The 72,089-nt window shown below is 37.9% G+C and overlaps 1 pseudogene; it reads right to left on the bottom strand.

The window, feature by feature from the left end:
- Positions 1-34,554: 34,554 nt before the first annotated feature.
- Positions 34,555-36,132, bottom strand: LOC110143556 (elongation factor 1-alpha 1 pseudogene; annotated as a pseudogene).
- Between the last annotated feature and the right edge of the window lie 35,957 nt (positions 36,133-72,089).

Here is a 72,089-nt window from a genome sequence, read left to right as displayed (position 1 = left end):
GGTGGTCTGGTATTCCCATCTCTTTAAGAATTTTCCACAGTTTGTTGTGATCCACACAGTCAAAAACTTTGGCACAGTCAAAAAGAGGAAGAAATAGATCTCAAGTGCAGTCTGTGGCTGACTATTCAGAATTTGCTTTTGAGCAATATTGCAAACATTATAAGTATTCTAAATGGAATGGTGTTGATTTCTGGGAATAGTAATACCTATCTATCTATTACATCATATAAGATCTAGAAGCAACAGTTAGAACTTTGCATATCAGCTTACATATCAATTAAGTTAGAACCTTAAATATGAATAACCACAGAGACACAGATGATACCATGATACCACACTAGTGGCAGAAAGCAAAGAGGAACAAAAGAGCCTCTTGATGAGGGTGAAAGAGAAGAGTGAGAGAATTGGCTTAAAACTCAACATTCAAAAAACTAAGATCATGGCATCTGGTCCCATCACTTCATGGCAAATAGAAGGGGAAAAAGTGGAAGTAATGACAGATTTTCATTTTGGGGGCTCTAAAATCACTGCAGACAGTGACTGCAGCCATGAAATTAAGACACTTACTCCTTGGAAGGAAAGCAGTGACAAACCTAGACAACATACTAAAAGGCAGAGACATCACTTTGCTGACAAATATGGTTTGTCAAAGCTATGGTTTTTCCATTAGTCATGTATGGATGTGAGAGCTGAACCATAAAGAAGGCCGAGTGCCAAAGAATTGATGCTTTCCAATTGGGTGGTGGAGGAGACTCCTGAGGGTTCCTTGGACTGCAAGGAGGTCAAATCAGTCAATCCTAAAGGAAATCAGTCCTGAATATTCATTGGAAGGACTGATGCTGAAGCTCCAATACTTTTGCCACCTGATGAAAAGAGCCAACTCATTGGAAAAGACCCTGATGCTGGGCAAGATTGAAGGGAAAAGGAGAACTGGGTATCAGAGGATAAGATGGTTAGATAACATCATCAACTCAACGGACATGGATTTGAGCAAACTCTGGGAGATAGTCAAGGACAGGGAAACCTGGCATGCTGCAGTCCATGGGGTCTCAGTCAGATACAACTTAGTGACTGAACATCAACAACAACAAAAATCTATTACATGCAAATATATTTCAAAGATAAATGCATTTCGAAAGTAAGCAAAAGTTTCAATCTAGAAGACTTTAAAATAAAAATGGTCACTTTTTTTGTTACGTATATCTCAATCCAGATTTAGCCTTCTCTCTCCCTTAGGTCTCTCATGAAAGGGGAAGAGGGAGAGGGGAAGAGGAACCAAGGTTCCCATCAGTAAAGCTCATGGAAAGAGAATTTCAACTAATGAATCCCAAAGGAAAATAGGCTATAGGAAAGACTACCCTATAAATGTAGTCTTCTGAGATGAGGAGATATTTCAATTTGACTTCATTTGAAGACTAGAATTCCCTAAGAGGGTTTAGTTTTTAAACAAGCAGGCTCTGTGTTTTTAATCCTGGCTCCTCTACAAATTAACTATATTATCAAGGGACCTAACTGCTCTACCTTTCATCAATAAACTGGGTTGGATGGAGTAGTATCTACATTCTAATATTAGTACTAGGACTCAATAATCTCATAAATGTAAAATGTTTAGAACAGCTGTCTGTCTCATAGTGTCTAGGTAATAAAGGCTAGCTCTTATTTTTGTGCCCTTCATCTTTAACTAAAATTTTGTTAAAACTGTTTTAAAATAGGTTAGGTTTTGGTATTGGAAATTTTGTCTTAAGATTGAGATTTTTTTTACAATATGTCCTAGGTTTACAGGTGTTACCCAGATGCTACACTGCATTTCAAAGTTTCTTCTAAGAATTAAAAATATTCTATCATCTTTCCAAATATAAAGCCATTTCTATTGGAATATTAATAAGAGCAGACATTTACTGTGCATATTTTATGTAATAGAGTTCTAAGTTTTTAATTAATTAAATTAATTTTTAATCCATTATATGGATTAATGCATTTGTTCTTCATAACAACCCTATATAGCATTATCCCTGTTTGACAGGTAAACTTGAGGTACATGAAGGCTGGAGTATCTTGCTAGAGATTGTCTGACTAGGAAATGGCAGAGCCAGCAGCCAAATTCAGCAGTCTGCTCCAAAGACACACCTTCACATTCTTGGCTGTACTCACAACTAGCCACCATATAGTTGAGTGCCTTTGGTTTTCCTTTGGCCCATATAAAATGTACAGCCTTACTGGAAGATTGATAACCAGAATTTTTGAGTTATTGGCTTATCAATGAGTCTAAGATTTATTAGTAAAATTGATCAAAAGCATGACTTTCCAGTAATCAAATTAACTAGAGACACAAATATTTCTCTAATATTTGTTCTTGCTGATTTGTCTCCATGTGATTTATCTGTGAGTTGCTCTTTTACAGTATTAATGGCTTCACAAATAAGAAGGGAATATATCTCACATTTCAAAATGATTTTTGGTGCCTGCTAGAGCCTTGGATAAAAACTTGTAACATTGGAACCTTCTTTGTTTCTTTCATTCCTTTGTTTCCGCCATTCAATTAGCTGCTGAATATTCTGACTTCATCTCCTTATTTTGTGTAGGAGAGACTTTGCTAACTTGTAGAACCTAAGTAGAAAAACTGGCTGGAATTGTGCCATTGGAACTGTTTGTCAAATATGTAAAGGAGCCCAGGTGTTGGAAACGAAAGCCCTCTTCCTAAAGGACAGATCTCTCAGGGTTTCCTCACCTGAGTACCTTAGCCTAAAACAACATATTCACTAGTGACCCTCTAGAGTGAAGCCCAGCATCAGAAGGAAGACTCAGGGTGACTGCTAGAAATTAATACAACGTGATTTGCCCCAAGGGTTAACTCTAAGTTCTGTAAGACTTCATTTTTCTATCCTTTTGAAAAGGGTGTGCTTTTAGTTGAATTTTTCTACTTAGTCTTTCTTTCTAGTGTACCATTTTAGTCAATATTTACCTATTTACTTTAAACTTCTTTAATCTTTTTGTTTTGTTGTCTTATCTTTTTACTGTGTCTTATCTAGTTTGAATTTTTAGCTTGCTATTTCATCTTGTTTATTTTATACTACGCTATCTCTTTTTATCTAAATTGCATGTATTTGCTTTATATGTGTTGTTTTAGTTTTATTTACACTTCATTTTATCTTTATTGGTATGAGGGGACCAGCTGGAGGAAAGGCCCTAGACTAACCAAGATCAATTGTATTCTTTGTCCTTCTGAATATCTCACTAAATAGCTCTTTATGTTTCCCACTGTATGTTCTTTCTTCCAATAATGAAATTTCAACATAAAATATATCAAACTTATTATGTAGATTTACCTGCTAACTTCATTTTCTCATCCTATCTTTCCAAGACAGTAATATTTACTTTTAGTGCCAGTGATTTTGAGTTAGAATTGTGCCATCTCTTCACTGTATTGGCCCAAACTTTTTAAATGCTTCCTGATCTAAATTTATAGTTTCTATTTTTTCCAATGGCTGTATATTGACTAGGCCTTACATACAAATCATGAGCTATGGAAGAAAACGCAGGTGAGAAAACCTTTAGAATAACTTCCAGATCCATGTTTAACCTTCCTCCAGCATGACAGCTGCTCCTTCCCTTCTTTCCCAGGTTTCAACCCCATTAACAGCCTTCGTTACTACTCCAGGATGACTGATCTCCCTGTATCAAGTCTCCTTCCCTATGTTTCTTCCTTGTGATCACTTCCCATACCTTTCTTGAAATACATCTCTCTTCCTAAATGCCTCCTCTCATTGCCCATGACCCATGCATGAAGCTCAAACTCTTCAACCCAACATTCAAGGCTAGGTTGTCCCTAGCCTCCTTTTCCAAACATGTTCCTACTTCTCTCCCTCATATTAGAGAAAATAACAAAACTTACTGGTTTGGTAGTCTTCTTTTATGGGGCAAACATTTCCACAGTTGTTTATGTGCTCATACTCTGTTTTCTCATGTATCTTTCTCCATTTGTAAATGCCAATATTATATCCTCTTTAAAGCCCCATTCTTATTTTTTGACTTCTCTAGATGAAGATAATCAATCTTTCTATGAAGGTCCTTGGAGATATACTATTTTAGGGATTTAGCATGGGTTTTGGCCCCAGATAATGCTCCATTCAAATCCTGACTGTGCTAAATATTAATTATTTGACCTAAGATAAGTTAGTTAACTTTTTGAGCCTAATTTCCACATCTCTCAGATGAGGCTAATAGGATCCATCTCATAGTGTTGTTAAAAGGAATAAGTGAGATGAAGCATGAAGTTCTGGGGTCTTTTTGTATTAAAAAGCTTGAGATTCTGATTTAGTGTTTGAGAAGGGGAAGAGGGAGAGGGAACCTCTGTTAAGAGTTATAGAGTCATGAGTGATGGAGGATGGGGATGTGAGAGCTGCACACATATGAATGCATGCATGTAAACACAAAGAGCTTCAACTCTTGGAGCTGAAATTTTCATTTGATATAGACAGGTTTTCTAGATTTTCTGATTCTATCTGAATTTAAGAGACATTTTGTATGTGGAAATATACCTCTTTATTTTGTCAGAAAGATGCCAAAGCAATCCTAGATAGACTATCTTGAAAATAAACCAATTTGCATAAACACTTTATTATTGAGGTCTATTTGTATCTGCAGTAATTTCAAATTGCGCAAATAAACTGATACACAGTATATAGAATATCTAAAATGAGTTAAACATAATAAAATATTCAACTAAAAAAGACTTGGAAGTGATGTTAGTTGAGCAGGAAATTCCAGCATGTGTAGGAAAATTGAGGGGACAAGAGGAAGATGTAGAAGAGGGTAACAGTTAATAGTAAGCTTGTGCGACAAAGACCTTCTTCAGTGTAAGGAAAGCGAGGATAACTTTTACCTATTTTTCAAGTTTTATGATGGGGTTATGTTCTTAAAGGAGAAGGAAATGGCAACTCACTCCAGTATTCTTGCCTGGAGAATTCCATGGACAGAAGAGCCTGGTGGGCTACAGTCCATGGGGTCGCAAAGAGTTGGACATGACTGAAGTGACTTAGCACTATGTCCTTAAAGGAATTCAGCCAATGGGGCGTGAATTGATGTGTGCGCGGTTATCCCTGGGGTAGCACAATCTTCCTAAAGCTATAAAGACAGAGTGAAATTTGACACACCACTAGATAGAGACACTAGTATTCCAAGAGAGGATTAGTCAGGAGTGAAAGATGGTTTTAAGTCAAAAGATACTTTTCTCTGGCCTTTCTAAGTTAATATCATTTTAGGTTCAGTAAAAACAGACTGGAAGGGACAGTACACTTTCTGAAACATAATTATTCTTCACACACACACATGATTCACAGGACATATCAGAGTGTGGAGATTTCCCTATTTCCCTCTCTTCCAAATTCACAAGAATTGAGGAACCAGATAGGCTTTAACCAGATAGGCTCTAACCAGATAAGAACAGTCTCCTTAGCAAAGGGAACATAAAGGAATTTATTATGAGTTGAGAGAAGGAGGACATGAGGCAAAGTGTCAGAATATCAGAGATTGTGGCATTATTGGGGGAGTTCATTGTGATAATTAAAACCTTTCTTTGATGCCAATTATATATACTTATATATATACATACACACATGCTATTTATAAATATATTTATATATACATATGCTATATATGCATATATAATGCATGTATATACATAAATATGTGTATATAATCAGAGTAACTATAAGAATGTTACATAATTGAATACTTACATGCATGGTATTCTGCAGTAATTTTAGATTTATATTCATAAACATACTACTAAGTGCCTAATATATGCTAGTGTACTAATGTTATTTTAAATACTTAAAGCAACTCGGCAAGGTAGATTTATTTCAGTTTCAGTGATGTGGAAACTGAAGCTCAGGGTGTTTAAGTGAGCTTAGACTTAATCAAGAGAGCTCTAAGTGGCAGAGTCCTAGGGGCAGAGTCATTATTCTGCCATCTCTTTGATTAAAACAAACAAGCCAACCAAGCAAAACAATAAAACCGTGCAATTTGCGAAACACCAAGTCACCCAGAAAAGTTTAAACAGTGTAAACTTTATAAGTATTCTGTGTCTCTGGCATGTTTGTGATTCTTATTACTTAAAATTTTGGTTTACTTGTCATCATGTGCAGCAGAATACTATTGGTTCATAAACTGTAAAACTTTTTTTGTTGACTGAAACTATTCTCCCTTTAGCTTGTATTCTTGTGAATCTGGATCCTGAAAATGCTAAAGTCAGCAGGTTGCTCTATTTCTGCTGCTGAAGCCTCTGGCTCCTACTAGTACCTGGTAATGGCAATGCTGAAGTGGTCAGGAATTGTTTTCAGTTTGGCTTCTGAGACTTTAGACAGCAATAGCACAAAAATGGTCAATATAACAATGAATGGTGCAGTATTTGGCCCTTGCGGTGAGCAGTGGTGAATGTTAACGACTGAGATGAAAGGTCAGAGAGTTTTGCCCTAGTATGTGCATTGTGCTAACTCAGCAATCTCAAGTTGACTCTGGAAGAAAATATCCATAAATCTGGAGCCAGATAGGTGGTGAAAAGGGCCAAACGGGGGAGGACGGGCATCAGGGAAAGAAATCTGAGTGAAGTGAAGAAGCTAGAGGAAAGCAAAGACTCGGGAGAATAACAGTGCAGCAGGTCCCAAGAGGATAAAATTGTGATGTCTGCAAACTGTCATGGACATACCCCAGCTTCTTGCTACTTCAGATTGGCAGGACAGTGACATGCAACTCTGAATGAGCTGCATGCTTTCCTGGCTTGATCTTCCTCATCTTAGTCAAATTATTCTGTGAGTAGGGACATACTCTTTATGTACCTCCCTATGACATGAGTATATGCTATATAGTATAAAATCAAATAATTCATCCCTTTTAGGATTGGAGTCATTAATTTTGTGTTTGATAGAACAGACATCCTTCATCTTCATTAGTCTGAAATGTAGTTCTCCAAGTCTCTCTCAAAAAGACATATCCGTTTATGTTTTCAATTTACTTTGTGCTATTTTTCAAAAAGTCAGGTCAAGACCTAATTTCTAAACCGATCTTAACAGTGCTTTATTGTTCACCAGTGACTTATATGACTAAAGAATCCATCAGGACTTTGCTGTTGTAGTTCTTTCTATAGCATCTGCTTTGCCAATATCTCATTCTTTGTGGTTTGCAGTTCAACATCTTTAATAAAAATTCATAGAAGAAATGGGTGTTATACTTTAGAAAATGGCAGCTCCATTTCAACAGCCACATAATTTCTTAGAATTTGTGCTTGTTTATTGTGAACTTTCACAATATAAATTCTAAAAGGGCATTCAAATACCTAAATACAAAATCTACCTGAGATTAGTGAGGTACCATGGTTTTCTTTCAGCCATGACAATGGTGTCCAATTATTGTTCCTAAAAATATAATTCAAAGAATTCATAAAAAACAAATGGACTGAAAGGTTTATGCTCAAATTATTCGATTAATGAATAAGCCACTTTGTTGGAAACATTACGGACATGACTAAGATATGAGGAAATAAGCCTAAGAGTATGACACAGCCATAGATCCATCTATACCTGGGATCCTGATAAAGAACAATTCAATTCCAGAAATATGAAGTGAAAATCTTTTTAAATCCTCAAAACTTGTTGCCCACATGCCTTGCAGCAGGCTTAGGAAGAAAAATAGGCCCTTAAAGGGGCAGTAAATGGACAGAGGAAATGAACTTCTTATTAAGTTAAATAGCATTCATTTAGCATGAATGCTAATGACCCTAGGACGTGGGGGATTAGGAATAACTCTGCTGTATGTCTTATTAGATCTTAAGTGCTAAAATAACACCGATCTGGAAAATGAGGATTTTCTCACATTGGAACAGACAACCATCTGGATATGTGAATTAAAACAAACTGACTTTAAGACCAAAGTGAAAGTGAAAGTCACTCAGTCATGTCCGACTCTTTGCGACCCCATAGACTTGCAGCCTATCAGGCTCCTCTGTCCATGGAATCCTCCAGGTCAGAATACTGGAGTGGGTAGCCGTTCCCTTCTCCAGGGGATCTTCTTGACACAGGAATCAAACCAGGGTTTCTGCATTGCAGGTGGATACTTTATCAGCTGAGCTACAGTGAAGCCCAATATAACACAAAACTACCTATTAATAATTTTCTCAATTTCAGACATTGTTTTAAACAATATCAGGTAATATGACAGAGGTGAGTAATAGCTAGAAAAGTATATTAACTTTCCTGTAAATGAAGTAAAGGCTACAGAGTCATAAATTGTTAGTGCCTATAATTGACCTTCATGAAGATAATCTACTAGTTGAAATAATTCTATTATGATTCTATAGGAAGGAAACATAGACTGTGGATACAGGAAAAGGTTGAGTGTTATATATTTACTATCAAATATAATTCTATCATGCTTTTTAGAATACACTGTTCTAAGTGAAATAGAAAAGATGGTCTCAAGTGATGAAGATTCTCATGGACATGGGTTTGGGTGGGCTGAGGGAGTTGGTGATGGACAGTGAGGCTTGGCGTGCTGCAGTTCATGGGGTCGCAAAGATTCAGACACGACTGAGCAACTGAACTGAACTGAACTGAATTGAAGTCATTTGTATTGGAATACTCATTCAGTTCAGTTCAGTCACTCAGTCATGTCTGACTCTATGCAGCCCCATGAACTGCAGCACTCCAGGCTTTCCTGTCGATGGCCAACTCCCAGAGTCTACCCAAACTCATGTCCATCGAGTCGGTGATGCCATCCAACCATCTCATCCTTTGTCGTCTCCTTCTCCTCCTGCCCTCAATCTTTCCCAGCATCAGGGTCTTTTCAAATGAGTCAGCTCTTTGCATCAGGTGGCCAAAGTTTTGGAGCTTCAGCTTCAACATCAGTCCTTCCAATGAACGCCCAGGACTGATCTCCTTTAGGATGGACTGGTTGGATCTCCTTGCAGTCCATGGACTCTCAAGAGTCTCCTCCAACACCCCAGTTCAAAAGCATCAATTCTTTTGCACTCAGCTTTCTTTATAGTCCAACTCTAACATCCATACATGACCACTGGAAAAACCATAGCCTTGACTAGATGGACCTTTGTTGACAAAGTAATGTCTCTGCTTTTTAATATGTTGTCTAGGTTGATCATAACTTTCCTTCCAAGGAGTAAGCATCTTTTAATTTCATGGCTGCAGTCACCATCTGCACTGATTTTGGAGCCCAGAGAAATAAAGGCAGCCACTGTGTCCACTGTTTCCTCATTTATCTGCCATGAGGTGATGGGACCGGATGCCATGATCTTAGTTTTCTGAATGTTGAGCTTTCAGCCAACTTTTTCACTCTCTTCTTTCACTTTCATCAAGAGGATCTTAGTTCTTCCTCACTTTCTACCATAAGGGTGGTGCTATCTCCATATCTGAGGTTATTGATATTTCTCCTGGCAATCTTGATTCCAGCTGTGCTTCCTCCAGCCCAGCGTTTCTCATGACGTACTCTGCATATAAGTTAAATAAGCAGGGTGACAATATACAGCCTTGATGTACTCCTTTCCTGATTTGAAACCAGTCTATTGTTCCATGTCCAGTTCTGTCTGTTGCTTCCTGACCTGCATACAGGTTTCTCAAGAGGCAGGTCAGGTAGTCTGGTATTCCCATCTTTTTCAGTATTTTCCACAGTTTATTGTGATCCACACAAAGGCTTTGGCAGAGTCAATAAAGTAGAAATAGATGTTTTTCTGGAACTCTCTTGCTTTTTTGATGATCCAGCGGATGTTGGCAATTTGATCTCTGGTTCCTCTGCCTTTTCTAAACCCAGCTTGAACATCTGGAAGTTCACGGTTCATATATTGCTGAAGCTTGGCCAGAGAATTTTGAGCATTAATTTACTAGTGTGTGAGATGATTGCAGTTGTGTGGTAGTTTGAGCATTATTTGGCATTGCCTTTCTTTGGGATTGGAATGAAAACTGACCTTTTCCAGTCTATGGCCACTGGTGAGTTTTCCAAATTTGCTGACATATTGAGTGCAGCACTTTCACAGCATCATCTTTTAGGATTTGAAATAGCTCAACCGAAATTCCATCACCGCCACTAGCTTTGTTTGTAGTGATGCTTACTAAGGGCCACTTGACTTCACATTCCAGGATGTCTGGCTCTAGGTGAGTGATCACAGCATCATGATCACCTGGGTCATGAAGATCTTTTTTTGTACAGTTCTTCTGTGTATTCTTGCCACCCCTTCTTAATATCTTCTGCTTCTGTTAGGTCCATGCCATTTCTGTCCTTTATTGAGCCCATTTTTGCATGAAATGTTCCCTTGGTATCTCTAATTTTCTTGAAGAGATCTCTAGTCTTTCCCATTCTGTTGTTTTCCTCTTTTCTTTGCACTGATCACTGAGGAAGGCTTTCTTATCTCTCCTTGCTATTGTTTGCAACTCTGCATTCAAATCCTTTTCTCCTTTGCTTTTTGGTTCTCTTCTTTTCACAGGTATTTGTAAGGTCTCCTCAGACAGCTATTTTGCTTTTTTGTATTTCTTTTTCTTGGGGATTGTCTTGATCTCTGTCTCTGGTACAATGTCACAAACCTCAGTCTATAGTTCATCAGGCATCTGTCTATCAAATCTAGTCCTTTAAATCTATTTCTCACTTCCATTGTATAATCATAAGGGATTTAATTTAGGTCATACCTGAATGGTCTAGTGGTTTTTCCCATTTTCTTTAAGTCTGAATTTGGCAATAAGGAGTTCATGATCTGAGCTACAGTCAGCTCCCAGTCTTGTTTTTTGCTGACTGTATAGAGCTTCTCCATCTTTGGCTGCGAAGAATATAATCAATCTGATTTCGGTGTTGACCATCTGGTGATGTCCGTTTGTAGTGTCTGTTCTTGTGTTGTTGGAAGAGGGTGTTTGCTATGACCAGTGTGTTCTCTTAGCAGAGCCCTGTTAGCCTTTGCCCTGCTTCATTCTGTACTCCAAGGCCAAATTTGCCTGTTACTCCAGGTGTTTCTTGACTCCCTACTTTTGCATTCCAGTCCCCTATAATGAAAAGGACATGTTTTTTTGGGTGTTACTTCTGAAAGGTCTTGTAGGTCTTCATAGAACCGTTCAGCTTCTTCAGCATTATTGGTCAGGGCATTTGCTCGGATTACTGTGATATTGAATGGTTTGCCTTGGAAACAGAGATCATTCTGTCGTTTGTGAGACTGCATCCAAGTACTGCATTTCAGACTCTTTTAATGACTATGATGGCTACTCCATTTCTTCTAAGGGATTCCTGCCCATAGTAGTAGATATAATGGTCATCTGAGTTAAATTCACCCATTCCAGTCCATCTTAGTTCGCTGATTCCTAGAATGTCGACGTTCACTCTTACCATCTCCTGTTTGACCACTTCCAATTTGCCTTGATTCATGGGCTTAACATTTCAGGTTCCTTTGCAATATTGCTCTTTACAGCATTGGACCTTGCTTCTATCACCAGTACCATTCACAACTGGGTGTTCTGTTTTTTTGTTTTTTTTTTTTTGCTTTGGCTCCATCCTTTCATTCTTTATGGAGTTATTTCTCCACTGATTTCCAGTAGTATATTGGGCACCTACCGACCTGGGGAGTTCATCTTTCAGTGCCCTATCTTTTTGCCTGTTCATGGGGTTCTCAAGGCAAGAATACTGAAGTGGTTTCCATTCCCTTCTCCAGTGGACCACATTCTGTCAGACCTCTCCACCATGACCTGTCTGTCTTGGGTGGCCCCACACGGCATAGCTTAGTTTCATTGAGTTAGACAAGGCTGTGGTCCATGTGATCAGATGGCTAGTCCTCTGTGATTGTGGTTGTGGCTGCATGGTGCAGGAGTGGCAGCTGTGTGGCGCAGGAGGGGCTGAGAGGAGATACCCCACATCCAAGGTCAGGAGCAGCAGCTGTGCTTTGCTGGAGCAGCCATGAAGAGATACCCCACATCCAAGATAAGAGGAACCCAAGTAAGACGGTAGGTGCTGAGAGAGGGCATTAGAGGGCAGACAGACTGAAACCACAATCACAGACAACTAGCCAATCTGATCACATGGAATACACATTGGGTAATATCTATAAATTTACTTGCATGTTATTCATTAATTCATTCATTCATGTATTAATTTTTTTCTTTTTCATTTTTTAAAATAAATAGTTCTGTTAGTTTATATAATAGTTTGGAAAAATATAACACACTACTACAAGAAGACCAGGAAAATATAAAATAGGAAGGAAAATAGTTTCTAAAATTAATTTTAGAAAGTGACTTAGTACTTCAAAGTGGCCAGAGCAAAAGAAATAGAGGTATGTTTGATTACATAATTTTGTGTGTAAGGAAAAAATAATGTAAGTTTCTGAGAATAAACATTTTTGCCCTTGGACTTTGGTCTGAATTATATTTCTTGAGTGCTCTTCTCAAATAGACATGGAATCATGTATTGGTGAATACATTAAACAATATAAACATGCAAATGCAATACCAATTTTTAAAGCATGTAGTGATCTGATTTCAGGATCTTTTGTATTTCCATATATATTAACATGTTTTTGTTCTAGTTCTGTGAAAAGTGCCATTGGTAATTTAACAGAGATTACACTGAATCTGTAGCTTGCTTTGGGTAGTGTAGTCATTTTGATAATATTGATTCTTCCAATCCAAGAACTTGGTGTTTCTTTCCATCTGTTTGTGTCACCCTCAATTTCTTATAACAGCATCTTATAAACCAATGCATCTATGGTCAATTTTTTAATGAAAAGGAAGCAAGAATATCAGTTCAGATCAGTTCAGTCACTCAGTCGTATCTGACTCTTTGCAACCCCATGGACTGCAGCAAACCAGGCTTCCCTGTCCATCACTAACTCCCAGAGCTTACTCAAACTCATGTCCATTGAGTCGGTGATGCCATCCAACCATCTCATTCTCTGTTGTACCCTTCTCCTCCCGCATTCAGTCTTCCCAGCATCAGGGTCTTTTCATATGAGTCAGTTCTTCACATCAGGTGGCCAAAGTATTGAAATTTCAGCTTCAGCATCAGTCTTTCCAATGAATTTTCAGGACTGATTTCCTTTAGGATGGACTGGTTGGATCTCCTTGCAGTCCAAGGGACTCTCAAGAGTCTTCTCCAACACCACAGTTCAAAAGCATCAATTCTTTTGCACTCAGCTTTCTTTATAGTCCAACTCTTACAAACATACCATAACTTTGACTAGACGGACCATTGTTGGCGAAGTAATGTCTCTGCTTTTCAATATGCTGTCTAGGTTGGTTATAGCTTTTCTTCCAAGGAGCAAGTGTCTTTTAATTTCATGGCCGCAATCACCATCTGCAGTGATTTTAGAGCCCAAGAAAATAAAAGTCTGTCACGGTTTCCATTGTTTCCCATCTATTTCCCATGAGGTGATGGGACCAGATGCCATGGTCTTTGTTTTCTGAATGTTGAGCTTTAAGCCAACTTTTTCACTCTCCTCTTTCACTTTCATCAAGAGGCTCTTTAGTTCTTCTTTGCCTTCTGCCATAAGGGTGGTGTCATCTGCACATCTGAGGTTATTGATATTTCTCCTGGCAATCTTGATTCCAGCTTGTGCTTCATCCAGTCCACTGTTTCTCATGATGTACTCTGCTTATAAGTTAAATAAGCAGGATGACAATACACAGCCTTGACGTACTCCTTTCCTGATTTAGAACCAGTCTGTTGTACCATGTTCAGTTCTTACTGTTGCTTCTTGACCTGCATAGAGATTTCTTAGGAGACAGATCAGGCGTTTATGGTTTCCTTTGCTGTGCAAAAGCTTTTAAATTTAATTAGATATCGTTTGTTTATTTTTGTTTTTATTTCCCTTACTCTAGGGGACAGTTTTAAGAAGATATTGCTATGATTTATGTCAAAAAGTATTGTCCCTATCTTTTCCTCTAGGGATGTTTATAGTATCTGGCTTTACATTTAGGTCTTCAATCCATTTGAATACCTAAAACTACTACTAGCAAGAATGTATGATAGAGAAAAGACAGTCTCTTCAGTAAGTGGTACTGGGAAAACTGGACAGCTATATTTAAAAGAATGAAATTAGAACATTCTCTAATATCATATTCAGAAACTCAAAAGTGGATTTTTAGGTTGAAGTAGTTTCAGGTCTTCAAATGGATTGAAGACCTAATGTAAAGCCAGATATTATAAACACCCCTAGAGGAAAACATAGGCACAATAGTTTTTGACATAAATAATAGCAATATATTCTTGAAACTGTCTCCTAGAGTAATGGAAATAAAAAATAAACAAATGGTACCTAATTAAACTTAAAAGCTTTTGCACAGCAAAGGAAACCATAAACAAAACAAAAAGACAACCTACAGAATGGGAGAAAGTATTTGCAAATGATGTGACCAGAAGGGATTAATCTCCAAAATATACAAACAGATCATACAGCTGCTTATGTATTCCAATAGCAAAAAACAAACAAATCAATAAGAAAGCAAGATCTACATAGATATTTCTCCAAAGAAGACATATAGTTGACCAAAAGACACATGAAAAGGTGCTCGACATTGCTAATTATTAGCGAAATGCAAATCTGTAATTTGCATTTCTCATATAACATAATGTCATACTGTCTCATACTACAATGAGGTATCATCTCACACTGGTCACAATGACAATCATCAAAATATATACAAGCAATAAATGCTGGAAAGAGTGTGAAGAAAAGGGAACCCTCCTACACTGTTGGTGGGAAAGTAAATTGGTAGAGCGACTATTAAGAACAGTATGGAGGTTCCTTAAAAAACTAAAAATAGAGCTACCATGTGATCCTGCAATCTCACTTCTAGGCATATATCTGGAGAAAAACATAATTTGAAAACATACATGCACCTAATGTTCACAGCAGCACTCTTTACAATAGCCAAGACATGGAAGCATGAAAGCAACCATGGCAGATGAATGGATAAGGAAGATGTGTGTGTGTGTGTGATGTGTATAAATATATATATATATATGATATATGTGTATATATATGTGTGTGTATATGTATATATGATGAAATATTACTTAGCCACAAAAATAATGAAATAACTCCATCTGCAGCAATATGGATGACCTAGAGATTATCAAACTAAGGAAGTAGGCAGACAGAGAAAGAGAAGTATCATATGAAAATGCTTATATATTAAATCTAAAAAAAAATACAAATGAACTTATATACACAACAGAAATAGACCCACAGACATCCAAAACAAACTAATGGTTACCAAAGGGGAAAGGGATATTGGATAAAGGATATTGGGACTAATATATACACACTACTACCTATAAGATAATCAGCAAAGACCTTCTATATAACACAGAGAACTATACTCAATATTTTATAATAATCTATAAGGGAGAAGATTCTGAAATATATATGTATGATATATATATATATATATATACATATGCATGTGAGCTAAGTCACTTCAGTTTTGTCCAACTCTCTGCAATCCTACTGACTGTAGCCCACCAGGCCCCTCTGCCATGTGATTCTCCAAGTAAGAATACTGGGGTGGGTTGCCATGCCCTCCTCCAAGAGATCTTCTCAACCGAGGGATCAAACCCATGTGTCTTATGTCTCCTGCATTGGCAAGTGGATTCTTTACCACTAGTGCCACCTGGGAAGCACATGTGTGTGCATGTATCTATATACAGATTTGTATATAGATACATGCACACACTTATGTAACTAATTCCCTATACACAATATTGTAAATCAACTACACTTAAATAAAAAAAAAATCCTACATAAACAAACAAAGAAAGAACTTGGACGGGGGAAATATATACCTTGGATTATACTTTAAATTTCTTGTATTAGATTTCAGAAGGATCCCAGAAAGCCTCCCTTGAACCATTTAATGAGAAAATGGAGCATTATAAGCTAGGAGACATAAGAGCTCTGGAAAGTTCAGGGATAGCTGTAACTTCACCTCAGTAGCTACACCTCTCACTCCCAGTCTGATTCAACAGGAGTTAGTGGGAAGTATTTCCCGTAAGAGAGTCCAGCAGGTTCCTTTAACAGATCAAGATGGCAGAGGAACTGAGAAAATAGTCTCCTACTGTGGAGCTAGTTTTGGAGGGAAATAGCCCAAACAACAGAACAAGCAATAACTTTAAAAAGCAGAAGAAAAATAGCATCAGAAAAAGAAGCAAGAGGTCCAGAGTAAGCCAGGATGGGACTGAGGAGACGCTCTTGGTTTGAGGAGAAAACTCAGCCAGGGACAATTTATGATTACCTAGAGTTTGAAGAAACTCCAGGCTGAAAAAATTGTAATAGTTCTGAATATTCCTCAGGCTAAATTCTAATTCTAAAAGATAGTTTAAAAAAGTGGTCAAATTGAAAATATTATCATATTTTAAATGGAAATAAATATTATTTATTTTTCATTTTATTATGCAAATGCTGCCTGACAGCCTACTGAAACTGTCTTGGCAAAATGCTAAAGGTAAATAAATGATTCAAACACAGCCTCTGCCCTCAAGGAATGTACTGCTTAAGAACAGAAGTACAGAATAAGACATTTATAAAGTAAGTACTATATCAGGTTATAGTAAGTTATGTAGTGGTGAGACAACAGCCCTCAAGTCTATGTGGCTATGCACATCTTTATTTCTTTCTTATGCATTACCTGTTGTGGGACCAGGTGACTAGTCAGTATCACAGGGTAAAGTGGCCACTGTTTGACTTTCTTCTGGTTGTGGGATGGAAAAGTAAGTTTGCAAGATCTGAAGGATTTAGTATAGGAAAAAGATAGGAAATCATTAAAATGAGAGTCTTCCTATACATTCTAATCTCTAATCTAACAATAACAATATGAATTCCGCACCCATTTGTGTAAAGTCTTGTGCAAAATGCAAAATAAATACAAGATATGATTTTGGCTTTTAAAAATCTTATAATGTGAGGTAAGGCAAAACTAAAGAAACACAGTAAAATCTAATCAATCTGATAACCTGCGAACTGGAAATCTTTATCACTTCCCTACACATATAGAATAATGATGATAACCTTGAGATTCTACAAAACCCTAAAGTGCTTTCAGAATCATTAAAGGAAGATCAAAAAGTTTTCAGTATAGTTTAGGTTTGAGGCTATTATTGAGTTTTAATACTAGATAATGGGCCTTTCATGCACAGTATATAGTACATAGCTCTATTAACTTTAACCTGTAATGAAGTAGAGTACCCCATTCTCTAATCATTTATAAAGAAAATTAGAGAAACAAATAAACATTTGCTTCAAGCAACATCTGCACAGAATTTGCTTAAGCATACTGAGCAATCATGGTGATTTATAATGGGAGTGAGATAGAAATGGGTTAAGTAGGAGTTTATATAAAAAGGCTATCTGAAGAAGATGAGTACATTTCATAAGAAAGGTGGGAGGTATTTTGAAGCATAGGGAGTGAAAGGTGGGTGGAAGCATTTTAGGAACAGAAATGAAGTTTGGAAACACATCACATTAATTGTGTTTGTGTGACTAGAAGAGAGTATAACAGAAAGTAGCAAAGGGAAGATAGATCTAGTAATGGGTAGAATTTTCACGCTTATGACCAGGAGTTTTTATATGGTTCAAAGTGTAAATTAAAATTCATTCACGTTCTCAGAAGGCAGGCTTGAAGATTCAGCTCCTAGATTTGTTTTAACATAGGATAAGGAGAAGCCGTTAAAATGGTTGGTGCTGGAATATAGACATGGGTGCCCAGGAACTTTCAGAATAGAAGGTTAATCCTAAAGATTCCCAGGATGAATCAGTATATTTGATATTCCTTAGATTTCTGTCTGAGGTACTTGTCTTTCACTATTTAAGTGATCATATCCATTGCAATGATGTCAGTTACCACCAATAGGTTTATAACTCTTATCCAGAAATAGGAAAAACATCATATTGTAGTGGTAGCTCAGATGGGAAAGAATCTGCCTGCAATGTGGGAGACCTGGATTTGATCCCTGGGTCGGGAAGATTCCCTGGAGAAGGAAATGGCAACCTACTCCAGTATTTTTGCCTGAAGAATCCCATGGACAGAGGAGCCTGGAGGGCTACAGTCCATGGGGTCACAAAGAGTCAGATACAAGTGAGCAACTAACATATAGAAGTAAAGTGTGTATTCAACAAGTGTTAGCTATTATTATATGTCTATCAGGATCTATTTATCTGAACCATATCCACCTAAATTTTGCTTATCTCCATTTGAATACCCAAAAGAAAACTCAAGCTCAACCAGCCTAGAAGTATCCCCTCTCCACATTGACCCTCTCTTGTACTATGGGTACTTTTCATTCAGACTACTGAATGTATCTCCAACATGTATATCATTGTATCTCCACATTGTTTGCCACATAGTACATGCCCAAATATATGAGTTTGTGACTACTTCATATGAACAAAGATTACACAAGAGCAATGAAGAAGCTTAAGTTGTGAATGTGGCTCCAAATTCATAAATTTAGGAAGAAATGTTATTGGGAATTATAGGAAAAATAATATGAGCATGAGAATCAGGTTTCAATTGTTAACATTACTGGGAAGTTGCTTTACTCAGCAAATTCCTTGTATTAACAAAGCACAAATCAACAAGGCCTCAGAAAAGGCATGCAGTTCTTCATGGCTTTCAAACATTTCCACACCTCACTAATTTTGTCCTCTTCCTCCAAAAGACAGCACAACATTGTGGCAAAGAATGACAATAAAACTCTCTGCCATCACAGAAAATCAGGGTCCTCTTGGGTTATATTACTCTTAAAAATAAGAGGTGATGTCCTCTAGAGATATTCCTGAAGGGCATAGTTGGCATCATTTTATAGAGAAAAAAATCTATCCATACTTTGATGGATGGATGTAAAGGCATGAGGGAAGAAGATATTTCAGATGAAATAAATGACAAAGAGGATTAGTGAAGGGTCAAAACAATATATGAAGATATCAACATTTCTTGCACAAATATTCAGTAAAAAGGTCAACAATCAAAAGCTTGGCTGGCAATAATATAGCCAAAATGGGTAATTTAAGTGAAGAAAGTAGTCTAACTGAACTCAACATGGCTATTAACACTTATTTACTGGTCTCAGTGGAATAAAATACTGAAAGACAAGTCTGAAGTGAACAAAATGTATCCAATTTACAATCAAATGGAAAAATAGTGGGCTCAGAGCCAAAAAATATTCCTCAATTAAGCTTCTTTCAATGACTTTAATTTAACCAGCTGGGATATAAAGTTGTAAAAAGCTACTATCTTATTCAACCTTTTCAAAAGCAGGATTCTCCTTTTAACAGGTAATCTATTTCTCTATAAAATGAAAGTCAGCAATAACTGGCATACTGCACACATAGGAGGAATACAATAAAATTGACATAGAGAAATGGAAGGCACAGTCCCTATTCTCAGAGTGAAGACGTTCTATGAAGAAGAAATAGATTGCAAATGGGATGTACTGCTCCTGGGCATGCAGCTCAGGGGACCTGCCTCAGCTTTCAGTTCAGGGATGCTAGTCAACTTAAGTGCTAGGTGATAACTGAGGTTCTTTGTTTAATATAAAATAGTAATTTTGAAGCTGACTCCTCAATAAACTGTAGCTGAAGTAGCCTTCTTGCTATGTATTAATATGTGTAGCACAATTTAGAAAAATTCTCATTCATAAATATATAAAAAATTATTCAAAATTCTGGTACTTGAAGAGAGAAGCTTCTATCACCTGGAAAATTCTCTTTCATTATGATACTGTATAAATTGGATGTTACTATACCAGGAAATATATTTCATCTTTTATCTTGCTTTTAAATTTTAAGATAAAATCACAGTATAAATATATAAATATATATGATGTTTCTGTATCAGAACATTCAACATAAAGGGACAGTTTAATAGGTCAAAGTCCTGATTTTTAAATGTCAAGTAATAACGTAACATTTTATCTCTACACATGCCTATGAGGGTGAAAAGCGGTGAAGCTGAAGATAATTCAATCCAACCAACAAATATTTGGATCCCTACCACTGGCACGTTTGAATGCTACAGATGCCATAGAATGGCGTGATGTATAGTATCTGCTGCCACTCACTCACTGGACGGCAACTGCGATGGCCCTAGGAGAGAAGACAACACAAGTGTATAGGTAACTACTCTGAAGCAGAGTCACCTGGAAAGCAAAGAAGTGGTGGAGGGAGGTACATTTAATTGCAGAAAATCAGCAATGGCTCCACAGAGAAGATGACATTTTTATAAGGGTTTTGAAAGATAAGCAGAATCAACCTATAAAGATATAAGATAGTATGGTATTTTAGGGTCTGTAAAAGGACAAGAAGGTGGTAAAGAATGAGATGGGTTTGGGTGAAATTCTGAATAATACAGTTTTAAACAAAGGATATTAAATAGAGAAACTGGTAGATAAGCTTGGTTATATTGAAGGTCCAAGAACAGGGAGCACTTACGTTCAAAGGCAGAAGATGAATGTCCAAGATCAAGAAGAGGGAATTTGCCCTTCCTTCACCTTTTTGTTCCATTAGAATCCCTACTGGATTGGATGATGCTCACCTATGTGGGTGATGGTGGACCTCATCACTCAGTTATGGAATTATATGCTAATCTCTTCCAGAAACACCCCACAGATAACACCCAGAAAGTGTTTTTCCAGTTATTAGGGCATCCCTTAGGCCAGCCAAGTTGATACCTGAAATCAACTATCACAATGGCCTTTCAAGTCTGTCTTCTTTCACTTAATATACTTTTTCCAATGTTTATCAGTACTTCATTCCTTTTTTTGGTCAAATAACATTTGATTGACTAAAAGTGAAAAGTGAAAGTCAGTCATGTCTGACTCTATGTGACCCCATGGACTATACAGTCCATGGAATTCTCCAGAATAGCCTTTCCCTTCTCCAAGGGATCTTTCCAATCCAGGAATCAAACCCAGGCTCCCACATTGCAGGCTGAGCAACAAGGGAAGCCTACATTGACTGAATATACCATATTTTGCTTATCCGTTCATCAGTTGGTGAATATTGGGTTCTTTTCACTTTTTGCCTATTACGAATGATGCTGTTGAAAATATTCATGAACACATTTTTTGACTGTATGTTTTATTTCTCTTGGATATATACCTAGGAGTGGAAATGCTGGGTCAAGTTAACTCTGTAATATTTTGAGGGACTTTCTACTGTTTTCCAAAGTGGCTGTACTATTATACAATCCCACCAACAATGTATGATATATGAGGGTTTGATTCTTTATATCTTTACGAAAACTTGTAATTGTTGGATGCTTTTTATTTTAGCCATGATAGTGTATAAGTAGTACTTGGTTGTAGCTTTGATTTGCATTTCTCTAGTGACTAATGATGCTGAAAATATTTTCATGTGCTTATTTTTGCCATTGCTATTATATATTATTTCAATAAATGTCTTCAAATGACTTGCTTATTTTTGTTGTTTTAAATATTAATTTATTTGGGTGTGCTGAGTCTTAGTTGCAGCACATGGGACCTGCGATGTGGCATGTGGGATCTTGGTTGTGGTGCGCAGCCGGCAGGGCACTGCAAACTCAGTAGTTTCAGTCGTTGCGGAGCACAGGCTTAGTTGCCCCAGGCATGTGGGATCTTAGTTCCCAGACCAGGATCTGCATTAGCTGGCAAATTCTTAACAATACCAGGGAAGTTCCAAATTACTTGCTTATTTTTAAAATTGGATTATTTGTCTTTTATTTTTTAATTTCATGATAATGTGTTCTGCATGTAAGTCCCTTATCAGATATAGCATTTGCAAATATTTCCCTCAATTCTGTGTATTATATTTTCACCTCCTCTATAGTGTCCTTTGAAACACAAGTTGTATATTTTGATGAAATCCAATTTATCCACTTTTTATTTTAATTTTTGAAAGATTCAATAGTTATAATTATTTAGTCATATATACATTATATGCTTCATTCATCCAAATCTCAGATATTAAAGTAGTTTATCCTTAAATATACTATTTTGTATATCCAATAAAAATTAATTTTAAAAACCCCAATACTATTATTTAACTAAAAATTAGTAACCATTAATCATTCTTATTATGTATTCTGCATTAAAAAAGCCATCACTGTGCATTTGGTATCATATTTGGAAACCACTGCCTATCCTAAGATAAAAAAGATGCATTCTTTTGTTTTCTTTTGAGAGTTTTATAGTTTCAGCTTTTATGTTTAGCCCTATGATCCATTTTCACTTCATTTTGTATGTAGCATGCAATAGTAGTCCAATTTCACACTTTAACATCTTGACATCTAGTTTTCCCAGCACCATTTGTTGAATAGACTATTCTTTTCCTACTGAATTGGCCTGGCGCCACAGACACAAATATGGTTTAATGGTTACCACATAGATTCAAGAACATACTTATCCTTTGCTAGTTTCTTTCATGAAGTTTTAGATTAAATATACTGTTTAATTTCTAAGTGAATATTTATGGGAGCATGGATGGATTTTTTCTTGTAAGTTTGGTGACCTTACAAATTGACATAAAAATTTGACCTTGTTTCCAAATTAGGAAAGAGAACCTCATTCAAATCTAAAAGGCTAGTCTATGTTTCACAGTCTGATTCTCACAGAATTATATAAAACATTTCCAACAAGAGGACAGGGCCTCTCAGCAAAGAGGCTTGTCCGTGATTCCATAATTAGGAATCCATGATCTCCATAGACAGACCGACTCAAAAACAGAGAGAAGAGGAAGGTTCCAACTCTATCTGCCAGTTTCTTCTCCCAAACCCACTAGTGAGGATGGAGTGAATTAGGGGATGTAGGAAGACTAGAACTGTAATGCTAACACATTACATTGTCACAGTCCACCATATGAAAGGAAACATAAGAGGTGGAAAGTAAGCATTTTCCCCCAAGTTCAGTTCAGTTCAATTCAGTCGCTCAGTCGTGTCTGACTCTTTGCGACCCCATGAATCGCAGCACGCCAGGCCTCCCTGTTCATCACAAACTCCCAGAGTCTACTCAAACTTATGCCCATCAAGTCGGTGATGCCATCCAGCCATCTCATCCTCTGTCGTCCCCTTCTCCTCCTGCCCCCAATCCCTCCCAGCATCAGGGTCCTTTCCAATGAGTCAACTCTTTGCATGAGGTGGCCAAAGTACTGGAGTTTCAGCTTCAGCATCAGTCCTTCCAATGAACACCCAGGGCTGATCTCCTTTAGGATGGACTGGTTGGATCTCCTTGCAGTCCAAGGGACTCTCAAGAGTCTTCTTCAACACCAGAGTTCAAAAGCATCAGTTTTTCGGTGCTCAGCTTTTTTCGGAGTCCAACTCTCACATCCATACATGACCACTGGAAGAACCATAGCCTTGACCAGACGGACCTTTGTTGGCAAAGTAATGTCTCTGCTTTTTAATATGCTATCTAGGTTGGTCATAACTTTCCTTCCAAGGAGTAAGCATCTTTTAATTTCATGGCTGCAGTCACCATCCGCAGTGATTTTGGAGCCCCCAAAAATAAAGTCTGACACTGTTTCCACTGTCTCCCCATCTATTTCCCATGAGGTGATGGAACCAGATGCCATGATCTTAGTTTTCTGAATGTTGAGTTTTAGCCAACTTATCCCATCTTCTCTTTCACTCTCATCAAGAGGCTTTTCAGTTCCTCTTCACTCTCTTCCATTTCCCCCCAAACCTTGTACCAAATATCTCTGGCAAGGTAACAGGCTCTGGTGCTTGTGTGCTAAGTCACTTCAGTTATGTTTGACTCTTTGTGACCCTATGGATTGTAGCCACCAGGCTCCTCTCTCCATGGGCATTCTCCAGGCAAGAATACTGGAGTGGGTTGCCATGCCCGCCTCCAGCGGATCTTCCCAAGAGAATACCTTGGGAAGGGGAACAAATCCACAACTCCTACTTCTCCTGCATTAGCAGGAGGGTTCTTTACATTGGCGCAACCTGGGAAGCCCCATCAGGCTTTGCTGCAGGTCTTCAGTTCTTTCCTGGTGGCTCAGACAGTAAAAAATCTGCCTGCAATGTGGGAGATGGGGGTTCGATCCCTGGGTTGGGAAAATCCCCTGGAGAAGGGAATGGTAACCCACTCCAGTATTCTTGCCTGGAGAATTCCATGGACAGAGGAGTCTGATGGGCTACATTCCATGGGTCGCAAAAAGTCAGACATGACTGAGCTACTAACACTTTCGCTTTTCAGTTCTTTCCTTCTCACCTTCCCAAGGTATTCTATGAGGAGATCTGATACTCATCTTGTTTTCTTATAGCTTTAAGATGAACTTTATTTCATACAAACTCTAATTGTTTCTTTACTTTGATACCTTTCATAGGAACAGTCAGTCAGTACAGGTGATGAATTTATTTCCTTTCACCCAAAGACCAACTGACTTATGAACCAGCTCAAAGCGAAGGATAGATTTGCTGAGAAACTTTTTGTTCTTTTCTTTCTTCTAACCACTGTAGACAAAAAGGCCATATTTTCTGGATTTTTGGCCTAAATATGCTTTAAATTTTGGATGAAAATTGATGGCAATCCTATTTTGGGCCAAGAATTCATTTCGAGGTCCTACAAAATGACATTTTGGCTCTACCTTATACAGAGCCAGTGGAAAATTGTTCATTAACATTTGCAAGCTGTTTCTTTGCATTTCTGATGAAAATGAGTTGGGAGCCAGAAAATGTGAATTGAATTTCCACTTCTATCACTTACTCCATGTGTGACCTTGGACAGAACTCTTACATTTCCTGAATCTATTTTTTTTCATCTGTAAAATGGGGATAACAACAATAGTGGATATTTGCTTTACTGTTTAATTTCCCATACATAATTTTAAAAAAGTCTCACTAATAAGAAGGTAACAATTAAATGGCTCATATGAAGAAAAGTTAGAAAATACAAGTTTCATATAAATGCAAGTTCCAATGGTGTGATTCACTTTAAGAAACACACATTTCTGACAATCTGGCGTAAGACACATTATATTCTTTTCCACTTTCAAAATGATGGTGTATCCATGTTAAGAACTGTTGACTTTAGCACTAAAGAGCAATAATTAAATTATATTTTTAGTACTGTGTTTTTTTAATAATTCAGATGTGTCCTTTTTTCCCCAAATTTTAGTACACCAGTTTTCTAATTAGCAGACTTGTGTCATATATAGTTTTGTGTTTTAGAGTTCTGCATAATACCCATGTGAACATAATAATAGGTTATTATACAGTTCCACAGTAAAAAAAAAAAAAAAAAAAAAAAACACATTTGAGGTTGTTTAAAAAACTCTAAATACTTTGTAATAAAGAATATTCATTTCATGTTTTCTTTAAATATGGGGCTTATTGTTTCAACTACTTGAAAATATTCAGGTTTGCACAACTTGCAAAGAACACATCTATCAAAAGAATAGGCACTTTCTATTGGCACATCAGGAAAATGAAAACAGTATTTCGGATTACTGCTGGGTCCTTGTGAGCAGAAGGGTCTCTTTAGATGCAGCATGCAGTTTTACTTTTCTTGAGTAAACTTTCATTATAAAAATGTCCAGTGTGTAAAAGAAAAGCTCTTGGCTATTTCCTAGCTCACACTGCAGCATTTACCTACCAAATCCAAAGAGGTTTATTTTAGTTTCGTTTTATGATATTCAGAGATTGAGCATACGATCAAGTTCTTTCGTTCTTCATAGTACTTCAGTTGTCTTACTAGGAAAATGTTTAGGTTAACCTTGGCTTTGTTGAAGTAACAGCACTTCAAGGGACTTCATTCCTTTCACAAAGTGGCTCACAGAATAAGTGGAAGTCATGGGGAAGCTAAGTTGCCCATCCAGGAGTTGTTATCACATATAAAGACAGATTCGTGGGTGGTCTTCCCGGATATTTTTATTTTTCTGGTTAAGGAGGTGACCTAGAAATTTGGACTGAAAAGGAAAGCAAACAAAACCTTCCAGGTGATTCAAACATCCAGTCATTCATGAGAATTGTGTTTTACAGTTTCTTGAAATACTCATGAATTCAGTGTAAATGTTACTTATGTGATTGTCACCTTGAGTTCCAGCACCAATGTTTTGAATCCCCAGTTCCAGACTTTATGTGGGCCTCTTTCCTACTCATAGTATTTGAATGAAGCTGGTGCTTAACCTCTTGACTTTTGTATATACTATACACAGACTTCCTTGGTGGTTAAACGCTTGGGTTGGGAAGATCCCCTGGAAAAGGAAGTGGCAACCCACTCCAGTGTTCCTGCCTGAAAAATTCCATGAACAGAGGAGCCTGGTTGGCTACAGTCCCTGCAGTCACAAAGAGTCAGACACAACTGAGTGACTAACACACACAAACATGCCTAACCTGGAGTAATTTGAGAATTAGGCCTAAATCCACATTCTTAGGCCATTTATTATTTTATTTTTTCAAAGTATATAATACATTTTGAATATATATTATGGACCCAGCAGGTACATTTTATTACAGACATTGAGAGGATGGAGACCCCCCAACCACAGCAAGTCTTTCTGAAGAAGACACCATCAAATGGAGACATTAAAACAGGTTAAGTGGAAAGGGCAAAAAATAAAACAAAAAATGCAGGATAATAACAAAGGTGAAGTTTTATTGACTATCGCCTTAACCTGTCAGATGCTTTCGCACCACTTTAGGGTGTGCAAATTTAGTAGTTAGTATTGTTTCTTTTTGTTTTTTTTTTAAGACTATTACCCTGATTATTGGAGATTAATTTAAATTCCTAATTCAAAACTCTCAGGAAATACTAATATCAAGCAGCAGTTTGAAAGGCAATCCTTGAAAACCTTACCAGATTGAATAGCTCTGACTCTGATATGCTCTGCCGCATCCCATGTATAATAATAATATAGGACATTAACTGAAGATTATTTTCAATCTGGACCATCCTTTTATGTCTTCGAAATGGCATGCTCATATAATAATCTTATTCTATAATGTTGTTGCTGCCATAATAGGCCACTCTTCCTATTAACTGTGTCATGGACTATAATAGCAATGGCAGTGACTGAGATCCAAGTGAAATGTGAATCGGCTGACCCCTGAATTGGAACTGGGTTCTTGTTAGGTGAAAATTAGCTAATACATCGACCAAGCTACCCACCATCCAGATTTCTTGGTAGCTTTTTCAACAGCAGCCTCGGGGCTGAAGGGGCTCTGCTGAGCAGGTGGATCTGAGGAAGTGCTTAGATTCTCGCCCGCCGGTAGCTGTGCCCTTGCTGAATTGAATGGCACTCCCGTCAGTCCGTGGATAATGAAATGAGATGTGCTTATTATAGCAATTTATTTTTTTCTAAGAAGTCACATTTTAGCAAACTAAAATTATAATTAAAAGAAAAAAAGAAGAAAGCCTTTGCATAAATGGAACCAAAATTTCAAGGGACCAATCCTTAGAGGACAAAGACATCAGGATTCAAATTTGATGAGTAATTTTCCTAGGCCACACAGCACCAAATATATCATCTGACACAGATTTTCCTTTGATTTCCACTTAGGTTTAATGGTTGAATAATCATGGCTCATAAGTTTATCTTTAATAACAGTCACAGCAGACAGTTTATTAGCAGATTCTGCAGGCTGCAGAGTTGTCATTTGCTGTTATAGTGATTGTCTGTTTTAAATATCACAGCTGTTGGTGTTTTTATTTATTTATTCATGATTTGATTCCTGCCTCTCCCACATCTCTGATGCTCAAAGGCAGGCTATTTTCCCTTTCTCTTTGAATTGTGAAAGGCTGCTGTGACAGCCCCTAGCCTGGGCCGTGGAGTGTCACACAGGGTCCTATGGTGTTGAACAAAAAGCCACGTCTTCCTGAATCTGGCAGAGCTCTTTATGAGAGCCCAGCCTTCTTGTGGGGGGCTTTCTCTGTCAGTGAGTGGCGGGCATGAATGGAGTCCTATCAGGGGCTCTGGGCCAGTGAAGACCCTTCTTCATGTGTTTCTTGGCCAGGAGAGTGGGACCACTGGGGGAAATGCAAATATCCAGGCTTCACTTTCCTATGCAAAATGAGATACCACTGTGAATAAACATAGGAAGTACTGTATGCTGCAGAAGAGAAAGCGTGGTCATAATACATAGAATCTTTCATTGAGTTGTGAGGGGACAGGCTTGTATTGAACAGATGACGTTATTTCATTTGTCTTCAGAAAAGCCCTGGAAGGCAGAGAGTGTATAGAGTGATACAATTTTGTAAAGAGAAAGACCAGGACCTCGCATTCTCAGCATGACCTGGAATTAGGTATGGAATTAGAGGGGCTGTAGCTGCTATGCAGCTGATTTGGGGAGTCTGAACATGCCCCAAATATTGATATCTTTCTTCTCTTCCCTGAGGAAATATACCATGCTCCCCACCCCCACCCCCTGTAAATAAAACAATGTCCCCACCTGATGGATGGGAGGTGGGCGAAGTCTGATATTCTGCAACTTAACATGTATCCCCTGGACAGAGGGCAGATGAGATGTACATAACTAATTCCGGTTAATTTCCTGTGAGCAAGCTTGGATCCCTGGGAGGCCAGTGAAGCAGAGAGAAGACTTAAGAAAGGAAGAATGAGAAAGGAAAACAGGATTGATCTTTGGAGAGGTATGTTCTGCCCTCCACATACTCCGGAAGGTATCTACCAGTTTCTTGCCAATTTCAGCAAAAAGGAGACTCAGATCTCTGTGCCCCTTGTTGCTTTGGGAAAGGAGAAGGTGCAGTCTGCAAAGAGATAACCATCCTCCTCTTTACTGCCATCAGCAGATACTTTTTTCCCTTTTTGGCTTCCTTGCCTTTCGGTAAGTGCTTTTGTAAAGTGACAGTAAAAGCAAACGTACAATAATATTTCAGAAGTTAATGATGGGTGCTGAGGTTATGGAGTACTGTAATTTTTACTGTTGCTCTGCTAATATCTTTATCAAAATAATGAGCACCAGAAAGTGGTATCGATTGGTAAGCAGAGCAAGAACTAGGACTCAGTATCGTGAGCCTTCCTGCCTGCTGGCTCCAGAAGCACTCCCCAATGTCAGGTTGAAATCAGACAGTGGTGTTCCTTTGAATAGGTGAGATGCCCCTCATGATACCTGGGAAAAAGTAGTTTCAATATCAGCATCTTAGTTCCTCAAATTTGGACAGCTGAGTGGTTCTCAAACTCTGTCTCTAAATAAAAACCCTGGGAGTCTGCAAGCCGGGTGCCAATGTTGTAAGGCTGAAGTCCCACAATTAGTCATTCTTGACAAAATAGAAATGTAATAGACATACTGTTAATGTAGCAGATATGGTCTTTGTTTTGAGCTTCTTTGCCCACAAATGTTTATAAAGCCTTTGGCACTTGGTGATGTTTACTAAGGAATGTTGGCCAATCTTTATTTAAACGATTTGTTGACTCTATGATAAAATCCTGGTGATTCTACTTTAATATACCCAACATTCAACTAATGCTCATCATGGGCATACTTACTCCGTTGGTCTGAGCCACCAAAGGTTATGTATGACTCACCTCCTAACAGATCTTTTTGCTTCTGCCTTAGTTACTACATAATCTATTCCCCACACAGCAGCCAAAGTGAGCCTTTGAAAATGTAGGTCTGATGATATGACACTTGCTCAAAACTCAGCAATTGTTCCCTATTTTATTACAGAGGAAAGCACAAGTCTTTATACTGCCCTACAGGGCCTTTCATGGCCTGACTTTCCTTGCCCTCCTTCTTTTCCTTCACCTTGCTCCAGGTACTTTGGCCTCCTGGCGCCTCTTTGAACATGCCAGGTAAATGTGTACCATAGAGCCAGTGCCCTGTTCTTCTACCTGAAATGCTTTGCCCCTAGATATCTGCTTGCCTGAAACCATTATTTCCTTCTAACTTTCGTTCAAATCTTACCTTCTCAATGCAACCACCATGCTTAATACTCCAACTTGTTTCCCTTCCCAATTCCAATTCCTCTTAACCTGCTCTACTTTTCTTCCTTTACGCCTACTACCTGCAAGCCTTTTAACCCATTAGAATGTCATTACCATGAGAACAGAATGCTTGGACTTTTTCTGTATTTCACATCTTCTGGTAAATGCTCCAGAAATACTTGTTGAATAAAAAGTGTCTATTATGTGCTGAACTCTGTAATATTCTGAGGATACAAGCATTAACAAGTTATAGGTACTTATTTATAGTTCAGAGGAGAAAATATAAAACTTACAAGCAGATACAGGAAATAGAAGTGCAAAGTAACATGAATCATAATGGAAGAAATCATCAAGAAACATTGAGCTGAGTTTAATAGTTTTGTGTGTGTGTGTGTGTGTGTGTTGCATGTACTTAACAGTTGTGATTTCATTCTACATTACATTGTAGAAGGGCCACTAAAACGGGCCCTTCAATGCGATGTTAATGCATCAGTATTCACTGTGATCACCAGGGAGCACTAGGATGCTCCACACCTGAAGCAATTTAAGCAGGGCTATTTGATTGTGTGATAATTTTTAAAGGGTGTTTACATATATTTTTCTTATTTAATCTCTCAGAACATTCAAAATGCAGGTCTTCTGTGTTATCTTCTTGAATGTATTCTCCTTGTTTTGACTTTCAAACTTTAAGCAAAGAAATTTAAGGTAATTTTGTAAATTAAAATGCCCACAAGTCCAGTGAGATTTGTATATGTTGCTGCAAATGTGATGGCTGAAACTGTGTTCATTCTTTTTTCTTATTTTCAATTTCAGTCCACCATTATGGGTCTTTCTCTCAAAATAAGACTAAATTCTGCAATAACTGCTGGGAGTGGGAAAAGAAAACTTAACAGAAATTTTTTCTTACCATAAAATCAGCTGGGCCCTGGACTTCAGATCCTCTTTTCTTTCAGTTCCATGGACCTTTATCATGTAGCAATTGTGTAAAAGGCATAGTTTAAGTAGTTGTAGGAAATACAAGGATGAATTAAACAGTATCACTATTTCAAGTGATTGTACTCGAGGACGGGTGTCAATGGTGTCAGCAGTAGTGAAAAGCACTGTTCATGCATATGCATGTATGCATACAATTTTTAAATTAATGGTTCATTTTAGGGTACATTTAGACTTACGTAGAAGAAAGTAGGGAAAATCACTAGACCATTCAGGTATGACTTAAATCAAATCCCTTACAATTATACAGTAGAAGTGACAAATAAATTCATGGGAATAGATCTGATAGAAAAAGTGCCTGAAGAACTATGGACAGAGGTTCATGACATTGTATAGGAGGCAGTGATCAAGACTATCCCCAAGAAAAAGAAAGGCAAAATGGTTGTCTGAGGAGGCCTTACAAATAGCTGCGAAAAGAAGAGAAACGAAAGGCAAAGGAGGAAAGGAAAGATATTCTCATCTAAGTGCAGAGTTCTAAAGAATAGTAAGGAGAGAGAAGAAAGCCTTCCTCAGCGATCAATGCAAAGAAATAGAGGAAAACAATAGGCTGGGAAAGACTAGAGATCTCTTCAAGAAAATGAGAGATGCTAATGGAACATTTCATGCAAAGATAGCACAATAAAGGACAGAAAGGGTATGAACCTTACAGAAGTAGAAGATATTAAAAAGAGGTGGCAAAAATACACAGAACAGTACAAAAAATATCTTCATGACCCAGATAACCACAATAGTGTGATCACTCACCTAGAGCCAGACATCCTGGAATGTAAAGTCAAGTGGGCCTTAGGAAGCATCACTATGAACAAAGCTAGTGGAGGTGATGGATTCCAGTTGAGCTATTTCAAATCCTAAAAGATGATGCTGTGAAGGTGCTGCACTCAATGTGCCAGCAAATTTGGAAAACTCAACAGTGGCCACAGGACTGGAAAAGGTCAGTTTTCACTCAAATTCCAAAGAAAGGCAGTGCCAAAGAATGCTCAAACTACTGCACAGTTGCACTCATCTCACACGCTAGTAAAGTAATGCTCAAAATTCTCCAAGTCAGGCTTCAACAGTATGTGAACTGTGAACTTTCAGAAGCTCAAGATGGATTTATAAAAGAACAGAGGAACCAGAGATAAAATTGCCAACATCCTCTGGATCATCAAAAAAGTAAGAGAGTTCCAGAAAAATATCTACTTCTGCTTTATTAACTATACCAAAGCCTTTGACTGGGTAGATCACAACAAACTGTGGAAAATTCTTCAAGAGATGGGAATACCAGACTACCTGACCTGCCTCCTAAGAAATCTGTATACTGGTCAAGAAGCAACAGAAATGGACATGGAACAACAGACTGGTTCCAAATTGGGAAAGGAGCACATTAAGGCTGTATATTGGCACCCTGCTTATTTATATGCAGAGTACATCATGAGAAATACTGGGCTGGATGAAGCACAAGCTGAAATTAGGATTGCTGGGAGAAATACCAATAACCTCGTATATGCTGATGACACCATACTTATGGCAGAAAGTGAAGAAGAACTAAAGATCTTCTTGATGAAAGTGAAAGGGGAGAGTGAAAAAGTTGGGTTAAAGCTCAACATTCAGAAAACTAAGATCATGGAATCTGGTCCCATTACTTCATGGCAAATAGATGGAGAAACAATGGAAACAGTGACAGACTTTATTTTCTTGGGTTCCCAAATCACTGTAGATGATGACTGCAGCTATGAAATTAAAATACACTTGCTCCTTGGAAGACAAGCTATGACCAACCTAGACAGCATATTAAAAAGCAGAGACCTTACTTTGCCAACAAAGATCTGTCTAGTCAAAGCTGTGGTTTTTGTAGTAGTCATGTATGGATGGGATAGTTGGACTATAAAGAATGCTGAGTGCTGAAGAATTGATGCTTTTGAACTGTGGTGTTGGACAAGATTCTTGAGAGTCCCTTGGACAGCAAGGAGATCCAACCAGTCCATCCTAAAGGAAATCAGTCCTGAATACTCATTGGAAGGACTGATGCTGAAGCTGAAACTCCAATGCTTTGGCCATCTAATGTGAAGAACTGACTCATTGGAAAAGACCCTAATGATGGGAAGATTGAAGGCAGGAGGAAAAGCGGTCAACAGAGGATGAGATGGTTGGATGGTATCACGGACTCAGTGGACATGAATTTGAGTAATCTCTAGGAGTTGGTGATGGACAGGGAAGCCTGGCATGCTGCAGTCCATGGGGTCACAAAGAGTCAGACATGACTGAGCAACTGAACTGACTAAAGTGAGACTTACATAAAAGTTATGAAAGATAGTATAGAGACTTCTGATATACCCCACACCTAGTTTTCCCTATTATTAAATATTTATTGTGGTACATATTATAACTACTGAACCAATATTGATACATTAATCTCATTATTTACTAAATTCTATACTGTATTCAAATTTCCTTTTTTCTTTTAAATGTCATTTCCTTTCTCTGTTTCAAGATCCCATTCAAGACACAACATTGCATTTAGCCATCATGTGTCCTTAGAAACTCTTGGTTCTGACAGTCTCTCAGACTTATTTTCAATGACTTTAAGTTTTGAGGAGTACTAGTCATGCATTTTGAAGAATGTCCCTCAACTGGGATTCGTATGATTTCTTCCTCATAATTAGACTGAGATAATGGGTTTGGGGGAAGAAGATCAAAGAGCTGAGGTACCACTTTCATCACATGATATAAGGAGCACGTGCTATCTACATGACTTATCCCTGTTGATGTTTATCTTGATCACCTGAATGAAACATGTTTTTTCAGGTGTCTTCACTGTAATCCCTGTGGTTTTCATGTACCCTTTACCTTGACCAAATTAGGAGTCTGTAGAAGCTTCCTTGGACTTTCTGCTTTATTTTTAGCCTCTCCAAAACCCAAAGCAGCTCACTTTACTCACATTTCCAAGATTTTGTATGTATCTTTTTGTTTTTGTGCAGGTCAGATGTTTTTCTGATGTCACACATGGAAAAATAGCAGTTTTAAGAGTGGAGAGTGTTTTTATTTTATGCATTGCTTTTAACTAGTGACTCAGGTTAGCTGTGAAATCAAATACTTTAGTTTGAAAGCAATCAGGATAAGGAATCCAAAAGAAGACTAATGATTAATTTTACAGATTCACAAAATTCTAAAAAGTAGCTTAATTTCAAACTAAAGATGTACATGCATTGTTTAAAAAGTAAAAGAGAATTTTAGAAAAAAACACCTGTAACTATTAAGAGATAATTACTACTATCAACTGATTACCTTCAGTAATTTTTCTACATTTCTATATGTGTATATATTTATCCATGCATCTAAACATCTTCATTTTATTTTGATTTTGGGAAGGATGATCTTATAGGTACAGATGTATTTTGTTTTTTACACTGAATTTTCTCATTAAATTTTGTTTTAAAGGATCTCAAAATTTAAGATTTTTAGTCAAGTTGTTTTTATTAAAACATACTGATTTTAAAAACAACTTAAAATTGCCACAGAAAAAGGCCAAATGATCCACAAAACACCCTCCTTTCTCTGGATGTTTCACAATGCTTTTATTAACCAAACTTTTACTATTAAACGGGCCAGTTGAGAGAAACAGTTCCTAGACCTTCTCCCACCAGTCTACTTAAGACTAGAATGGTGGGTACTGGGGATAATATTCATTTACCCTACTAAGTTTTAGTAGCAAACTTAGTGACCTGACCAGCTCCAGCAGCCTTCTTGTCCACGAATTTGATGACACCCACAGCAGTGATCCATCTCATGTCACAAATAGCCAAATAAGGATAGCCAGAGAAGCTAACACCTAAGCTTCCAGGAAGCACATCAACCATGTCAGCAACCAGATTTCAAAAATTTGAGGCCATCTTTTAGCCTGTTACCAGAGTGGTGATCAATCTGCTCCTTTCGTTCAGCAAACTCACAAGCAATGTGAGGTACCTGATGATTCAGCAACAGGTGCCTAGCCAGCACTGATATGACCTGGGGGTTTAGGGTAATCATTGACGCACTGAAGCCAGCTTCTTCCAATAGTGGGTAATTTTTGCTACCACCAGCCACAATGCTATGATGAATATCTTTGACAGTCACATTCTTTACATTGAAGCCTATATTATCCCCATGAAGAGCTTCATTCAAAGCTCATGATACAATTCAACAGACTTTACTTCAGTTGTAATGCTATTTGGAGCAAAGGTAATGAGTATGCCAGGTTTGAGAACAGCAGTCTCCACTCAACACACAGGGACAGTACCAATACCACCAGTTTTATGGACATCCTGGAAGAATAACCCAAAGTGCTATTAATGAGAATTGGTGGGCAGGACACAATCCAGAGATTTCAGCACTGGCATTGTTATATTTATGGGTAACAAACCAAGGCATATCTGTACTTAACTCCAGCATGTTGTCTCCATTCCAACCAGAAACTAGCACAAGTGCTACTGTGTCTGGGTTGTAGCCAATTTTCTTAATGTAGGTGCTGACTTTGTTAATTTCCTCATTATCTCTCTGGCTGAGATAGTAGCTTAGTGGAATCCATTTTACTAACACCAACAATTAGTTGTTTCATGACCAGCATGTAAGCCACAGAGGGCTTCCCTGGTGGCTCAGTTGGCGAAGAATCTGCCTGCAATGCAGGACACCGGAGTTCGATTTCTGGGTTGGAAAAATCCCCTGGAGAAGCGATTAGCAGCCCACTCCAGTATTCTTGTCTGCAGAATTCCATGGACAGAGGACCCTGGCGGGCTTCATGGGGTTGCAAAGAGCTGGACATGACTGAGCAACTAACACACACACACACACACACACACACACGCACACACACACATAAGCCAGAAGGGAACATTCACGGATCTGCCCATTCTAATATATATCACCTTCCGATTCAACAATATCAGCAGCAGCAGTCAATAGGGAGAATCAGTATCAGATGTGCCTATAATCATGTTTTTGTTAAATTCCGTGTGTCATAGGCCATGGATGATAGTCAGGTAATACTTACTGGTCTTATATTTTCACACAGAAATATCAATGGTGATACCAAGCTCACCACTGGTGTTCAGTTTACCCAAGACCCAGGGGTATGTAAAGGAGATCTCTCCCATCTCAGTAGCCTGCTTCTCAAACTTTTCAATGGTTCTTTTGTCAATTCTATCACATTTGTAGATCAAATGGCCAGTAGTGCTGGACTTGCCTGAATCTATGTGTCCAATAATGATGATATTAATATAAGTCCTTTCTTTCTCCATCTTGGCCTTAGTGGTTGTTTCCATGGCACCTGTGTTCTAGAAATAAACATGTTGTAAAAAAGCTTTCTTTTTTTTTTTCCATTTATTTTTATTAGTTGGAGGCTAATTACTTTACAACATTGCAGTGGTTTTTGTCATACATTGAAATGAATTAGCCATGGATTTACATGTATTTCCCATCCTGGTCCTCCCTCCCACCTCCCTCTCCACCCGATCCCTCTGGGTCTTCCCAGTGCACCAGGCCCGAGCACTTGGGCTGGTGATCTGTTTCACCCTAGATAATATACATGTTTGGGTGCTGTTCTCTTGAAACATCCCACCCTCGCCTTCTCCCACAGAGTCCACAAGTCTGTTCTATACATCTGAGTCTCTTTTTCTGTTTTGCATATAGGGTTATCGTTACCATCTTTCTAAATTCCATATATATGTGTTAGTATACTGTAATGGTCTTTATCTTTCTGGCTTACTTCGCTCTGTATAATGGGCTCCAGTTTCATCCATCTCATTAGAACTGATTCAAATGAATTCTTCTTAATGGCTGAGTAATATTCCATGGTGTATATGTACCACAGCTTCCTCATCCATTTGTCTGCTGATGGACATCTAGGTTGCTTCCATGTCCTGGCTATTATAAACAGTGCTGCGATGAACATTGGGGTGCACGTGTCTCTTTCAGATCTGGTTTCCTCGGTGTGTATGCCCAGAAGTGGGATTGCTGGGTCATATGGCAGTTCTAGTTCCAGCTTTTTAAGAAATCTCCACACTGTTTTCCATAGTGGCTGTACTAATTTGCATTCCCACCAACAGTGTAAGAGGGTTCCCTTTTCTCCACACCCTCTCCAGCATTTATTGCTTGTAGACTTTTGGATAGCAGCCATCCTAACTGGCATGTAATGGTACCTCATTGTGGTTTTGATTTGCATTTCTATGATAATGAGTGATGTTGAGCATCTTTTCATGTGTTTTTTTGCCATTTGTATGTCTTCCTTGGAGAAATGTCTGTTTAGTTCTTTGGCCCATTTTTGATTGGGTCATTTATTTTTCTGGAGTTGAGCTGGAGGAGTTGCTTGTATATTTTTGAGATTAATCCTTTGTCGTAAAAAAGCTTTCATAAAATTAAATATGGAGAATTTCCCTCAATTAATTTTAAAAAAATGACCAACTCCTATACAAGCATTTAATCATACACTTGGTTTTTGGAATTTTAGTTAGGGAATTTATAATTATTTCCTCTGTCATCAGCTCTGTGATGAATATATTTGATGTATCTTCTGAATAATCTTTGATGGCATTTTAAAATTATTTCCTTATAGTATCTCTGTCAAGCTCTCTAGAATTAGCATTCTTGGAGGTGGGCTGAATTGTAAATTCAAAGATTATCATCTCCTTTTGTTGATCTAGAAATAAAAACAGTGCTTTAATATAAAGGAAAAAATTTTATTTGGGAGTCAGGAATTGCAATTCAAGAGACACAAATTTTGGTCGAAACTCAAATGTACCACAAGAAGAGTTAAAAACCAAAAAGTTTTTTTAAAAAGTGGAGGAAGTTTACATAAATTGTTTTCCAAGAATTATGATTGATGTTGGCAAACTGGAATCATTCTTGTCTATACGTGATTGGTTTCTAAGGCTGTTACTCAGAGTTCAACATATAAGCATTCTTTCAAGATACTGTGGCCCAAAGTTCATATTCTATCTGGGCGGAGAGATGCATAGTCTCTAATTCCCCAGTGGCCTCCTGGCTGAATTTCAGTGCTCTGCTGGGCATTACAGTCTCCATTTCATCATACTTTTTTTAAAAATCAAAGTAACTAAGCCGGTGCTTCTGAAAGAATAGAATCTGACATAATGCTCTTCTCCCTCTGAGATTCCATGATACTATGATTATTGACTATTTTAAAAGTTTTCTTAATGGTTTATAGTATTTTATACATATATGTGTACATATGGAGTAAGAGATATATATACAAACTGTGTGAGTGTGTGCCTAGTCACTTAGTCACGTCCAACTCTTTGCCACACCATGGATTGTAGCCTGCGAGGCTCCTCTGTCCATGGGGATTCTCCAGGTAATAATACTAGAGTGGGTTGCCTTGCCCTCCTCCAGGGGATCTTCCCGACCCAGGGGTCGAACCTGGGTCTCCCGCATTGCAGGCGGATTCTTTACCAGCTGAACCACCAGGGAAGCCCTATACGCTTTAATGTGGCTATTACATCTTAGAACACAATCCTACAGACATTAAAATATGGGTTCCCCCAGCAACTGAATAAATTATTGAGCTTGATATTTCAGGTTTTGTATTTCATATAATTCACTCAGGAATAAATAAGGAAAAAAAAAAACAGAACATTGTTTTGGGGAGAGAAAGTAGAAGTTGAATATTGGCAGGTATGATACTTTCAGTCAGATTTTATAAACATAGCTAAAGACAGCTTAAATTGCAATGTAATGAGTCAATAACACATGCCCACCACTTCAAATCAAATTCTCAAATGCAGGCATTGGAAATACGAAGTGATTTCTCCCGTATAGTTCATGTGGTTCTATTCTTAATTGCTATTGTGGTGAGATTCATGTTAATCCTATTATTGATCTAAGAAATAGAGAGTTTGGGTAGGGTCCAGAGGAAGTGAGGGTTTAAAGAAAAAGAAAAGGACTAGTGTGTTGACTAGGACACATTGAACTCATTGGGGTTATTGAGTTTGGAGCAGGCTAAGGAGAGACTTAATATGTTTCTGACTATATAGGCGAGACTATGGTATGATTAACTGTGTGGAACTGATTTCAGTTTCCACCAAGGAAAAGTCACATTTACATGAGTATAGATTTGCTTTGGTCATTGAGAAAATATAATAGACTAGGAGACAGCTACAGTCTGTCATTAACTCTGGGATGCCCTGTAGTCAGGAGAAAAAAAGGCTCATTGCTTACCAGGAGAGACCCCATGAAATGAATGGAACTGCAGTACAAGGCAGCAGGCAGACAGGAAGTGATATTTCCTTCCCAGTCAGACAAGTTTTAGGTGGTAACACAAATAACGATGAGGAAACCATCTGTCCATGAAAAACAAACCTCCAAACACCAAGCCCCTCTCCATCCTTTTCAGTCTTTTATAATTGGTTTGGGGGATGTTGAAAATGGGTCATTGTCTTCTCTGTTATTCCTGTGCTTATTGTACATTAGCAGGGATTGACTGGCATCAATTCCCTTTGTTTATGTAGATAGCATCTGTGAACTGCAGCATGATCTTTTAGCTCATCTAATATACATGTAAATATGTCTGTCTGTGAGTCTCACGGATTTAGATGAAAGTTCTACTTTCCTCCAGTATAACAAGTTACTTTTTTGGAGTATATTAAGCATTTTGGGGGGTCTCTTTTGGTCAATAATTCAGTATTGGGAAAATTAATGCCTAAATTATATTATAAAATAAATTCAAATTTAAAATGGATTAATTTCTGAAACCTAGACAGTGTATTAAAAAGCAGAGACATGACTGTGCTGACAAAGGTCCATATAGTCAAAGCTATGTTTTTTCCAGTAGTTAGGTATGGATGTGAGAGTTGGGTTATAAAGAAGCCTGAGTGTCTGGATCTTTTCAACTCTGGGATTGAACCCACATCTCTTCTGCCTCAATTCTTTGACAAGAATTGATGGTTTCGAACTGTGGTGTTGGAGGAGACTCTTGAGGGTCCCTTGGATTGCAAGGAGATCAAACCAGTTAATCCTAAGGGAAAGCAACCCTTAATATTCATTGGAAGGACTGATTCTGAAGCTGATGTTCCAATATTTTGGCCACTTGATGCAAAGAGCCAACTCATTAGATAAAACCCTGATGCTGGGAAAGATTTAAGGCAGGAGGAGAAGGGGATGACAGAGGATGAGATAGTTGGATGGCATCACTAACTCAATGGACATGAGTTTGAGCAAGCTCCAGGTGATGGTGAAGAAAAGGGAAGCCTGGGGTGCTGCAATTCATGGGACTGCAAAGTGTCAGACGTGACTGAGTGACTGAACAACAACAAATTTCTGAATACTGGTCATCATCATGATGAATTTTTCTTGGTTATATTTGTTCTATTCTCCAGCTAACTGATTTCCTTCAGTTGTCTTCATAGGTTCCACCCAATCTCGTAGTTGTTGCCTGTGTGTCTGCTAAGTTGCTTCAGTTGTATTCAACTCTTTGTGACCCTGTGGACCAGAGCCTGCCAGGCTCCTCTGTCCATGGGGTTCTCCAGGCAAAAATACTGGATTGGATTGCCATGCTATCCTCCAGGGGATCTTCCTGATCCAGGGATAGAACCCACATCTCTTAGTCTCCTGTATTGGCAGGCCACTGTTTTGTTTTTTTTTTTTTTTTTAGGCCACCGTTTTATCACTAGCGCCACCTGGGTGGTTGTTGGTCAGCAGTAACTTTAGGTCTTGCTCCTGCCTTTACTGTCCTTTGTTCTGCTAATGTTGTGGACTATGCCTGAATATTCCAGTCTTGGTGAAGTGTCACATTAAAAAAGAAGCACAGTTAAGCAACCAAAAGTAATTTAATACATCTCCAAAATCACTTTTTGCTGCTTCCTTGTAAACTGTGAAAGGACATTTCATCTCCAATGCAGCATGTCTTGGCACCTCATTTCTCCCCTCCCTTTATGTTTCTCACACTGCTTAGGCTCCCCAAAACTTCTCTCTCTCACATTCTTAATATTCTTCTCAATATTCTTTCACCTCTGATTAAAATCAGAAAAGAAGGAAATGCCAATTAGGCAATGGAGGTAAGACTGAGGCAGAGGCTGTGAATGTTTATTCAGATATTAATAATGTTGTTTCTGTCATGCAGTTATGGCCTTTTGCTACTCTTCCCTAAGGGCAGGCTTCCCTGGTGGCTCAGTGGTAAAGAATCCACCAGCAAGGCAGGAAACACGGGTTCAATCCCTGGGTCTGGAAGATCCCATGGAGAAGGAAATGTCAACCCACTCCAGTATTCTTGCCCAGGAGATGCTATGGACAGAGGAGCCTAGCGGGCTATATAGTCCATGAGGCTACAGAATTAGACACGATTTAGCGACAAAACAATGACAAGGATTGGGCACAATGAAACAAATCAGGATAAAGAACGAGAATAGGATCAGATGAAACTGGGGGAGAACTGACAGAGTTGGTCCTTGCAAATGCTGAACTCCTCAGCACGTCTGTGTACCCTTGGCAACTGGGTCTTCCAACTCTCTCAAGCAGACTTTAGGGACAATCCTAGGCTTGGGTAGGAGCAACAAACACCCGTGGAAGCTGCTTATCAGTTCAATATGAACTTAATTTTACTGTTGGTTATCTAAGCCCATTTCTCTGGTAACACTGTGTTTGTCTGATACCACATATCAACCCTGAATGAGGGTTTAAGTATCAAATATTTAAGAATCTTGAGGACATTTAGGGTTAACATAGTAGCTGTGTTGGGGAGGGAGGTGAGAGGAGGTTTCAGGATGGGGGGGAACACATGTATACCCATGGCTGATTCATGTCAATGTATGGCGAAAACCACTGCAATATTATAAAGTAATTATCCTCCAATTAAAATAAATAAATTAATTAAAAAATAGTAGCTGTGTAACAATCATTCAATAATATATGAGGCTCACAAAACACGAGTGAGTATTGATATTAGAAATACTCATAAATTTTTATAATTTGGCCTTGGCATTCATACTTTGCTATCTTCTTTTTCATATGTACTTATTGATATTTTGTTATAGAGTTTTTTAAATGGAGGATGTTAGCATATTGGATTCACTTTATTAAAATAAATATGGAATTTTGGGGGGAATTTGGCTTCTAGATCTAGGACAATATACCTTAGAGAAAACTGCTTCTACAGGTTTCTCTCATGTACTTTGGATTGTCCATGTAGGTAGGAAAATGACATACTCTACAATAAATTAGGACAGTGATAGTCATGGGTTAAAGCATAGCTTAATTATTCAGTTACTTGAGGCTACATAATCACCCAGCCATATCTTTTGATAATGTTCCTTTAAACTTACTGGGAGTAACCAAATTTAGAATGATGTGCTGTCATGCCACTTCTAAGAAACACTGTGTTGTCCTTGGTGATTGGTTAGCAGTGCCTGGGAGAATATTGTTTGTGTAAATTTCATTAATTATTTTCTTCAAAATGATGAAAGTATTTTTTAAAAATTCAGATGAGATCTAAAACAAAACCAGACATAATTTGGGATTCAGAGCCACAAAGGATTTGTTTTAGGAGCAAAACTGTTTCCATGGAGTTACAAAGTGTATCTGAAGTTTATAATTTAATTAAAATCATCAAGTATTTGTAAAGTTACTGTGTTTAAAATATATTAAACATTATCATAGAGACTCAGACATTTGTGATCAGACAAAGTTGGGTTTAAGACAGCCAAATGTTGAAAATGGAAGTGCTAGTTATTCCACAACTGCCACTCCAAGTCTCACTGCATAATTAAGCTAGAGTTGTTACATGTTCCCTAGAGGATCCAATTCAGCAGTGTATATGTCATCTCTAGATTTGTCTCCCACAGTGTCATGAGTCATGGGGCCTTGGGTGATTACGTATTTACTTATATTATTATGCTGGACATCCAGCCATAGCATTTGTGTTTTATTAAAGACAACTGTTATTTCCTCAGAGTTTGGGGTTTTCCAAGTAAGTCAATATAATATTTTTCTCTTTTCCCATGAGCTATCTGCAGCATAGATAAATTATCACTAGTGATATCTGCATAGTAACTTCACAGGTCAAAGAATAGAAACAGTTATCAGTTCAGTTATAGCCGTGGTTAATTGAGACTGGTGTTAGAACTCACACTTCCTCTCATTTACAATTTTTAAAAATACAAGAAAAAATTAATGTTAAAACAACAAATTATAACTACGAACCAATCTGCAGTGTCTTCATTATAGAGTGATGGTGTTTTAAGTACAAGGCTAGAAAAAATAAAGACACCTAAGTACAACCTAAGTATACTTTCTTATTAATTGTCAACATTCCCAAACACTGATTAAAATAACTCTAGTTTGACCTCTGAGGTTGGGTAAGATAATTAACCTTCAAAATTTTATAAGGGTAAAAAGCCATTTTGTGGAGACATAGCTCTGATACTTCAGAGCTTCAGCATGGATTTTTTTTCTACTCTTTTAGTCATTTCACTATGCAAATTGGCACTCAGTCCTCTTCTTGTTCTCAGATCTCTCAACTTGCATCCTTTATTTGTGACAAAGTATAAATTGAGAGGAAACTTTAAGAAGGTCTGTTTTCCAAACAGAATATCTTCAGTTCCATGTCAGTCATCCTTCCCCAGGTCTCCACTCTTAAGAACTCATGTTGTGAATGAGACGGTTAAGTGTACAAATTCAGATCTTTATTATTAGTGTTTTACTTCATTTTCCATTTCTAGCCAGAGATTATAGGAAGATGCATTTCTCTTCTTCATAGTACATTTTTTATCAAAAAATGAAATGTGTTTTCCAGTCATCTTTCAGGCCCTACTTTAGATTCTACATATTTCTTAAAGATTTCCCTGATAATTCTAGCATGGTATTCCCTTTTCTGAAATTTTATAATTTTTATTTTTTTCATTATGTATTTTGAGATCCTAACTACTAACAGTACTCTTTACTTTATGAATCTTTGAATGTGCATATAGAAGTTGAGTGACTTTTATATTGAAAACATGATGTGATTTTGTTCCCAGGGTGATAAATGCATTATAAAGTCTCATTATACCTTATGTTTTAGAGATAACTTCCAATGATATATACTGAGACTTTCCTATTCTTTTAAATTTTATTCTTTTGGGGTTCAGCTGAACATACAGTTGGTAAGTTGGGGCCCATTAAACATCTGACTGGGCATTTATGCCTATTGCCATTCATATTTCCTCAATTGTATTAAAATTAAGAAATTATTTGTAACAGGATTTTCACTTTTGTTGTAAAACTAATTTTATGTCATGTTAGTAGAGAGCCAAGCTGCCAAGATGTAATAATTCATTCTTGACTTACTAAAATTAATATGTTATTACTTTTACCCCAAACAGATACTGCTTGAATCTCAGGACTGTTAAGCTCTATTAATGCTCTCTTGCCTTTCGAGTTGGAGAAGGAAATGGCAACCCACTCCAGTATCCATGCCTGGAAAATCTCATGGACCAAGGAGCCTGGTGGGCTACAGCCCATGGGGTCTCAAAGAGTAATTTTGGTTGAATGTTTCAGTTCTACATGCATTTTAGCTTCAAATGGTATTATCATTATAATTTTGTATAGTCAATTTTCCTTAAACATGACCCACTAATATTTTTCTTTCTCTTTTTTCTTGTCAAGGTTTCAGTTGGAATGAATTTCCATTTGCCTGAAGAACTCCCTTTAGATTTTCTTTTAGTATAGATATAGCAAAAATCTTCTCTTAGACTTTCATCTGAAAATGGCTTTATTTTAACTTCATTTTTGAAAGAAATTTCTATGGTGTGTGGAATTTTAAAGTTGGCAGTTATTTTCTTTCATTAATTTGAAGTGTTCCTCTATTGTCTCTGGCTTGTGTCAGTTCTGTTGAGAATTCAGCTGCCAGTCTTATTGTTACTACTTTAAAGGCAATATTTTTTTAATTCCTGTTGCTTTTTAGATTTCCTTTTTGTCCTTGATATTCTGCAGCGTTACAATAATGTGTATAAATGTGGTTTTCTTTGTGCTTTTCCTCCTTTGAATTGAGTTTTTCCTCACTGGAATTCTTTGGGTTGATATCTTTTATCAGTTTTAGACAATATTCAGTAACTGACTCTTCAAATACTGTTCCTGCTTCATTCTCTTGCTTCTCTCCTTCTGGAACTCTAACTATACATGCCTTTGAGATGTTCCTGTTTGTCCCATGTATTCCCATGTCCTTATTTCACTTGTGCAGTGTTTTCCACTTTACTAATCTTGCTCTCTCCAATCTCTCATAAACCCATCTAATATGATTGTTACTTCCATATATATATATAAAAATTTTAAGTTCCAGAATATCCATTTGATTATTTTGTAGGTGTCAGTTTGATGCTGAAAGTCTCAAGCTTTTTATTTATTTTGTGCTTCTTATCTCTTGTTTTGAATAAATGAATTATAGCTTTTTTAGAGTCCTTACTTGTTAACATCAATATCTAGATCATATGCAAGTCTGTTCATATTGTTGTTTCCCTTGTTTTTCTTTGTCTCTTATTTCTAATTTTTAAGAATTATACACTGGGCATTGTGTACTAGAAAGTCTTAGGAAATCTGAGTGGTATTATATTACCAGTGAGAGGAGAGTTTCCTTTTTCCACATTAACCAGATAGAATGTGGAACAGATCATCTGAATTCAACAAGAAGATGAGCTGAGTCAATGCAAGGTTGCAGATTTAGGAAGATTCAGTCTAATTCTTGTTCACCCTCATCGTTAGGCATGTCTCTCATGGGATATGTATTACAAGGCTTTCACATATTTCTTCTCAGTCTTGAAGACTGCCAAGAATGTAGGTTTGCTCTTTAGAGGTTCCCCACTAAGTTTTTCTCTTCCTGCCCAATGAGCCTTCAAATACAGCAAATGTTTTTATAGATGGACTTTAAAGTGCATTTTTCAGGAAAGTAAAACATGAAGCAGTTGTAGCAGATCTCACTCTCCCTTTTAGAAAATTTGGCTCAGTTAACCAGAGCCCCACTCAGCATCAGAACTCAGCAAATATTTTTATGGGCAAACTAGATGCCTTCTGAGATTCTAGCTTGCTCTTCAACTCACAGAAACATTCAGAATAATGCTTGTTGTTGTTCAGTTGATAAGTAGTGTCCAGCTTTTTGCGAACCCATGGACTGCAGCATGCCAGGCTTCCCTGTTCTTCACTATCTCCCATAGTTTGCTCAAACTCATGTCCATTGAGTCAGTGATGCCATCCAACCATCTCATTCTCTGTTTCCCCCTTCTCCTCCTGCCCTCAGTCATTCAGCATCACAGTCTTTTCCCATGAATCAGTTCTTCACATCAGGTGGCCAAAATATTGCAGTTTCAGCTTCAGTGTCAGTCCTTCCAATGACTATTCAGGGTTCACTTCCTTCAGTATTAACTGATTTGGTCTCCTTGCTGGCCAAGGGACTCTCAAGAGCCTTCAGGCACCAGTTTGAAAGCATCAATTCTTCGGCACTCAGCCTTATTTATGGTCCAACTCTCACATCCGTACATGACTACTGGAAAAGTTATGACTTTGACTATATGGCCTTTTGTCGGCAAAATGATGTCTCTACCTTTTAATACACTGTCTAGGTTTGTCATAGCTTTTCTTCCAAAGGAGGAGTCTTTTAATTTCATGACTGCAGTCACCATCTGCAGTGATTTTGGAGCCCAAGAAAATAAAAACTGCCACTGTTTCCATTTTTTTCCCCATCTATTTGCCATGAAGTGATGGGACCAGATGCCATGATCTTAGTTTTCTAAATGTTGAGCTTTAAGCCAAATTTTTCACTTTCCTTTTTCACTTTCACCAAGAGGCTCTTTAGTTCCTCTTCACTTTCTGCCATTACAGTGGTATCATCTGCATATCTGAGGTTTTGAAATTTCTCCCAGCAATCTTGATTGCTTGGGATTCATCCAGCTCAGCATTTCACATGATGTACTCTGCACAGAAGTTAAATAAGCAGGGTGACAATGTGCAGCCTTGATATACTCCTCTCTCAGTTTTGAATCAGTCAAAAACCACGGAACATGTTGTTCCATGTCCAGTTCTAATTGTTGCTTCCTGACCTGCATACCGGTTTCCAGGGGACAGGTAAAGTGATCTGGTATTCCCATCTCTTAAGGAATTTTCTGCAGTTTGTTGTGATTCACACAGTCAAAGTTTTTAGCATAATCAATAAAGCAGATGTAGATTTTTTTAAATTCCCATGCTTTCTCTATGATCTAATGGATGTTGGCAATTTGATCTCTGGTTCCTCTGCCTTTTTAAAATCCAGCTTATACATCTGGAAGTTCTCAGTTCATATATTGTTGAAGCCTAACTTGAAGGATTTTGAGCATTACCTTGCTAGCATGTGAAATGAGCACAATTGTACAGTACTTTGAATATCCTTTGGCATTGCCTTTCTTTGGTATTGGAATGAAAACTGACCTTTTCCAGTCCTGTGGTCACTACTGAGTTTTCAAAATTTCCTGGCATATTGAGCACAGCACTTTAACAGCATCATCATTTATGATTTGAAATAGCTCAGCTGTAATTCCATCACCTTCACTAGCTTTGTTCATAGTGAGGGTTCCTAAGGCCCATTTGACTTCATACACCAGGACATCCGACTCTAGGTGAGTGATCACACCATCGTGGGTATCCGGGTCATTAAAACCTTTTTTGTATAGTTCTTCTGTATATTCATGCAACCTCCTCCTAATCTCGTCTACTTCTGTTAGGTCTGCTTCTATTAGGTCTGGAGGGCTACAGTCCGTGGGGTTGACTAACAATTTAATCTGACTAACATGTCTGACTCTTTGTGATCCCATGGATTGTAACCCACCAGTCTCCTCTGTCCACGGGATTCTCCGGGCAAAATACTGAAATGGGTAGCCATTCCCTTTTCCAAGGGATCTTCCTGACCCAAAAATTGAAGCCAGGTTTCCTGCATTGCAGGCAGATTCTTTACCCTCTATCCATCAGGGATGGGAACTATTTAAATTGACCTCCAAGGCCACCTGATATATTATATATGCTTAATTCATATTTGTTAATTATTAAAAGTGTATAATTCAAATGCCAACTATTTTATTTAGAGATATAGTTAAGTAGTCACATTTTGGAACTACTCTGCCTGTGTTAAGATTCTAGCCATATCCAGAACACTCGATGACATAAATCAAAGCAAGATCCTCTATGACCCACCTCCTAGAGTAACAGAAATATAAACAAAAGTAAACAAGTGGGACCTGATTAAACTTAAAAGCTTTTGCAAAGCAAAGAAAACTATAAGCAAGGTAAAAAGACAACCCTCAGAATGGGAGAAAATAATAGCAAATGAAAAAACTGACAGAGGATTAATTTTCAAAATATACAAGCAGCTCATACAACTCAATACCAGAAAAACAAACAACCCAATTGAAGAGTGGGAAAAAGACCTAAACAGACATTTCTCCAAAGAAGACATACAGATGGCTAACAAACACATGAAAAAATGCTCAACATCGCTCATTATTAGAGAAGTGCAAATCAAAACTACAATGAGATATCACCTCATACCGGTCAGAATGGCCATCATCAAAAAGTCTACAAAAAATAAATGCTGGAGAGGGTGTGGAGAAAAGGGAACCCTCTTGCACTGTTGGTGGGAATGTAAACTGATACAGCCACTATGGAAGACGGTCTTGAGATTCCTTAAAAAACTAGGAATAAAACCATCATATGACCCAGCAATCCCACTCCTAGGCATATACCCTGAGGAAACCAAAATTGAAAGAGACACATTGTCCGTTGCAGCAGTATTTACAATAGCTAGAACATGGAAGCAACCTAGATGTCCATCGACAGATGAATGGATAAAGAAGTAATGGTATATATACACAACGTAATATTACTCAGCCATAAAAAGGAACACATTTGAGTCAGTTCTAATGAGGTAGATGAACCTAGAACCTATTATGCAGAGTGAAGTGAGTCAGAAAAAGAAAGATAAATGCAGTATTCTAACACATATATATGGAATCTAGAAAAATGGTACTGAAGAATGGAGGGCAACGATGGAGAAATAGACATAGAAAATAGACTTGAAAGTGAGAGGTATGGAAAGAGTTACATGGAAACTTACATTACCATGTGTAAAATAGAGAGCCCACAAGAATTTGCTCTATGGTTCAGGAAACTCAACCAGGGGCTCTGTATCAACCTAGGGGGGGATGGGGAGGGAGATGGGAGGGAGGTTCAAAAGGGAGGGGATATATGTATACCTATGGCTGATTCATGTTGAGGTTTGACAGAAAACAGCAAAATTCTGTAAAGCAATTATCATTCAATAAAAAATAAATTAATTTAAAAAATACCCTCTTGAGTTGGGCAATTAGACAAGTTTACCTTCTATCACTCAAGATTGTACTGGAGGTTTGAGGCAGTCCAAAAGAGGCTAGAAAAGGAAGAAGGAGGCACACTAATCTCAGATAACATGGCTACATATGCAGAAAATCCAAGAGTTCATGAACTATTAAAACCAATAACTGAATTAAAGCAAGGTTTCACAATATATGGTCAAAATGTAAATGTTAATTTGTATTTTTATATAGCAGTCACAACCAATAGCAAATAAAATTTAAAAAGACAAAATCTGTAATTGCATAAAAACATCAAATATCTAACAGTAAATATAATGAAAGATGAGGAAGACCATCACATAAAAAAAAAATACAAATCAGGGCTTCCTTGGTGGTCCAGGGGTTGGGAATCCACCTGCCAATGCTGGGGATGCAGGTTATATCCCTGATCCAGGAAGATTCCACATGCCATGGGGCAGCTAAGCCCATGGACCACAACTAACGAGCCCACGCTCTGCAACAAGGAAAGTCACCTCAATGAGAAACCCATGCACTGCAACGAACAGGAGCCCCTGCTTGCCACAACTGGAGAAACCCTGTGTGCAGCAACAAAGATAAACGAAGATAAATAAGTGCAGCCAAAAATGAATAATAAAATATATACAAATAAATAAGATTACAAATCATTATTCAAAGAAATTTAAAATGATCAAATTAATAGAAGTCAATAACATGTTCAGAGAAGGCAGTGGCACCCCACTCCAGTCCTCTTGCCTGGAAAATCCCATGGACGGAGGAGCCTGGTAGGCTGCGGTCCATGGGGTCTCGAAGAGTCAGACATGGCTGAGCAACTTCACTTTCACTTTTCACTTTTATGCATTGGAGAAGGAAATGGCAACCCACTCCAGTGTTCTTGCCTGGAGAATCCCAGGGATGGGGTCACACAGAGTCGGACACGACTGAAGTGACCTGGCAGCAGCAGCAGCAATAACATGTTCATGAATTGGAAGACCCAATTTATAAAATGTTGTATCAATCAGGGGTCAATCAGAAAAGCCAAATCACTAAGACAAGATGAATAAATACATATTATATATACACACATGTGTATCTATGTTTATGTGTATATACATGAGATTGATTATATAAATTTGACCATACACGATGTGTAAGCTGATTAAAGAGTTTCTTTAAAAAAAAAAAAAGATTCTAGCCATATCATTACTACCTGTGTGCATTTGGGTATCTATGACTTATCTATAAAATAATGAAAATAATAATCATGTCAGTTGGTTGCTGTGAAGATTAAATAACAGCTAACCAGTGACTTGAACCTGATAAATCCTCCATAGCTTGTGGAAAATATCTTCAATGCCATCATCATTATTGTTGTTGCTGTTTTAAATATTTTTTATTTTGAGCTTTATTTTCTACCCCAATCCATGCACTCTGCTACTTCCAAACTTTCTTAGCCCTATGCATGTACTGCTCTAATGACTTCAATATAGCCTAAAATTGTAACTCTTTGGATATAATCATTGTTGAATATTTAGTTTTAGATTTTTAATTTGCTCAACTAGGAAATGTGCCATTTTAATCATCCTCCTCCTCCTTATTATCATCATCATTTCCATCATTCTCATCATTCATCATCATTTGCAGTGGTTAATATATAGCAAACACTATGTGTTGAATGAAGGAATGCAAAAAAGAATGAGGAGTGAAATAGCATTTCCCATATATGCTAAGACAGCAAAATAATTAAACATACTAAACAGTATATTCAACATCTAAGCTTATGTGTGTTTTAGTTTTGTTCAGATCTATATTAGTACATTAATTATCTAGAACCAATAAGAGAGAAAACAAGGTTGACAACACTTAGATGATGTAATGCAAATGAAAGCCAGTGTCTTCATGGCATACAACAGGAAGATCAGTGTTGCTTTACTTCAGATAAAGGGTTATAAGAGAATTGAATTGTCACAAGGCGCACAGTAGTTTAAGCATGGCAAACTCAACCAATCTGTGTCACAGTAGTAAAAGCATATATAGGTTATGAGTGGAGGTTCATTTTTACAAAACAGTATCATCTATCACGCTAACTTTTGTTAACTTGAATTTTATGTGTTCTTTTTTCATATTTATTTTACAAACTATTTTCGTTTTTAAATTATATAAGAATTAATAAGCTTAAGAATATATTTTTAGTACATAGATTTCACATGTATTAATACTGAAATAGAATAATAATAAAATAATCTCAGACTTGGAGTTTATGAAATGTTTTCCTTTGAAAGGAGATGATGCCTTACTCAGACTTGTGTAAGCACCATATGACTGAAGTACTTATTCAGTAAAACTCCATCTGAGCACAGCTTGTTAGCCTTTAGATTTGAATTATATGTGCCCTGAGAACCATCACAGAAACATACCAAAGCCCAATATATCAGAGTTAATCTGTGATGCAGGCATCAGTCCAGCTGGTACATTCTACTGCTGTGAGTACTTCACTCTATTTTCAGTGGTAATTTATTTGGCATTCAGATGGAGATCTTGTGTGGGAGTAACAAAATAGATGCAAGTCCTGAGCTGCCCAGTTCTTCTCCTAAGAGTCACCACGTGAAGATGCAGTTTTGCACTGAGATGGTTGATAATTGCTGTTCTTCTCCCCCCTTCTACATATGTATGAACTATCTAGAATAAATGATAAATAACTTCTTTTTTCCCCTACTCCAACAACTAAGTCTCATAAATAGAATTTGCTACTTCTCTTAATACATTCAATTATCTGCTGATTCAAGAATCTTCAGGTCATATGCATTAGAAAATAGCTAATTATGCCATTTCCCATGGGTAAGAAAATCTTTAAATTTAATTAAAAGACCTTAACTCAACTCCTTCACATTAGGGTCTACTTCCCAATGGATTTTATACAGGGTGACTTAAAGAACGAAGCTCAGTATTCAAATTAGCAGCAACTATTACTTATTATTTCTTCCTCTTTAAAACAAAATTATTTTTAGTTGAGGGTACTTTGATTGTTAATTTTATTCTCTCAGTTATGCCTCTGCATTTACTCTTAAAAGCAGAGATTAATTGAGAAAGCTCGCTTGCTTATGTTAAAGTTGTTTACTTTCTATATCTTGTGCCAATAATGCACCTTAAACACAGACTACCATTTCTCAATCTCAGTATTCTCTTTGACACAGTAATCAGCATATAAGCAGTGGTAGTAGAAAAAAGTCTTAAAAGAAGAGAAAGAAATGTTAATCACCACATCTGAGTCTTGTAGGGCTCAAATATACAGGATGTTCTGACTTTTATGAGAGAAAGCCACAAAAATATTTTTCTACTTCCTCTGTAAAAATCAGAAAATTGAAACAGAGAGAGCTACCCTAGTTTAATATCTTCCAGAAAAGCATAAAAATCAAGGGAAATGGTGTCTTTTTTTCTTTAGTTTCATGAGTTTTACTTTTTTTTTTTTCCTTAGAACAAACTTGTTTTTCATTAAGAGTTGACCATACATAGAAAGAGAAATCCAGAGGCTGAAAGAAAGAAAGCAATCTGGAGCAAAATAACTATGTATTACCTGTCGGTTTCTCCCTCTCATCCAGTCTCTGTCCCTCCTTTCTCATTCCCATCCCTGTTGCTACCCCTTTCTTTCTTCTCTTCCCCCCCTCTCCCTACTGTCCCTTCCATTCCCCTTTCTCCTTTTTCTTCTTGTTTGACCACGCATTCCTAGAAGACATTAATATGGGAGCAAAACACTGATCCTTCAAGGTTGTAATGGGCCAAACTCACTTCTACTCCCTTGCCCTGCTTATTTGAATCAGAGTCACTGGAGAGTAACTAATGACGCTAATTGTTCTACTAATGCAAGGAGTGCGCACTGGGGAGCCACTGGAGATTTTTGAACAGAGAAATGGCATCAAGAAAGTGATCTTTTAGGAAGATTTATCCATCAGTGATGGGCAGGAAGAATTAGAATTGGAGGGTGGTAGATATGTTAGTAGAGTTTATAATTCTCAGGTAGAAGGTGTTAAGGTTTTAAGTAGCCCAGCATAGTGAAAATGGAAAACACTTCATATTGGAAGACAGGAAGAAATAACTCGTGATAGATTGGATATAGAAAAGAAAAAAAATAGAGGTGAGTCAAAGATTGTCTCCTGCTTTCAAGCCTGAATGACTAAGGAAAATGGAGATGTTATAAATGGGAGCTGATTAGCAGAGTGGATTGGGTGAAGAGGGTAAATTCAGTTTTAGGCAATTAACCATTCAATGTTGTGTGGCTAATTCTAGACGGAAATGACCAAATCAGTTGGGGAAATTTGGAGAAAGTTGGAGAAACTGAGAAATACCCTACCTCAGTTGTTTTGACCCTGAACCTTTTGTTTTCTCAACAGTCAAGAGCGTTGGCCTTAGATTAATGGAAAGTATAGGAAAAGAAAAAGAGAGGAACCTAAAAATTTAGGCTATGATAAAGCTTCTTTCCTAATATGACAGACACTGAGAAATAGCTAAGCCTCTGGGGCAAATCTGGGGCCCCTGGTAACTTGCTTGATCAGAATTGTTGAATCAAGAGATGTCCCTCACACTTAAAATCTCTGGGCTATGCTTTGTAATATTAGTATCTATAGATAATAAAAATTCAAAATAGAAGAAATGAAACTCCATGTCCTAAGAGTTCAGTCTTTTGAAAAGTAATATATATGATCCTAAAGTGAAAAGTGAAAGCCACTCAGTTGTATCCAACTCTTTGCGACCCCATGGACTATTCAGTCCCTGGAATTCTCCAGGCCAGAATACTGGAGTGGGTAGCCTTTCCCTTCTCCAGGGGAACTTCCCAACCCAGGGATTGAACCCAGGTCTCCAGCATTGCAGGTGGATTTTTTTCCAGCTGAGCCACTGGAGAAGCCCAAGAACACTGGAGTGGGGAGCTCGTCCCTTCTCCAGCAGATCTTCCTGACCCAGGAATCGAACAAAGGTCTCCTGCACTGCAGGTGGATTCCCTACCAACTGAGTTATCAGGGAAGCCCCATGTTTGTTATAAATCCCTAGATGTTACTTTGGTCACAAAAGAACCCAACATGAATGTTGCTGCCTAGGGCAATCAGAACCTATGTCCAGGTTTCTGCTGCCAAGAATAGAGGGGGAGTTGAAAACGAATCAGTAATTCAAGACTATTCGAAGCCAGACCAGAAAGCCCATAACACTTCAAGGAGACACCAAGGCCTGAGTTCAGATTTAGCTTAGCCACTGCTTTATTCTGTATAAAGAGGTGCACAGGTAGAAGCAGAAAACTGAGTTATGATACTCACTGTCTGAACATGCCTCATGCTTTTATGCCTCCATGTGGCTGGTCCCTCAATCTGGAATTCTCCTCTCCTTGAGGAATAACAATGCTAGCACATTTTCAATAGGACATCCTGAGAAAATCCTTCCTGAAAAAAGGAGAAATACTTGTTAGAGAAAGCCTTAATAATGTTGATATTTATAATTCCTAATATTTGAGGCAGAGTACCATTCCTTACAACTGTATGAGGTCAATGCTTTATCCTTATTTCACTAATGAAAAATAACTTACCAAAAGTATCACACAGTTGTAACTGCCAATGTCAGCATTTCAATCTAAATTTATAATTTAAACTCCTTGTTCTTAACTATTATGTTTTTGGGAAACCGCTTATATTCTCAAATCTGTTGGTGAATATTTGAAATAAGAAATGCTTATGCCCATCACAAGTATGTTGACTAGTTTGGGTATCTACCCTTCCTGACTGCTAGAAACACTCTACAGGATATACGGGCTAAGGCAGGGAGCAAAATAGTAATAGTTTTATTATCTCACACATTTTTTCATTAAATCAAAACATTTAATCAAATAATTTCTTAAAGAATTCTAAATGTTCCACCCTAAATTAGGTTACAGTTAAGTTAGTTTATCATCAAGGATGTTTTATAATTTGGCTCCACCTTATAAACTAAAACTTATTTAATTCATTTCTAACTCAGACATTATGGAGAGGTAGTAGTGTGCCAGTCAATAAAATGGGAAAAGAAATAAAGATGGAATAAACACATTTCTCCAGGATCCTATAGACTTGTATGCATTTAACGGCAATGTTCTAGATGCTATACTGAAGGTATATTCTCGTATGATCCACACAAAATAAAATGATAAACTGCCTGAAAAGGTAGGATAAGGTAAAAGAGAATGTGAAATTTGAGCTGGGTATTGAAATGCAAGCAAAAATTTATCAGGCAGAGAGGAGATAGAAGGGCTTCTCAAGCAGCAGCAGAGTAAAGTATGAGAATGTAAAATAATATAATATATTCAAATAATGGCAAAGAGCTCAGTGAAGGACCAAGCGATTATATGCATGAAAGAAAACAGCAGAAGAAAAGGCTTGGAATGCAGCATGGAGGCAGATTGTGAAAGCCCTTGTGTGCCACGCTAATGATTAAACAATAATTATGGGTTTTAATTGTTTAAAAACTAACATTGATTTTCTTTTTCACATTCAGTCTCAGGTATATGCATAACAAATACCTAGAAAGTTTTAATTTGCTTATGCCCCTTGTCTGTAGAACAATCTGTTGTCCACACTACAGTAAGGGCCAGGGAGAAATTCTTGGTCTCCTAATATAGTTAATTTTGCACATATTTAAACCTAAGATGAGTACTTATGCTTTTATCTCCCAGGTTTTCCAAGAATAAAAAAACAAATTAAATCATGAATTTTAGGAAGGGACATGTACATCTGTGGCCAATTCATGTTAATATATGGCAAAAACCATCACAATATTGTAAACTAATTATCCTCTGATTTAAAAAAAAGCTTATTCTTGAAGGGAGCAAAAGGTAAATTGAGGAGAGGGAATCTCTCTTTTTTCCTTATATATAAAATGTTATATATAATGCTTTAATATAGCCATAGCTTTCTCTACATTGCACTCCAATATACCATGCCAGTGCATTTCCAGCCTAGTCCTTTTCTTGTGTTTATTCTATGTTCTTGGGGATAGCGTGCTTCTCCTTCTTCACTTCCAAATCCAATGCTATCTTTCTTTCAGGCAGAAGCAAGTCCTGACTCCTCAGTAAGGTATATGAGCCCAGATTCTTCAGAAGCAAGCACTGTGAGCAAGTGATTTATTAAGAAGTACACTTCGGTCTGAGAGAATGTGGTCCACTGGAGAAGGGAATGGCAAACCACTTCAGTATTCTTGTCCTGAGAACTCCATGAACAGTATGAAAAGGCAAAATGATAGAATACTGAAAGAGGAACTCCCCAAGTTGGTAGTTGCCCAATATGCTACTGGAGATCAGTGGAGAAATAACTCCAGAAAGAATGAAGGGATGGAGCCAAAGCAAAAACAAAACCCAATTGTGGATGTGACTGGTGATAGAAGCAAGGTCTGATACTGTAAAGAGCAACATTGCATAGGAATCTGGAATGTTAGGTCTGCGATTCAAGGCAAATTGGAAGTGGTCAAACAGGAGATGGCAAGAGTGAATGTTGACATTCTAAAATCAGCGAACTAAAATGGACTGGAATGGGTGAATTTAACTCAGATGACCATTATATCGACTACTGTGGGCAGGAATCCCTTAGAAGAAACGGAGTAGCCATCATGGTCAACAAAAGAGTCCAAAATGCAGTACTTGGATGCAATATCAAAAACGACAGAATGATCTCTGTTTGTTTCCAAGGCAAACCATTCAATATCACGGTAATACAAGTCTATGCCCCAACCAGTATCGATGAAGAAGCTGAAGTTGAACGGTTCTATGAAGACCTAAAAGACCTTTTTAGAACTAACACCGAAAAAAAGATGTCCTTTTCATTATAGGGGACTGGAATGCAAAAGTAGGAAGTCAAGAAACACCTGGAGTAACAGGCAAATTTGGCCTTGGGGTACAGAATGAAGCAGGGCAAAGGCTAACAGGGTTCTGCCAAGAGAACACACTGGTCATAGCAAATACCCTCTTCCAACAACACAAGAGAAGACTCTACACATGAACATCACCAGTGGTCAACACTGAAATCAGATTGATTATATTCTTTGCAGCCAAAGATGGAGAAGCTCTATACAGTCAGCAAAAACAAGACCAGGAGCTGACTGTGGCTCAGATCAAGAACTCCTTATTGCCAAATTCAGACTTAAATTGAAGAAAGTAGGGAAAACCACTAGATCATTCAGGTATGACCTAAATTAAATCCCTTATGACTATACAGTGGAAGTGAAAAATATGTTTAAGGGACTAGATCTGATTGACAGAGTGCCTGATGAACTATGGATGGAGGTTTGTGACATTGTACAGGAGACAGGGATCAAGACCATCCCCAAGAAAAAGAAATGCAAAAAAGCAAAATGGCTGTCTGAGGAGGCCTTACAGTATCTGTGAAAAGAAGAGAAGCCAAAAGCAAGGAGAAAAGGGAAGATATTCCCATTTGAATGCAGAGTTCCAAAGAATAGCAAGGAGAGATAAGAAAGCCTTCCTCAGTAATCAATGCAAAGAAATAGAGGAAAACAACAGAATGGGAAAGACTAGAGATTTCTTCAAGAAAATTAGAGATACCAAGGGAACATTTCATGCAAAGATGGGCTCAATAAAGGACAGAAATGGTATGGGCCTAACAGAAGCAGAAGATATTAAGAAGAGGTGGCATGAATACACAGAAGAACTATACAAAAAACATCTTCATGACCCAGATAATCACGATGCTGTGATCACTCACCTAGAGCCAGACATCCTGGAATGTGAAGTCAGGTGGGCCTTAGGAAGCATCATTACAAACAAAGCTAGTGGCAGTGACGGAATCCCAGTTGAGCTATTTCAAATCCTGAAAGATGATGCTGTGAAAGTGCTGCACTCAATATGACAGCAAATTTTGAAAGCTCAGCAGTGGCCACAGGACTGGAAAAGGTCAGTTTTCATTCCAATCCCAAAGAAAGGCAATGCCGTAGAATGCTCAAACTACAGCACAATCGCATTCATCTCACACGCTAGTAAAGTAATGCTCAAAATTCTCCAAGCCAGGATTCAGCAATATGTGAACCATGAATGTTGAGATGTTCAAGCTGGTTTTAGAAAAGGCAAGGAGATCAAATTTCCAATATCCGCTGGATCATCGAAAAAGCAAGAGAGTTCCAGAAAAACATCTATTTCTACTTTATTGACTATGCCAAAGCCTTTGACTGTGTGGATCACAATAAACTGTGGAAAATTCTGAAAGAGATGGGGATACCAGACCACCAGACCTGCCTCTTGAGAAACCCATATGCAGGTCAGGAAGCAACAGTTAGAACTGGACATGGAGCAACAGACTGGTTCCAAATAGGAAAAGGAGTACATCAAGGCTGTATATGGTCACCCTGCTTATTTAATTTATATGCAGAGTACATCATGAGAAACGCTGGGCTGGAAGAAGCACAAGCTGGAATCAAGATTACCAGGAGAAATATCAATAACCTCAGATATGCAGATGACACCACCCTAATGACAGAAAATGAAGAAGAACTAAAAAGCCTCTTGACGAAACTGAAAGAGGAGATTGAAACATTTGGCTTAAAGCTTAACATTCAGAAAACTAAGATCATGGCATCTGGTCCCATCACTTCATGGCAAATAGATGGGGAAACAGTGGAAACAGTGTCTGGCTTTATTTTTGGGGGCTCTAAAATCAGTGCAGATGGTGATTGCAGCCATGAAATTAAAATACACTTCCTCCTTGGAAGGAAAGTTTTGACCAACCTAGATAGCATATTAAAAAGCAGAGACATTACTTTGCCTACAAAGGTCCGTCTAGTTAAGGCTATTGTTTTTGCAGTGGTCATGTGTGGATGTGAGAGTTGGGCTGTGAAGGAAACTGTGGGCTGAAGAATTGATGCTTTTGAACTGTGGTGTTGGAGAAGACTCTTGAGAGTCCCTTGGACTGCAAGGAGATCCAACCAGTCCATCCTAAAGGAGATCAGTCCTGGGTGTTCATTGGAGGGACTGATGCTGAAGCTGAAACTCCAATACTTTGGCCACCTCATGCGAAGAGTTGGCCCATTGGAAAAGACCTTGATGCTGGGAGGGATTGGGGGCAGGAGGAGAAGGGGAGAACAGAGGATGAGATGGCTGGATGGCATCACCTTTAACAGACAGGAGTTTGAGTAAGCTCTGGGAATTAGTGATAGACAGGGAGGCCTGGTGTGCTGCAATTCATGGGGTCGTGAATATTTGGACACGACTGAGCGACTGAACTGAACTGAACTTATACTTGGGAAAAACTGGCAAGAGAGTGGGGAAGAAGGACAGGGAAGAGGATAAGTCAGACAAGGGTTCAAGGCCCAGCTCAATCCTACATGGAGCTCTGGAGTGTACATTTTACCTCAAGTTTGTGCTGCCCCCATACAAGGGAGATGAACTTTGATCGAACCACACCAAAAAATCACTGGTTTGTTGGGTTTTCCCAGGAAGGAGGTGTGGGCAGTGCAAACTACTAGGCCCTTCAGATTTCCTGCACCAGAAGGCAAAGCTGGTCCAGTGTCCCAAGGCCAATCCTTGAAGACAGTTGCAGGTGGAAACCATTAAACACAAAGCACCCAGAAGCTGGGGTTTGGATGCACAGAACAATGGGGATTCTAGGGACACTGGATGAAGCAATGACATGTTCTGGTAGAACCTCCTCCAGTCAGACCAGTTCTCGTGAGTTAATTTGTTTGCCACTTGGACAGTGAACCTGTGCTTCTTCTAAGGGTTCCTTGGTGCTTAGGTGACTTCTTGACACACAGAATGAAAACATTTTTTTTCCCCAAGTAATCTTGGATCTCTAGGAAGAATTTCAAGTCAATTTACCCCCTTGAGATTCTTTTATATGTGAGGAACCTATCAAAGTCCAGGGAAGATCCTTATTGTATGAATATCTGCTTAGGTGCACCCCAGAGCCCAATTTACTCCTAATATGAATTCTATGCTATTTCTAAGAGTCTACAGCAACTCTTGTAGTTCAAGAATATGAGGTAATGCATCTGTCAATCCAAGTGAAAAACCATAGGAATGGAGACTAATTTAGTCTGCTGATGGTAAAGCATCAAGGGGTCCTTGGTGACTCCAAAATGCAGTTTGCCAGCATGGAACCTGTTCAAATGTAATAAGTCTCCCAAGTTAATGCACTGGAAACTGGCTCAATGCGACTACTTTAAAATAAAGAGTATAGTAGAAAATTGACTGTCAGCCATGTGAACAGACAGTAGGCCTTTTCCTTTTTTCATTTCTCTATTTTTCATAGGTGGGTAGCAATCTAAGAAATTTACATGTAGAAGGAGGCCTGGGAAATTGCTTAACTCAGGCACCTTTCAGCCTGGGTTGTTAGGAACAAAGTGATGCCCATTGAATTTTTAGAATCCAAATTCAAAATGAATACATTGTAGTTACAGATGTATCTCCTCCTTTGTATCATTTCACTGTTTCTGAGGGAAAAGGAAAAATCTTGGAGAAAGTATGTTTCTAATGTATATGATCTTCCCTTTTATCTGCTGCCAAGAATAAAACAGTAACAACTTCCTTTTTGTGAAGTGAAGTGAAGTCACTCAGTCATGTCTGACTCTTTGCAACCCAATGGACTGTAGCCTACCAGGCTCCTCGGTCCATGGGATTTTCCAGGCAAGAATACTGGAGTAGGTTGCCATTTCCTTCTCCAGGGGATCTTCCTGACCCAGGGATCGAACCCGGGTCTTCTGCATTGTAGGCAGACGCTTTACTGTCTGAGCTACCAGGGAAGCCCCTAAAGAGCGAATTAAGGGTCAGCTGGGTACCGGCCAGCTGGCTAGTTCAAAAGAGTAGATCAACAGGATCCTTACAGCCAGATCCCACTCATAGTTCTTTCTAACTTCGTCTTCTTACCTTGACCTTTTCTGGTCTAGGGATATGAAAGACTGGCTTGGTAAAGCTTGTCCAAACTCTTATGGTTGGAATACTGAAGAAGGGCTGCTTGAGCCATTAGATATTTTGGATTAAATTTGCTTCATCAATAATTACACTTAAAAGACAAGGAAATCTTGCATGTAAATATCAACTCTCAATAACCTATAATAATTTCTTTACATCCTTCTTCTGTTATTATTATGAATTCCCTTATTTTTAAAAATTGTTTTACCTTTATGAAAACATCAGATATAAGGGCGAGGATTAAGGATTTTAGATTCCAGTTAAGTGTACAGAACATTGTACAATTCAGAGTGAATCACTGTTCTTTAGTTGATGGGGGTTATAATCTGAATTATTAGTAAAAATTCCAAAGGTTGGCATCAGGGAATTCTGGGGAGCTGAGAGCATAGTGAGGGTAACTATGACAAACATCTTAGCATCAGACAGGAAAAACAAAACAAAAACCAATAAACCAAACAGATAACAAGTTTTCTTGGTATAAATCTAACATGAAATGATTATCTAAGATAAAATGTCAGTAATCCCTGTCATTTGTGCAAGGGATTACTATTATGTAGAAATATTAGGAAAAGTGTTTATGGTAATACTTATAATTAAGATCATATACATATCTTTATTCTAGTCTAGTTGTAATATATTAGTTATTTTAATTATTTGGATCTCATTGCTTTTAGGGCAAATCTATTTCTACAATCACATCATCTCATCATTTATTAACACAACAAACATTTTTTTAGCACTTCCTGCTTTCAAGCCCCAAAGTTATGCACTCTGGATTCAGTGGTCACTTCCTTTCAAGTTGTTCACAGTCTACTCGACTGTGATAGTCAGGGCTCTCAGTTTGCAAGCTATAGGAGATTTGAAGGAAAATAATTTCATTGAAGTAGTTCAAAGAACCACCCAGAAAGAGAATCCGATTCAAGTCAATACAAGCCAGAAACAATGTCCGAAATGACACCACTGTAGAAGCAGCAAGGGCATCTGTGCTGCAGGCACAAACACTAGAGCCTGCAGCTTGTCCTGCAGACACATCTGGGGCCCGGCCCTAGAAGCCGTCCCTTTCACTTCTGCCCCTGCTGCCTGACCTGGCATTGCTGTAATTACTGTCAGCATCACCTGAAAGAGTTCCTCCCAGTCTCCACCTCTTTCTTTGCATCATTGGCCTTGTGCATTATTGGTCTGTTAAATGGTGAGCCTGATTTGTATGTCTGGGCCTAAGTCAAAGACAAGTCAGGAAAATGAGCATCTGACATGTTCAGCTTTTGTAGTGGAATTTTCCAAATTTAAGAATGGTATTGGCTATACAGTAGGTGGAGACAAATATTGTTTGACTCCATTTAAATGAGGTACCTAGAATAGTCAAATTCGTGGAGTCAGAAAGTACACTGGTAGATGCCAGGGACTGGAGGGAGGGGTGGGGAGGGGAAATGGGAATGTAGTGTTTAACGGGAACCGAGTTTCAGTTTAGGAAAGTGAAAATTTTGAGAAATGGATAATTGTGAGAGTTACACAACCATGTGAATGTAATTAGTGCCACTGAACTGTATACTTAACTATGGTTAAAATAGTATGTTTTACATTATGTGACTTTTGCCTTAATAAAAAAAAACAAAAAGAATGGTATTAGCATACAGGACAACCACAGTGACAGATGTCCATTACCGTCCCTGATTTTAGTTACCCAAAATCAATTTGTACACTTCTTTCCTTATTTACACAGCCTGGTCTAGGGTGTTTATAAAGAAATGAGCTTACGGGGTTTACTGATAAGAGAATGAAGTCAACATGACACAGAAGTTGCTTTGGTTCGTGTATGATTTTTCTCAGAGTACAAATGTTTCATGTCATCCACTGATAACCAGTGACTGCTTACACAGCTGACGCTACGAGCCGTGGAGGAGCGCAGCGCTGTATGTGGCGCCCATTCATGCTCTCCCTCTTGCTTATTTTGGGCATGTGCTCGGTTCAACAAGCACTCATTGTGTAATTCTGCTCAATCTTTGTGCATTGGCCCTTGTTTCCGTAAATCAGCAGCCTCAGCCCTTTTTAATATACAATCCACTTAAAAAATAAAATCCAAGGTATTATGTTGTATTTATTAGGAATCATAACATCTTAAAAATACTAAGCTAGAATAATTGTTGTACCTGTTACTGCCCTGGTTACAAAATTGTATAGGCTTTGAGTGTTTGCCCCAAACTAGTTTTTTTTTTTTTTTCCCCCTGATAAGCCCTCTAATTATTTGTAAAAGATTTTTCAGGACATGAAGTTTCTAGGAACATGTAGATCTATTATAGTAGAAACACTTAAAAATTTTAAAAAAATTTTTTTATTATTATTTTTTCCCATTTATTTTTATTAGTTGGAGGCTAATTACTTTACAATATTGTAGTGAGTTTTGTCATAAAGAATTCATTTGAATCAGTTCTAATGAGATGGATGAAACTGGAGCCCATTATACAGAGTGAAGTGAGCCAGAAAGATAAAGAAACACTTAAAATTTAAAAAGTGCTTTCATTAACATGATACAAAAATCTCATACAGTCATCACGCTCTTAGTTTCTTCCCAAGAAGAATAAAATTCACCATTTTTCATGCCAACAATAAGCCAAGATCTCTGTGTGCTGCCCCATTCTCCCTTAGTTCTGTCACAAATCTAGCTGTAATGTATGGACAAGACTGGAAAGTTCATCATTAACCAGCACATTATAGAAGATAGTGGGGGAGATGAAGAGGAAAGAAGAAAGTAAATTTGAATTTATAATTACATACAGCACAAAAAAAGAAATATGGTTAACAGCCATAGCTGTCATCTCTGAAGCTGGTTCAGAGGCAATCATCTGTTGTGATTTCCCTTTTTTTATTAATAATTTTGCATGGCATTTGCTATTGGCTACCACCTCTTTTGGTTAGGGTTTTCTGACCACGCTGTTATCACTGAAGGATCTGAGTTCTTTGTGGTACTCCTATACAGATCTGACTAAATGTTGCCGTTGGAAAGAGGATTATGCAGAATTGTATACGTCCTGTCCATTCTTCCCCCTTCTCTATTTTGCAGCAGCATACCTATTGGTAAAAGCCCCACGTGCTGATGGAAACGTTCCTTCATTAGGGATGTACAAATCTAAACCAAAGATATAGGGCAAGAAAAGCAAAATCTTTCAAGTGGATCATTAGATCCTTAGGGTTAATACAGGAGGCTCTCCCACTTTTAACCTTTGGTTCCAAAACCAATATATTCTGGTGATGGAAGAAATAATAACATTGTATATTGAGTTATAGTAGAAAGAATTTGTTGCTGCCCGAGTCTTTAATAGGCCATGCCATCATTTTATATGTCCAACTGGAATGCAGTCCTAAGTCCATTGCCTTTTCCTCTTTTCTATAAGCTGAGTATTCCTTTGTTATGAGTATGTTTATTGTGCACTATAATGTTTAATATTCTATGATTCTTCAGCTTGTGATACTGATATGAGCATTGTAAACAGGGAAAGTAAAACCAACCAAAACCAAACCAAGCAATATCCAACTGGCATTCTTTCCATGGTGGCAAAGATCCAAAATTTGGACTTCAGTTGAGTGACTGACTCCTCTGAGATATTATCCCAAACTGGGGCAGGGAAGAGTTGGTCACCTAACATTGGTTTCTGCAGCTAACATATTGCTCATTCCTCAGTGGAAGTAAATAGGTCAACTTTGGGAAGGTGTGGTCCATAATGTTGAGCTTCTGCCTGACATATCATTCATCCTTTATCCTTCATGCCTTCATCTTTTCAGCCTGTTGAGCAGAAGTTGGACTGTGAAGAGAGACTGGCCAACATTCACAAAGAGAGTTATCCTGATTGTTGAAAGCCTTCCCCACCAAGGAGGCCTTTTGATGAACATTTGCATTAAAACCAAAGTTCTTCCATTTTGAGCCCATCCAAAAAGACCCATCCATGTTTTATCAAATCTCCTTGACGCCAGTCTTCCAGTTGTGCTATTCTAGGATGAAGTCTTTACTCAGATCCTATTTCCTTCAAAGAAAAGTGAATAATCAGATACACAATTTATAGTTCAGTCTTACCAGGAAGGATATTTTAATATCTGAAGGAAAAACTAGTTGCCTCATACATCACAAGACAGGCTGTACCTGTTGACTCCTTGAGGGTTTGCATCAGTTGCCAAAGTCACCTTTGCTGAGGGCATAACTTTCTCAGGGCAGCACATACCCAGTAATTAATTGATACAGACATAAAAAGGCCTGGCCATTTTGGCCTAACATAAAACAATGCTACAGAATTCCCCATGGGGCTGACCAAGTTTCATTGGTCCTCCATCACCATTTGGCTTCTTCCTCTACTCAATCCTGCTTTTCCTCCTTTGTTCTAATTTCAAACTCCATCTAGTTATCTATTTCTGGAGAACCTAAGCTGTGAGGCCATCTGTAAATGAGGCTCAAATATTTCCTTTTTCAGCCAACTAGTCTAGGAACTGACTTATAGGTAGGGGTTGAAAGAAGTTTGGCTATGTTGCAAGATTAGCTGCACTGGAGTGAAAGTTTCATGTTCATGTAAAATAGTTGTGCTTTCAAGACTTGCTTAAGCCAGAACTTTTATGTACCACTTCCATCTGAAGATAGAGTGATTAAAGGCCTGTCTAATAATGGGCTTCCCTGGTAGCTCAGATGGATCTGCCTGCAATGCAAGAGGGCCGGGTTCAATCTCTGGGTTGGAAAAATTCCCTGGAGAAGGGAATGGCAATCAACTCCAGTATTCTCGCCTGGAGAATTCCATGGACAGACAATGGGATTACAAAGAGTTGGATATGACTGAGCTACTAACGCTTTCATGTATTAGATAAAACTTAGTTTATAATGAATTGCTCAGATCATATGGTCATAACTTAATCCACGGGTCAAATATTTAGTTACTTAAAAAAAAAAAAAAAAGCTGACTATACAGTCTAGTAACTTTCCCAAATATTTGTGGCTTCATTCTCCAAAGCCTGCAAAAGTCCCCTAACATTCTCTGTTGAAAGAGACTTGATCTAGGCATATCCAAATCTTCCAAAGACACTGTAGGTACAGCTGGTCTACTGCATGACAGAGAAATGAACTGTCACTTCCACCAAGTCTTATAAGATGAAGCAGTTCCTAAACATTGAAAGAGAACTTAGATGCAGGTGACAAATGAACACCTGGATCGGGAAGATCTCCTGGAGTAGGAAATGGCAACCCATTCCAGTATTCTTGCCTGGAAAATTCCATGGACAGAGGAGCCTGGTGGGCCACAGTCCATGGGGTTGCAGAGCATTGGATATGACCGAGCAATGGAGCGTGCGCGCGCGCACACACACACACACACACACACACACACACACAGAGTCCAACACATACACACAGACCTTCTTACTATTATATTTCAGAAAAGTATGATAAGCTTTGTAATAGAGCAAAACACATCAGGTTAAGGATGCCCACCGTAGTGATAGTGGCTCATCTAAACTAGTATGGGATAGAGGATGATTCAAATAAGTATCCTTGAAGGCAGTGACATCTGGGATGGGATTTGAGGAATAAGTCTGAATAAAAGGTCAAAAAAGATGAAAAGGCATTTTCAGGCAAAGGGGAAGTATTTGTCAAAACAGTAAAGTGAGAGAGTTCAAGACATATTCACAGTACCACAAGTTTTAAAATCAAATTTGCATGGGTGCATGCTCAGTCGCTTCAGTCATGACTGACTCTTTGCGACCCTATGGACTATAGCCCACCAGGCTCCTCTGTCCATGGGATTCTCCAGGCAAAAACACTGGAGTGGGTTGCCATTTCCTCCTCCAGGGGATCTTCCCAACCCAGGGATAGAACCAGTGTCTCTTACTTCTCCTGCAGGTGGGTCCTTTACCACTAGCACCACCTGAGAAGCCCCAAAACCAACCTTGTATCTCATCTGATTTGCAGGAACTCTAGTCTATCTGAGGAAAATGCAAACTGTGAAGATAGAGGTTGTTTAGTATTATTCAGAGAGGCTCCAGCAAAGTGTCCAAGGGTTATAAATAAACACTTTTATCCTTTTCTATCTTACTGCATGGACAGAGATTTGTGTCAATCTTGCACACATTTAACAAAGGAAAAAAAAACTGGAAGATATCCTCCCACCTTGACCCCTTTTCAATCGTTGGGGATTTGCCCTGGAACGAGGTTATACATGCACATACACCATACAATATGGCATAGTGATTAGTAATATAGGTCTGGGTTCAGTACATCATAAATTATTGGCAATGAAACTGTGAGATAGTTACTTAACCTTTCTAAGTTTCAGTTTCCTAAGTGGAGAGAATATGTGTCTAACTAATGAAGTTATTGTGAAGATTAAGTGAGATAAGGCCAATAAAGTGCTCAGCAAAGTGCAGTGGTATAAAAAATGTTCCAGAATTAGCTATTATTTCATTATTATTACTTGAAATATTTGTATAATACTCTCCAAATATCAGTTAACTTAGATAAGTATAATAGGATGGTGGGCTCATTTCAGTTCTTGCTACAGTTCCCTTTGCCATGATTTTGACCTTCTCACTTCCTTCCTGTAATTCAGGATGGCTACAGACCAAGTTTTAAGTTCATATTCATGATTATGAAGATAATAGAAAATCCATTCTCTAGAACTATCAAACTATTACATTTGTGTATGTATTTCACACTGCCAAATCCTGAATGAAGGTTATTGTTCATGGCTGAGAACAGCAATTTGCAAATTTATGAATTTGGATCTCATCTAGATTTAGTGACAAAAAATGATTATTGAAAATGCAAGTAATTAATTTATAATAATATCAAGGATACCCACTACATTTGTGATATCTGGACTAAACAGATAGACATTTGTCTCATTTAATCCACATCCTCTGTTTCTTACTGAAGATCAGGAAGAATGCTATGTCAAAAAAAGAGGACCAGACTCTCTCATACACTGTGTGTGTGTGTGTGTGTAGTCACTCAGTCGTGTCCAACTCTTTATGACCCATGGACTATAGCTTACCAGGCTCCTCTGTCCATGGAATCCTCCAGGCAAGAATACTGGAGTGAGTTGCCATTCCCTTCTCCAGGGGATTTTCCCAACCCAGGGATCAAACCTGGGTCTCCCACATTGCAGGCAGATTCTTTACCGTCTGGGCCACCAGGGAAGCCCATACATGGTATTATATAATATATTCCCTAAAGAGGGTTTGAAAACTACTAGTTGTTGGAGATTACAAATGGTTCTTCTGTGAAAATGGATTCGATAGTCAATTTAAGAAATACAAGTTTTATTCCTGCTTTATTGAGATTTAATTAGCATATAATTTGTATAAGTTTCAGGTGTATAACACAACACTTTGATACATGTATCAAATTCACCTGTATCAATATTCACATGTATATTGTGAAATGATTACCACAATAAGGTTAGTTAACACATCTAGCACCTGACATAATTATCTTCGTGTTTATATGTTTGTTGAGAAGATTCAAGATCAATTCTCTTATCAACTTTCAACTACATAAAACAGTGTTGTTAACTCTAGTTAACATGCTTCAAATCACGTTCCTTCCCAGACTCTATTCACATTATAACTGGAATTTTGAACGCTTTGACTAAAACTTCCCCATTTTCCCCAGCCCCCAGCTCCTAGCTACTATCATTCTACCCTCTGTTTTTGTGACTTTAAGTTTTTTAGGTTCCATATATAAGTGAGATCATACAATATTTGTCTTTTTCTTGTTTCACTTAGCACTCTATCCATGTTGTTGCAAATGGCAGGACTCATTCTTTTTTTGGCTGAATAATATTTCATGTATCAGATCTTCTTTGCCCATTCATCTTTCAGTGGACACTTAGGATGTTTCCATATCTTGGCTATTGTGAATAGTGGTACAAAGAACATGTTGGGGGTGGGGCAGGGCACAGATATCTCTTCATGACAGTGATTTCGCTTTGTTTAGATGTTTACCTAGAAGCAGGACTGCTAAGTCAAATGGCAGTTTTATTTTGACTATTTTGAGAAATCTCCATATTGTTTTCCATAATGGCTGTACCAGCTTACAGTCCCACCAGCAGTGCACAAGGGTTCCTTTCTCTCCACAGCCTCAACAACACTTATCTCTTCTTTTTGATAATAGCCATTTTAATAGGTATGAAATACTATTTCATTGTGGTTTTGATTTGAATTTCTCTGATAATTAGTAAGGACATGGAAGATGCCATCAAGATATGAGATTTGGGAAAACAGGATGTCAGCATGACTTTTGTGAATGGTAGTATCACACAGGTACCATACTTTGGTGCACTCACCTACTTGCAGGAGCAGACTGATGTCCAAATGGGTTACCCAGATGAGCAGGCAAAAGGGAAATTAACATGCATCATATCAGCAAACATAAGAGAGTGAGTGGTGCTCAGAGCAAGAGTCTGGAGAACACACCAAGCACAGCCTTGCAGGGAGATCCTGGCATTCAAGTGGAAGGACTCACAGGCTCTAGGAAGATCAGTGATTCCCTCTAAATTTACTCATTCCCACCCCCCCCCCCCAATAAAACAAATCCTAGGAAAGAAAACTTTCAGTTCTTAGAATTCCTTATATATTCTAAGCCACTTTTTAGGTACAATCCAATAGAAGAGAATTACTAGAAGGATGTTGAATTTTTCATCCCAAACAAGGTTTGGCTTGAACCATAAAGATTCCATTTTTTTTTTTTCATCTTGAAGTATCATAGCCCCAGTTGTTTTCCCTGCCCTATAATACCTCTGTGACAGGCTTGGCATTACATTGTATCCTCCTGGCCTAAATGAGTTCATTGTTTACCTTTCCCAACACCTAGATTACTCATAGTGTTTTAAGGCTAAAGAGAATCTACGCCTAAAGAGTAAAATAGTTTTAAGCACTGTACACATTTTCATCCCAAACAGGGATTACAAGACAGCCTTATTCAGGGACCAGTCTAGAGCTTCTCTCTATTGAAAACAGGCTGATTTAGTAATGCAAGAGAAAACAAAAATCCTTTCCACAACATTTGCTCAGGGGGTCTTGAATTTAAAACCTAAGGAAGAGAGGAAGGAGGGACAAGGTGAAGAAAGATATAATTTGTATAATTATAGTTCTATTGATGGGAACACCAATACCGCCAGATTTAATTATTCCTTTCATCTTGCCTTATTTCACTCTTGAAGATCAATACACTTGTTCTCTTCTGAAGCAACAACGATTTCTACTTTCTAAACATAAATTTAATCATGTGCAGCCATCTCAGTGTTTATAGACTCTGTCAAAGACATAGCCAATTATAATTATTTTCTCAATCACTCGTCACGAGAGAAACACTTTAGGCAACACTAAAACTTAACTTAATCACTAAAACAATATCAGTTCAACAAATGGATCTTATTAGATAGCCATTTTATAAAAGGAGTAAAGCTCACTTCCCAATACTTGAATTTTCTGCTAAATTGCAAATTGTGTTTACATACAGAAATTGAACTATTGCCATATTTTATATGAACCATAAATGGAATGGTATCATGAATATCATTGTTAAAACTGATTCTTAATGCAGCATATGCAAATTTCTAAGATCATTAACCATTGTGGGTAGTTTAATTACTTCCACTCTAGAAAGGAACTGTTTGTTAATGCTAAAAATGAGTAGTAAGTGTAGATTATACAAATGATTAAAAAGAAATTGAACTATTAGGAGACAAAATATGTGTCAGAAAAATGGCAGCTTGGATGACTTCCAAAAATTCTTTCAGATCTAAGAGGTTTCAGATTAAATATTACACAATTACAGAAACAAATGTAGAGTTGTGAAAGATGCCGATGGTATTTTAACTGAGCTGATGATCCAGTGATCCCAGAGACATACCTATGTAGCTTATGTCTTACAACATGATTATATAACCTAACATTATTATATAATATAAATATGAAGAAACTCAGGTAAGTATATATCAATTTAAAAATAAAAGCATGATAGACATTAAATCTTTTAAAAATCAAGTACAGTAATACCACACCACTATGGGAATTAGAAATACATGTGTATATATGAATGAACGTGTTTATGAGCATGTGTGTGTTATGTACATATGTGTGTGTGTGTGTCTGTGTTGTTTACACAGATGTAAGGCTGTTCCCTGGAGGCTTCCTGCGTGGCTTCCAGCTTCTCTGGTGGCTCAGTTGGTAAAGAATCCACTTACAATCCAGGAGACTCCGGGATGGGAAGATCCCTTGGAGAAGGAAATGGCAACCCACTCTAGTATTTGTGCCTGGGAAATCCCATGGACAGAGGAGCCTGGTGGGCTACAGTCTATGTGGTCGCAAAAGTCAGACACAACCTAGCAACTGAACCACAACCACCCAGACTATTACCTGTATGTGTGTTCAAGTATGCTCTTGGTCTCTGTAAATAAAGTTGATAAATATATTTCTTTGGAGGAAAAGGTGACTAGCTTTAAGTTGTTTTAAGGACAAAAGTGGGATCTGTTATAGCATCAAACATTTTGTTTTAAAAATAGGAATTTCATAATATATAGACATTCACGAGAAAATCAACTAAAATTCTCTTAATTTTTTTAAGAGTAGGAGCAATTTCTGATTAAAATGACTTTAGAAGAAACTCTAAAGAGTGTGTTTTTATCATTTTGTTACATTGTCTTTTTATTATGACCTATTTAAAACTCACAAAATGTCTACAGAATAAATGAGACAAATGCCTTGTAGCTACTATCAGATTTAGTTAAATCTACCATTTGTCCATAATAACTTAAAAAATAGTGTATATTTTTAGTAGAAGGTCCTGTATGCTCTTTTAGGAACTCATTTCTGTCCTTGTCGCCCCACAGTAATCAGTGTCCTGAAGTTTCATATCCTTTCTGTTCATGACTTTGCACTTTTAGTATTTAATCATGTTAAGCATATAATGCATTACATGAATGTTTTTATACCTTAAAATAGAAATTTTACACTT

Source organism: Odocoileus virginianus, chromosome 6 (assembly GCF_023699985.2).
Source record: "Odocoileus virginianus isolate 20LAN1187 ecotype Illinois chromosome 6, Ovbor_1.2, whole genome shotgun sequence".
Lineage (NCBI taxonomy): Eukaryota > Metazoa > Chordata > Mammalia > Artiodactyla > Cervidae > Odocoileus > Odocoileus virginianus.
Note: the sequence above shows the minus strand (reverse complement) of the source record. Positions and strands in the feature narration are given on the sequence as shown.